General features: G+C 33.6%; 2 protein-coding genes across 3 annotated transcripts; both read left to right on the top strand.

The window, feature by feature from the left end:
• The first annotated feature begins 27,350 nt into the window (after nt 1–27,350).
• On the top strand, nt 27,351–30,514 carry LOC131599484 (nuclear transcription factor Y subunit B-3). Its single transcript, XM_058871821.1, has 2 exons — nt 27,351–27,496; nt 29,680–30,514. The coding sequence occupies exons 1-2, from the start codon at nt 27,367–27,369 to the stop codon at nt 30,321–30,323; spliced, it is 774 nt and encodes a 257-aa protein (XP_058727804.1). The 5' UTR covers nt 27,351–27,366; the 3' UTR covers nt 30,324–30,514.
• A 7,879-nt stretch (nt 30,515–38,393) lies between these two features.
• On the top strand, nt 38,394–51,405 carry LOC131626338 (sister chromatid cohesion protein PDS5 homolog A-like). 2 transcript variants are annotated; one of them, XM_058897173.1, is made up of 33 exons: nt 38,394–38,653; nt 39,645–39,848; nt 40,003–40,184; nt 40,618–40,744; nt 40,835–41,053; nt 41,295–41,511; nt 41,598–41,743; nt 41,852–41,994; nt 42,457–42,606; nt 42,688–42,736; nt 42,821–43,012; nt 44,656–44,838; nt 45,364–45,518; nt 45,595–45,721; nt 45,799–45,948; nt 46,044–46,097; nt 46,246–46,382; nt 46,455–46,572; nt 46,738–46,872; nt 46,969–47,165; nt 47,419–47,575; nt 47,667–47,813; nt 48,006–48,080; nt 48,167–48,757; nt 48,849–48,956; nt 49,055–49,134; nt 49,504–49,555; nt 49,666–49,752; nt 49,870–49,892; nt 49,975–50,022; nt 50,109–50,263; nt 50,420–50,817; nt 50,897–51,405. In XM_058897173.1, exons 1-33 carry the CDS (start codon nt 38,561–38,563, stop codon nt 50,942–50,944), a joined length of 4,947 nt encoding a protein of 1,648 aa, XP_058753156.1. In that variant the 5' UTR covers nt 38,394–38,560; the 3' UTR covers nt 50,945–51,405. The 2 variants fall into 2 exon arrangements, with proteins under 2 accessions (XP_058753156.1, XP_058753154.1); XM_058897171.1 differs by having other exon boundaries at nt 49,867–49,892.
• The last annotated feature ends 400 nt before the right edge of the window (nt 51,406–51,805 follow it).

Here is a 51,805-nt window from a genome sequence, read left to right as displayed (position 1 = left end):
TGACTCAAGCATGCATGGGCACAAGTATTAACATCACAAAAACCCAACTTCTCATTACCATCTTAGCACCTCACAAGAATATTAAACCATTTAAGCATCTCACAAGAATAACAACTCTCAAGCACAAGAACAACATACAGAGGCACAAAACAATTTCCTCACCATTCACACTAATCTCTAACCAATTTTACCACACTTTTTCATCTAATTCTCTCAGCAAATTCACCATACACTCCTATAAATTAAGCCTCATTCCTCTCACAAATCATCAACAATCTTCTTAACAAAATTCTACAGAAACCTCATCATATACTATCTCCCTCAAAATCCTCCCACACCCCCAATAACATTCACACAACAACAACGAGCTACCAAAAGTCCAGAACCAACATACACACAAAGAAAGTAGATGGACAAGTTAGGACGGACAAGTAAAATATTTTTTCTTTCTGGTGTGATTATTTGATTTATCTATACAAAGTGATTTTTTTCATTCTTCATTCACATATTAGAGGTCCATATTCTAACCATTTTTTCTTTTTCAGAAGATTAATGGAGCTTTGGAAGTCTGATAGGTTTATTTTTTTTAGGACTTTTAGGTTTAGTAGTTATTGTCTTGGTTATATATTGGTTAGTTAAGGAGTGGCGAGCAAAAAATACTAGCTGAGCTCGTCGAGCAGCAGAAAATGCTCGTCGAGTAGCAGAAGATGCTCTTCAAGAAGCTTTAGAGGAAAACTGCCAACTAATGCAGGAGAGGCTAAATGTTTCAACATATGATTCGATTCACCCTCTTCCACTTCATCAAGAGTGTGCGATATGTAAGGAAGACTTTGTAAATGGATGCATAATTCATAGTCTTCCTTTTTAACCTGCTTTCTATGAAGCATGTTTGACTAAGTATATATAAGCGACAAAGATTGTCCAATGTCCTATTGGTAGCGTAAAAATTAGAGATATGTGAGGGTAAAATGATTGTAAAAGATAATAAATATATAAATAAACTGAATGCATTAGTAATTTTATTTTTTGTTGTAATATATAGGAATAATTGTTTGTTGCATGTAAATGAGGATTAAATATATATATATATATATATATATATATATATATATATATATATATATATATATATATATATATATATATATATATATATATATATATGCACGCGCACGCTAACACTGAAATTGTCTCTTAATTTTAGTTTGTTGAAATCGGTTTATTGCTCAAGAATCTTATAGTTTTTATAAGCAATTATATTTTGATCAACTATCTAACCTTTTTATTCTTTTTCAGAAGAGTCACTGAATGCTGGACATATGATTAAGATAGGGTTATTTTTAGGAGTTATAACGTTGTTAGTTTTTGTACCAGCCATTTGTTGTGTAATTATGGAGTCGCAAGCAAGAAATGTTCACTGAGTTGTTCTCCTAGCATAAAATGCTCATCGAGCAGCATAACTTATGAACATGCCTTCTATGAGGCAAGTTTGACCAAATAAATGAAGGTAGTCACTTGTCTCTCTCTCTTTGAAAGTTGTGTAGGATCTTTAACTTTGAATTTGCTCATATTACCATATAAGCACCTCCCAAGAATAATAAACCATCTAAGCATCTCATAAGAATAACAACTCTCAAGCATAGGAACAACATACAGAGGCACAAAATAATTTCCTCACCATTCACTCTAATCTCTAACCAATTTTCCCACTCTTTTTTATCCAATTCTCTAAACAAATTTACCATACACTCCTATAAATTAAGCCTGATTCCTCTCACAAATCATCAAAAATCTTCTTAAAAAATTTATGCAAAAACCTCATCATATACTATCTCCCTCGAAATCCTCACACACCCTCAATAGCATTCACACAACAACAACAAGCTACCAAAAGTCCAGAAGCAACATACACACGCAAAAAGTAGATGGACAAGTCAAGACGGACAAGTCAGGTATTTTATCTTTCTGGTGTGATTTTTTATTTAACTAAACAAAGGGATTTTTTTTCATTCTTCATTCACATATTTGAGGTCCATATTCTAACCATTTCTTCCCAGAAGATTAATGGAGCTTTGGAAGTCCGATAGGTTTATTTTTTTAGGACTTTTAGATTTAGTAGTTATTGTCTTGGTTATGTATTGGTTAGTTGAGGAGTGGCGAGCAAGAAATGCTCGCTGAGCTCGTCGAGCAGCAGAAGATGCTCTTTCAAGAAGCTTTAGTGGAAAATCGCCACTTCATCAAGAGTGTGTGATTTGTAAGGAACACTTTGTAAATGGATGCATAATCCATAGTCTTCCTTGTTAACCTGCCTTTTATGAGGCATGTTTGACTCAGTATATATTTAGCGACAAAGGTTGTCCAATGCCCTATTTGTAGCGTAAAAAATTGAGATATGTGAGGGTAAAATGATTGTAAAAGATAATAAATAAATAAATTGAATGCATTATATAATTAATAAATTGATTGTAAGAATTTTTTAAAAAATAAGAAAGTGTGATTTGAATGACAATTTGAGATTATTTATATATAAAATAAAAAACTAAATTTTTTTTAAATAAAAAGTGATAATGTGTAAAAAAATAATATTGTGAAAAGGTAGAGAGAATGTATTACGGCCCTGGGTCAGGGCAAGCAGACCCACAGCGGCCTCACAAATTTAGGGGCCTCAAATTATAGATTTGGTGTTCAAAAATATAAATTGTATTAACAATAATTTAAAGTGCCTATCGAAAACGTTTTAACAGAAACGAACTTAACCCAAATGCCAAAAGTTAGTGGGTAGTGTGTTCGAATTCTAATCACACTTTTTTGAATTAATTGTTTCAAACCATCAATTCATTCATTAAAAAATTATACAAATAAATGATGCCTACGGTATCCACCATTTCACATCTCTTAAATTAGTATTTAAATTTTTTATTTTCAATTTTATTTATACTACTATAATTATATAGTAAAATTTTAAGTTTTCTTTTACAATTATATACTTAAAAAAATATGTATTAATATGTTTTTGTATTAAAAACATTTGTACATTTTTAATACACTTATATATTTTTTTTATCTGTGTGAACAGACATCCAATAATATGATAAAAATTCCATAAATAAAAAAATGTTGCATAAAAAAATATTGAAAAATAATTGTATGAATTCTCGTTTTGATTAATTATTCAATTTTTTGTTAGGGTCCATTTTATTATTTGTTCTGGGCCTCTAAAAACTCAGTATCGGCCCGTGTTGTTTTATTTTTGTCCAAAATTGTGAAAGTTATTTATGGATTGAGAATAATAAAATGATAAATATGATAATTACCTAAAAAGAATAAGAGATACTTTTTTCTCAAGAGAATGGAGATTATTTATAAGTTAGTGGTCGAGTAATAAATTATATAATTAAAAATAAATATAAAATATGTTAATTAAGTTTTATGGATGGTTCTAAAATAGGCTTGTTTCAAAAAAAAAATAGTAGAGTGGGTTATTAAAATGTTGAGTTAAAAAAATGGAAATTTATCCAAAAATTAAATAATTAAATATTATAATATACTAAAAAATGAAATGAATGAAAAGCCAACAAAAAGAGAATAAACAAATATGGCTAGATAGTGGTAAAAAATAGTTTTTTTTGTTTGGTTTCTTTAGATAATAATTTATTAATTAAAGAATTTTGAAAAAAAAAAGGAAAAAAGGAATATACACAGACAGTGTAAAATAGTTTTACACTGTCAACCAATAACAATCATGAATCAGGACTAGAAAAATAGAATAATAAACGATGGGTGACTCATTGCATCTTATATCATTTTTTCTATCAAAATTTTAGAAATTGTCCCTTTCACGATAATTCAATTCAATATATCACACCAAAGTACACTAAAAAAAGTTAATTAGTGGGTTAGTGTATTTTTTTATTAATTTATTATTTATTTAATTAAATTATTATTTATTAATTAGTTTACTTATTAACCACCTTAATAAATTAATTATTTTATAGAATAACACTAATTTAAAAAATGAAGATTAAAATGTACACAATTTCTTCTCACATTTAAATTGCTTTGCATAGTAAATGGTAAATATGTGTTTCAGTGCTGCACATTAACTTTGGGAGGAGGTGTTGCCATTAATTAAAATATTTAGTTCACATTTTACAAACATAAACTAACATAAACTATATTATAAATAATATATCATGAACAAACCCACTATATAATTAAATAATTTCATTGAAATTGAATAAACACAACTATAATTTAAAAGCAATTAAAATATACATAAAGTGAGAAACATAATAGTGATAATTCAAAAGCAATTAAACTATACATAAAGTGAGAAACATAATAGTGATAATTCAAAAGCAATTAAACTATACATAAAGTGAGAAACATAATATATAGTGAAATCAAATTCATCAAAAATGTATTTTACAATACAAAATAAACCTAGCAAATAGAATAAAGGTTGGGAGAGGCAGGAGAGAAAAATAGGTTTTGGTGTGTGTTCTTCGTAACCGATTGCCATAAAGGACTGTTTCTTCAAATTTCAATTGTTCCAAATTTTCAAATTTCAATTGCCCTTAATTAATTAAATAATAAGAATGAAATGAATTAATAAGATGAGAGAATTTTGGTGGCTATACATTAAGTAATTAAGCAATGAGAATGGAGAGAATTAATAAGATGAAAGAATTTTGGTGGATACAATTATCTATGGAAGTTGTATATATAGTTGAAACTTAGTGGAGTTAGTGGAATTAGATAAGAATAAGAAAACGTGTAATTAGTAGTTTTATATATATAGTTGTGAGTTAGTGGGGTTAAAAAAACCACCTTTAAAATAAATAAATTATAAAATCACATATTAGTGGGTGAGGGAGTTTTTTTAATTATTATCATGTATTAATTAATTAATTTAATTTAATTTAATTTATTTTTTATTTATTATAGATTTTTTGGCGGGAAGTTTTGGTGGGAAGAACTTCTAGGATTATAATTTAGTATGATGATATATATATATATATATATATATATATATATATATATATATATATATATATATATATATATATATATATATATATATATATATATATATATATATATATATATATAGTTAGGCGATGTGACAGATCTAGAAGGGGGGTTGAATAGATCCCTTGTTTTATTTTTAGCGTTTTTTAAATTTCAAACAAAAGCACCCCAAATTTGAAATCGTCTATAAATAATCCGTTATTGGAATACCGGATATGCGAAACCGAATGATTGATGAAAAGTGAATCCATACTTTAGTTTATCAATTTGCTCAGCTTTGTCACTCAGTGTTTATTACTACCAATGAGTTGTTTCAAAGTAACGATAATAATTTGTGTTTGCTAATTTGTCAAACACTTGGTGTGCAAAATACACCAAATTCTAACAGCTCACAATAACACAAATTATGCTAAACGAACGTAAAATGTGAGAAAGAAAAATAACACGCGATTTGTTTAGGCAGTTCCCCTTGTCGTCCTTGCGTAGGGTACGTCTTCCCATAATTCTAAAATTAGAATTAGGATATTTGCTATTAAGTTGCAAAGTGTTTACAAGAGAAGAATAGTTACCAATATCCAATATACAATTGCAGAAAATTGATCTAATACTCTTCTCTTCCCTTGATTCGAGCTGAACCAAGTGTGTCAAATCCTTAGAACAAACCTCCGGTTAACGCTACTCGTTTGCACATTATCAACGTTCCGCAAACCTTTCACTCAGCTGATTTCGATCTCAAGAATTCGACCCTAAATCAATCTTCACAATCCTCCGGTTACCGTGATATGATTGAGCGAACCCACAGTTCCTCCATCTCTTCACTATGATGAATCTGATGAAGCTTTGATTTGTGCAAAAACTCCCAAATCTTCAAGATCTTGGAGGAGAAAATCCTACATATTTTATCCAAGAAAAACCCATAATCTCTTAACCCGAACAAGATCGCAATCTTCTACTATCGGACGTTATCAACACACGCTCCTCACCTTGATCGACAAAAATTGTTATGTGTAGTTGTCAATGGATGAGTGAGAGGTTGAAGATGATGAGAGACTTGTGTATCTATTTCACTTTTCTTGTTGAAAACCAAATGATAGAACCAAACATGACTTATATGTGTTATCCAAGGCCAAACATCAATTGAAAAGCTAAAAACTGGTTTTCTGAGCGGCAGGTTGACCTGACCAACTAAGGAAGTCGACTTGAGCATACCCGAGAGTGACAAAAGGAAAAATCATCAAGCCATGCGTCGACCCATGGGTCGAACTAAGCATTCCCGAGGGTTTCCCAATTTGACATGCGTCGACCTAAACAGGACCATGCGTCGATGCATGCTTTGCAAATTTGTTTTCCAGGATACTGTTGCACCCCAATTTTTGACCTCTGAGATCCCATCATTTTCTAAGTGTTATGATCATTATTGTTATACCCCAAAATTTTCCTGCGTTTTTTAAAAAAAGAGAAGTCAACAGACTTCTGTCTAAAAATTTGGAGTTTTATACAATCTTGGATTTTTATTTCATAAATATCCTGATTTTATAAATATTCAATTTTTAGAATTTTTTATACAGTATTTTGGTTCGCTGTTAAATTTGTTCTTACATAAACGCCAAATACTGTTTATCACTTCATACACTGTTTATTTGAGATTTATTTTCAGATAATTAATGCTAACACAGTTGGTACAGAATTAAAATTTGCAGGCGCGGAGTCCGGGTTTCAGATTATACTGGTAACAATTAAATTATTATTGGTTTTATTTCCCACTAATTTTTATTTTTATACTATATTATTTTTTTCAAAATCTCTTTCTTTCTTTTCAAAATCTTTTTTTTTCAAAATCAAATCCTAGCTTTATTCTATACCCTTTTTCTTTTCAAAACCTACCATACTTTTTTTTCAAATCCTACTACTATTCAAACGGTACACTCCACTCCCAACGTCTCTATCTCTCTCTTTTCACTCTATAAATACTCCTCATTTTTTCCATAAATTCTCACATCAAATTTCACTCATCTCCCAAATTTCTCAAACTTCTATCTCATAATTATTTTCTCTTCTTCCTCGGCAAAAATGGCAAAGTGGATGGATACACTTTTTCTTATAGTCATCACTATTTTTACGGTGATCATGTCCTTCTTCTGTCTGCATAGTCCTGAAAAATGCGGACCTGCGATGGTTACACTTTCGATCATCTATTTTCTGTTGTTCATAGCATGGATTATTAATCGTCATTTTTAAAGTATGTTGTATTTGTCGCTTTCAAATAGTGTACCGTCTATTTTATTTGTCGTACTGTTCATTATATTATGTAATATTTGTACTGTTAGTATTAAATGTTGTACTATCTGTCGTACGGTAGTTTAATTATCAAGATAATATTATGTGTGTTAAATATTTATTTTTCTGTGCATTAAATATTTTTTTTCAAGGTTATTATCGGTATTTTCGTTCGCGTACAGTATATTTTATTTATTTATTATGTTTGTGTTTTTCTAACAGCTCAGGTAAATAAATTTTTCACCATTAACACAACAAAAACAAAAAAGAAAAAAATTAACTTTAACTGTTGAATTTTCACTTTAACTGTTACGTTAATACCCGGACAGCTAGTTACCAGTCAAACCCGCTATCAGCGCAATTCTCCGTGTTTGTACCATCAGTCAAATCAATTTTTCGCACTTCAAATTTCCAAGATTTTGTTCTAGAAGTCTTCTGATAATCACGTGGTCAACAGAGACTCAACATTGCACAAAAATCAGGTACGCCTAACTGTCTCCTACACAAACAGTCCCTAACTAGGTTTTTTTATTTTTTTCAGGAGAACGAGTTTTTGAGACCTCAAATGGATTTCATGGATCTACATACGTCTCAAAGTACCACCAGACAAATTTTCAAACTTCGATTCGCTCGGACGCACAGTCAACAGCTCAAACAGTCAACAGACGACCAGTTTGACCAAAAAGTCAACAGACAGTCAAAAATGCAATTTTTGGTCAACATCCATATTTTGTCAAAAGATTCATCATGTGATCAATGGTTGATCATAATTCATCAAGAAAAGTTCAGAAATCGACAAAACTCAAAATTGCAAAATTAGAGTTTTTTACCTAAAAGTCAACTGAACTTTGACCGACCATAACTCTCTCATAATTTATCAGAAAATTTCCAACCAAAGCTCATTCTCAAGGAAATTCAATTCTCTACAACTTTGATGTTGGGACCAAGGTCAAGAAATGCTTCCGCCTAAGAGATATAAGCCAAAACATTACAGGTCATTTTCAAAGTCAACAAAAAGCAGATTTTTGTCAAAGCCCATATCATCAAGATAACTTCTCCAAATGCAAAAACGCTTCCAAAGTGGCTTGTAAAGGACATCTTGGGCTTTCCAAAAAGTTAAAGAACACTTTCATAGGATCAAAATTGAGGGAGATATGCCTTGATGAAGTTGACCTTTTTTGGAAAAATGCATGAAACAAGTAATGACCAAAATTTGATTTTTTTTCAAAAAGGCCAATTCTTTTGTGATTCAATCTTGATTCTCATATGTTTAAAGGGCACCCACGACCCATCCATGATTCATGCCATTTTTATTTCATTTTAATTAAATTTTATTCATTTAAAGTTTAATTAAAGTGAGATAATTCAAAGATATTATCAAAGATGCTTATGGTTGCCAATCAAGACCAATTCAAGATGCTTAAATATATTATTGCAAGATTGAAGAGAATAATACTTGAGTGTTTTAACCATGGTTAAGAAATACACTCATTGAAAATATTCCATTATCATATTTTTTCCACAAAATCAATCATGACAATTTCCACTTGCAAGGCTTCCAAGATCAAACTCTTTGCCTATAAATAGAACTTCATTTTCTTCATTCAAGAGGGAGGAAAAATAGGAGGAGGAACAAGAGAAGAACAACAACACACTCCAAAAGCATAGCATAAGTTTTATATTTTTCAAAAGTTTCAAGAAACTTGTAAAAATCAAGGCTCATTCAAATAGCCACTTTCAATCAATTTCAATCACTCTATTCCACTCTTGGGACATCATAGAGTAAGTACAATGTAATTTTTAATATGTAGTAGTGTTAGGAGTTCATGAATTAAAAACTCCATATTTATGCATATTTTCAATTTCTCAAAAAAAAATGTTTTAATTTTAGTTTTAAGTTGATAAAATGTTTATTTAATTTTAACATAAAAATATTTTATTTCTTTTCATAATTAATTTATATTGCTTAATTAATTAGTAATTATGTAAATATTGCTTTTTTTAATTATTTTAACCAATAAAAAAAAAACTCCAAAAATATTTTCCTTTTAGATTTAGGTTTATTTTTTTTATAATCTAATTTTTGACATATAAAATAATATTTTTCTTGTTAAGTTTAATTATTTGTATAATTATTTGTTTAATTAGTTTGTTAATTAACTAAAAATCAATTCCAAGAAAATCACAAAAAAAATATTAAGCTTAATTTGTTTTATATTTATATTTATTTATTATTTGATATTATTTCTTATCTTTTTCTTTGTCTTGAATTGGGATAAAAAAGATCAAACATGAAAGAGAATTGTATGCGGTTGATTTAAGACTTATGGAATTTTATCGTGTAGTCGCTATGATTTTATCAAGCTTCTGATAAAGTTCCATTGAATTTAAATCTGAGAACATCCTTCACTCACCATCAATCTTTATTACTAACTTTGATAACATACTTGACAAGTTTCAAGATGGTTATCTTTAACATACTAACAATTAACTTTAAATTCCGCAATTTATTATATTGTCCTTTATATTTCTTGCTTTATGCTTTATTTTATTATTTATTATTTATGTTTCTGTTATTTTTTCTTTGTCCATTTGGACATATTATTTATATTTCTGCTATTTTTTTCTTTGTCCATTTGGACATATTATTTATATTTCTGCTATTTTTTCTTTGTCCATTTGGACATATTATTTATGTTTCTGTTATTTTTTCTTTGTCCATTTGGACATATTATTTATGTTTCTGTTATTTTCTCTTTGTCCATTTGGACATATTATTTATGTTTCCGCTATTTTTTCTTTGTCCATTTGGACATATTATTTATGTTTCCGCTATTTTTTCTTTGTCCATTTGGACATATTATTTATGTTTCCGCTATTTTTTCTTTGTCCATTTGGACATATTATTTATGTTTCCGCTATTTTTTCTTTGTCCATTCGGACATATTATTTATGCTTCCGCTATTTTTTTTCTTTGTCCATTTGGACGCATTGTTTATGTTTCCGTTATTTTCTTTTTGTCCACTTGGACCATACTTTACTTTTATGCTAAAACACTAATAAACAACAAAAATCTAAAAAACGCTTAAGGTTCTCTCTTGGACTACTGGTTACTATCCCTAGCATTTTGGAGATTTGGACTTATGGACTTAGTGCCTCTGGACCCCTATTCTGTTATTACTCTATGGTTGTTCTGTCTGTCTGGCATTGGATTGTTGTCTGTTTGTGTATGCAGGTATTTCCTTGAAAGTCCTTGATGGTTAATTCCAAGGCATTGAGATAAGAATTTTACCCGAAAACAGCCGTTACTCTGTCCGATTTTCATCAGAATTTTAATGTGCTTAATGCAAAGTGGTGCTAAAGATAATAAGTTCATCTGGATCCCCAAGTGGTAATGCGTCGGCCAACTGTTGGTTTCTTATTTTGGTTAGATCATTCTCTCCTTAAACTTTTATTTTAAGCACTAGGATAGCCTCTTCATCTCCTCCCACTTCTTAAATTTTCAAAATCTTCTCCCTTTTTCCAAAATCTTCTTATGTTTGTAAAACCTCTTTTAAAAATCTTTTCTTATAAAATACCTTTTGCCCTTAGTGGCTTTTCTTTCAAAGTTTAGACACGGTTAAGTGTTGTAGTGAGTTGAGATACCCCACGATTTTGAGATTGATTGATATAATGGAATCTTTTCCACGTGAAAGAGATAGTGTCATACTCGTTGATTTTCATCCGAGTTGGAGCCCTTCTTTCATTTGTGATGCAAAGAATCTATTTGTTCTCATGATCAAGATCAATGGCTGAGTATTCGCTCCGACGATGGTAAACGTGTTTATGTTTTTTTTTCAAACGTTTTTTAAAAGCGGAACTACATTAGCTCTGACTTCTCCATTGCACCGAGGAGGTATGTAGGCACAAGGCTTAATGTCTTGCCGAGCTTATTTTAAAAAATCAAACAAGAGAAAAAGTGATCTAAGCAAAACTAAGAGCCCATGGATAACCATGGATACAAAGGGTGCTTAAAACCTTCCCTTTGTATAACCAACCCCCCGAACCCAAAATCTGTCAAAAGGTCTTTTTCTGTTCTTTTATGCCTTTCCTTGTTTGGATAAAATAAAAGTCGGTGGCGACTCTTGCATAAATATAAAAAAAAAAAGAGAGAGCAAGGAGTCAGTTCGCCTCAAAAAACCGAGTGACAGATACGTCGACATATGGGTCGACCTGAGGATTCCCGAGGCTGATCCAAAAATATTTCTTTTGGCATGATTCGACTTGACCACTCTGTATCTATGCACCTGAAAAGTCCAAAAAAGCCAATTTTGTGATCCTTCATGCTTCCTTGTTCATCCTATCGACTAGTACCACTTCCAAACTCGGAAGACATGTTTTGACATCATTGAAACACGTCATTAGAGATTTTCCCTCACACACACACACACACGCGCGCGCACACACTCTCACACACATATATATTGTAATCTTAGAATTCTAACTAATAAGACAAGTATTCGTCCTTTACGCTTATTTATCTTTAATCTTTTATATTGGTTGTTATTCTAACAATTAGTATTAGATGACAGTTGTACAAAATTCGAAGCAACACAAGGTTCAACTAAGACGGGAAATTTCTGATTATGGCAAAGGAAGGTTAAAGATATGTTGGCTCAATAAAGTTTACAGAAGATCTGTGTGAGACGAAACCAAACGACATGGAGGATACCAATTAGGCATAGATGAAGCCATGAAGGAGAAAGTTGCATGATTGATTCGCATTTGCGTTTCAGACGAGGTGATGTATCATATCCTGGATCTGACGACTGATCAGTGGTTTTCACACACATATTTACCGTTGTTTTTAAGTATGTTTAAGTTATGTTATTGAGTGTTTTATTTCTTTATTCGTCATTTTATGCTTTGGTTGTATGTTTTAATGTTTTCAGACTGATATGGAGAAATCGGAGTAAATCAGTGCGAAACTTGGAGTTTTGAGGAAGTTCAGAAAACATGTTACAGGAGGCCTGACACGGGTGGCCGTGTTGCACAACACGGGCCGTGTCAGGAAGAGGGCGCAAGAAGAATGGAAAAACAGTGGTGCAACACGGGTGCCCGTGTTGCTCAACACGGCCCGTGTTGCTAAGCCTGGGACCAAAGAAGAAAAAGAAAAATGCCAGGGGACCAACACGGGTGCCCGTGTTGCTCAACACGGCCCGTGTTGGGTTTGACGCTGATTTCAGTGATTTTTGTGATTTTGTTAAGTGGTTTGCCTGCGGGGGTGTTTTTGGGATTTCCAACCAACTTAAGTGAATCTGCACTATTTAGGAGGGTTTTCAAGATGAATTAGGGATCTTTTGCCACACGAAGAATTGGAGGATTGAGAAAGGAAGCCTATGCAATTGGAGAAGAACAGAGAACTCTCATGAGCGGAAGCCATTGAAGATCAAAGTTCATCATCTCTATTGTAATGTCTTTATTTGATATCTTTGTAATTTCTTTGGATGATATGAGTAACTAAACCCCCCAATGCTAGGTGGTGTCCCTGATTAACATTTGTGATGATTTTGAATTCCGAATTTCAATAACATATTTCTCTTTCATGTTCAATTTAATGGTATAAGGTTTTTAATGCTTTCCTCGTCAGACCAACTGGATTGATTTATGACTGACAATTAGGATTGAAATCCATTGTTAGGGTTTTTATACCGTTATACTATAGTAGATATCACCTAGGACTAGGGATACCCTATAGTAACTGGATTGTTCTTGATTATAATAATACTTGATTTGATCAATAATTTCGAAGGACTTTGGGATTAGGATTTCAATGTTCAAAGGTTTGCCCACTAAGGACTTAGGAGCAAACACCCTTAAGAACCGGTAATTGATAAGTTGAATTTTGTTAATGAAACAAGGGTTCAGAATTGTTACATGTTAATGCACACACCTACCCTGGCATGTTACTCATATTTGGCTAAATCAACCTTTTTAAGTTTATTTGCAATTTAATTCGTACTCATAAAAACCAAAACCCCAAGGCTTTTTGTTTAATTGAATTCCTACTAACTTTATAATATCACGCAGTCCTTGAGATCGATATTCGGGGAATTTTCCCTTTATTACTACAGAGGCAAAATAGTACACTTGCTATTTTACCGATCAAGTTTTTGGCGCCGTTGCCGGGGACTGCCGAAGATTATAGAGTTTTTAGATTTATTTCAATTAGAATTTTGTTGCTCTACGACTAAAATTTTATTTTCTGGAAAAAAAAATTTATTTTATTTTTGTTCCTTATTCTAATAATTGTCTAATCTGTTTATGCGAGGTAAGGCCTCAGCAGAATTTCTTTTTGACGCAGAAATTGAAAGGACTTTTCACGCAAGGCGCAGACAAGCTCATCAAACTAAACGGGAATCCGAGGAAGAAGTGATTACAGTTCATTCTGGTTCAGACACCGAAAGTGAAGAAGAGATCATGGGCGAGGTACCACCACCAGAGAGACTTCTCGGAGACTATGGTGCTAGAAACACACCGGGAGGAAGGCTAACTATTGTCAAACAACCGGTGAATGTTCCTAATTTTCAATTGCTTCCAAGCACCATCACTCAGCTCGAAAGAAAGCCTTTCACCGGAAAGGTTAATGAAGATGCAAACAAGCACTTACAGAGGTTTCTGACCATGAGTACAACTTTAAAAATCGAAGGTCATACAGAAGAGGCCAAGAAGCTAAGAATGTTCCCATTCACCTTGGCAGAAGAAGCAGAAGAGTGGTTTTATTCCCTTCCAGCGGGCAGCATTACATCATGGGAAGAGATGGAAAAAGCTTTCTTAAATGAGTATTTTCCCGCCTCGGTCTTTATAAGGAAGAGGTATGACATTCTGAACTTCAAGCAGAAGGAGGGTGAGCCCTTAGGAGATGCATACAAAAGATTCAAAAGAATTCTAGTAGCATGTCCCACTCACAATATGGACAAGACCGAACAGATGCAAGTATTTGTCAATGGGCTCAGAATGAAAACGAAACAGTTAATTGATACAGCAGCTGGAGGCTCGACAAATTTCACAACAGCCTCAAGCATCATCAAAATCATTGAAGCAATAGCTGCAAATAAGCATTTGGAATTGTATGACAGGTGTGCTAGCAAACCGGAAGGAATCATTGATCTCAAGCTGGAGACTTCTAAAATTCGGGTTGAAGATGCGATAGCCGCAAAAGTTGAAAAGAAATTGAAGGCTATGAATATAGGTAAACAACATGTGGCTCAAGTTCAACAAGCTCAACATGTCAGCTGTGAAATATGTAATGGCCCACACCAAACGGTGTACTCTTTTGCTACTCCCAAGCAGATTGAAGAAATCAAATTCCTAAGGCAAAACAACCCGTATTCTAACACCTATAATCCAGGGTGGAAGAATCATCCAAATTTTGCTTGGAAAGATCAACAACAACAAGGTACCCAGAAGGCAGATTGGAAGTGGCAATTGAAAGATTAGCTGGGCAGTGTTCTCAGTTCCAAGAAGAAACAAGAAACAACCACAGAAACACTTCGGCCTCAATTAAAAATCTGGAAGTTCAAGTAGGGCAAATAGCACAGCATCTCACTCTACAGGCTCAAGGTATCCTTCCGAGCTCAACTGTGAAAAATCTGAAAGACCAAGAGAAGATTAATGTTGTTACTACAAGAAGTAGGAGAGCGGCAGAATCTGAAAAAGAAAAAGAGGAAATAGATGACCCCATGGTAATAGAGGTGGATCTGGAAATAAGAGAGAATCCAAAAGAGCCAGAAGTTGTGGTACCACCGGTTAAACCAATTGAAGAAAAAAATAAGAAAGATGCTGAACCGGTGATAAAACTACCTTTCCCCTCCAGAGTGACAAAGAAGGTTTCAGGAGAGAAATACTTTGAGAAGTTTACGAAATTGTTCAAAAAGTTAGAGGTAAATCTACCATTCTTTGAAGCACTTGAACACATGCCTTTGTATAAAAAATTTATGAAGGAGGTGTTAGCGAAAAAAGAGATCACTAGGAGGAGAGCAAAAAATTGCAACCGAGAAGTGTGGTATAGTCTCGACAGCAAGAAAGATCCCAATAAAGAGGAAAGACCCTGGGGTGGTGGCGATACCATGCACTATCAAGAATATAGCATTTAAAAAGGTACTCCTCGATTCTGGGTCTAGTGTGAATATAATGCCTTTGTCCATTTTCAAAAAGCTTGAATTAGAAAAGATTAGTGAAAGTAACACACAGTTAAGGTTCGTTGATCACACCATCAAGAAATCCTATGGGGTAGCTGAAGATGTACTAGTGGAAGTTGATAAGTTTGTATTCCCTGTTGACTTCCACATCATGGATATTCTGGAAGACGAAGAAACTCCTATCCTTCTTGGGAGACAATTTTTGTCGACAGGCCGCTGCAACTTCGACATTGAAAAAGGGACACTAACGCTAAAATCATTTGATGAAGAAGTAACCTTGAAGATGTTAGGAGTTAAGAAAAATAGGGCAGGTATGAATGAGAAAACTTAAGCTGGTATGACAGAAGGTGAAAAAGAAGACAAAAATCCTAAAAATCTCCAAGAAAAAGTGTCAAGCATAGCCTCTCGGGTGGAACCAACTTATGTAGCTGTCAAAAGTCCTAAGAAAGCTAAGGGAGTCAAGAAGAATGTGGGAAGCAAATTGAAGAGAGAAGTTAGCCATGCTTTTCATCTTCATGAGTTCGTGGTTGCGAAAGTGACAAGCAACAAGGTTTGGAAAAGGAAATACCCTCCATAATAAAGGGTAATGGATCGTCGAGCTATGCGACGTTAAACGAAGCGCTTCGTGGGAGGCAACCCACGGTTTTAATAATTAATTTGTCTGTTTGTTTATGTTATTTTCAGGAAATAAAAGAGGACGTCTCTGGTGAAAGCTTGGAAGTGATCATTGGAGTGCATTACCCTCTGTGAGTCACCTCTCTCAGGCTCGTTCTGAAACATTGAGGCCAATGTTTAGTTCAAGTTTGGGGGAGGCTCTTCTCTTTGCAATTTATATTTTTATGTTATGGGTATGATGTGAAACCATGAAGTAAATTCTGCCCAAATTTTGACCGAAATTTTAATTTTTGTTGAAGAAGTGTTGATCCTAAAGAGCGATCAGGAATAGTATATAGAGATGAAGCGAGGATTGTTTGAGGACAGGAAGTGCGGAATAATGTGACAAGAGGTTTGTTTAAGCACCCTTGGTTCCCTGAAAGAGATACGAGTCTAACATGTAGATTTGCACCATAGTACTTGTCTCCTGAGAAGTACTTCTCGAGTAGTTTATTAATATAGTCTGGCATAATTCAGATTCACTTGCATGATGACTGGTTGAGAAAAAAAGAGATATAAAGTTGGCACCGAATGATGAAAAGGCGGTAAAAGGCAACCGGCTCGCTAAGTTGGGTAACCCTCACCCGGTTATTCAGCCCAAAGGAGATTGAACCCCAAACGTCGTCCAAAAGGACAATATATAACTGCAAAGTTTGAAAATTTCATCGGTAATAAAAAGTAGCCAATGCTGCTAGTTTGGTGCCAGGAAAAGAAAATAAGAAGCCTTGATTCGTCTCATGCAGGTGATGATTATTATAAGAGATGCAGTGCCTTAATGTGATTGTACAAATGAAAGAGGAGGAAAATCGGAAAGAGACTTAAGTGCAAAGCATAGTTGGAGAGGTATCTGAAACAGGAGCTTGAGGTTTAATGTGGTAACAAAACTCGTCGCGTCATGTGAATGCCGAACCAACTGTTTCTTGATCAATACAGACGGATATCTCACGTATGAACACCGTGTGCTTTGAGGGTCATTGACTTTTATAGTTGTCGCTTGAGGTCAAGCAACGGTTTAAATTTGGGGGAGTTTGATCAGTGGTTTTCACACACATATTTACCGTTGTTTTTAAGTATGTTTAAGATATGTTATTGAGTGTTTTATTTCTTTATTCGTCATTTTATGCTTTGGTTGTATGTTTTAATGTTTTCAGACTGATATGGAGAAATCGGAGTAAATCAGTGCGAAACTCGGAGTTTTGAGGAAGTTCAGAAAACATGCTACAGGAGGCCTGACACGGGTGGCCGTGTTGCACAACACGGGCCGTGTCAGGAAGAGGGCGCAAGAAGAATGGAAAAACAGTGGTGCAACACGGGTGCCCGTGTTGCTCAACACGGCCCGTGTTGCTAAGCCTGGGACCAAAGAAGAAAAAGAAAAATGCCAGGGGACCAACACGGGTGCCCGTGTTGCTCAACACGGCCCGTGTTGGGTTTGACGCTGATTTCAGTGATTTTTGTGATTTTGTTCAGTGGTTTGCCTGCGAGGGTGTTTTTGGAATTTCCAACCAACTTAAGTGAGTCTGCACTATTTAGGAGGGTTTTCAAGATGAATTAGGGATCTTTTGCCATACGAAGAATTGGAGGATTGAGAAAGGAAGCCTATGCAATTGGAGAAGAACAAAGAACTCTCATGAGCGGAAGCCATTGAAGATCAAAGTTCATCATCTCTATTGTAATGTCTTTATTTGATATCTTTGTAATTTCTTTGGATGATATGAGTAGATAAACCCCCAATGCTAGGGGGTGTCCCTGATTAACATTTGTGATGATTTTGAATTCCGAATTTCAATAACATATTTCTCTTTCATGTTCAATTTAATGGTATAATGTTTTTAATGCTTTCCTCGTCAGACCAACTGGATTGATTTATGACTGCCAACTAGGATTGACATCCATTGTTAGGGTTTTTATACCGTTATACTATAGTAGATATCACCTAGGACTAGGGATACCCTATAGTAACCGGATTGTTCTTGATTATAATAATACTTGATTTGATCAATAATTTCGAAGGGCTTTGGGATTAGGATTTCAATGTTCAAAGGTTTGCCCACTAAGGACTTAGGAGCAAACACCCTTAAGAACCGGTAATTGATAAGTTGAATTTTGTTAATGAAACAAGGGTTCAGAATTGTTACATGTTAATGCACACACCTACCCTGGCATGTTACTCATATTTGGCTAAATCAACCTTTTTAAGTTTATTTGCAACTTAATTCGTACTCATAAAAACCAAAACCCCAAGGCTTTTTGTTTAATTGAATTCCTACTAACTTTATAATATCACGCGGTCCTTGAGATCGATATTCGGGGAATTTTCCCTTTATTACTACAGAGGCAAAATAGTACACTTGCTATTTTACCGATCAACGACTCCAAATGAGGTTGGAGACAAATTGCAGCGTCAGTTTATGTCAAAGACATTGGTGAACAAATTATTCGCGAAACAGCGACTATACATTCTAAAGATGTAGGAAAGATTTGATTTGCAACATGTTAATATCTTCAACAACGTAATCATTGATATAGCAATATGGGAGTGAAGATTGATGATGAAGATAAGGTAATTATCTTGCTTTGCTCGTTATCAAATTCTTATGACCACTTGATGACTACTCTTATCTATGGGAAACACACTATAAGTCTTGATGTAGTTTTTTCTACACTTTTGTCTCATTTTCATCGGATACAAAATGTAAAGGAAAGAACTAAATATGACAGTGTATACGTGAAAAGGCCAAGATCATGGGTGGAACAAGGGTAATGGAGAACAAGGGAAAAAAGGGACCTGCAACTTGAAAAAAATGAAATCCCCTTCGTTATATCAGAGATTATAGGTTCTCTTGAATGCTTGCAATAATGGCTTTAAAGCCGGATATATACCATTAAATATTTCCAAAGAATGAATTCTTTTTATGTTCATATTTACTTTTCCGTTTTTATACTTTTGTTCATTCAAACCCGAGTTCGAAACCATAGAAACCGTTAAATGGCATTCTCACCATCTCTGTGGACACGATAATTCCTGGATAAATATTTCCAAAAATTTTGTTGCTTGCCACTATGCCTGCTTCAACACAGAGATGTGGGGTTCTTTCATTTGTATCGATGACAACACAACTATAAGAGAGGCGTTTGATTTAGCTAGAATAATGGTGAAAGTGCTAAAATCGTTCGAAACTCTGGAGACAGTCGATGTCAGTATCGATGATAAGGTTTTCAAACTCACAGTGAGGGAAGATTCTATGGGCCAGATTCGATTTGGTACAGGTAATCAATAACTCATTCTTCCGAGAACACTTCTTCTTATTCGGAAAGAGATAGGTGTGATGATAATTTTTAAGTGGAAGCTGATTTTCGGACTGAGTGTTATGATGACAGTATTGATCAGTTTTCGGAATGTTCTGTAAGCAGTTGAGATTGATAGGAAAGTAGACATTATCAATGAGGAGCCCAATTGTGCTGTTCAGGGAACATTTTTTAAGCCTTTGGCTGAAGCGGGTGCTGGTTTTGGTACAAAAGTGGGAGCATGTGTAGCAGCGACGGGAGACGGAAATTTTGACAAACCGGTTCGCAGTAGCCGGTTGTGGGTTATTCTTTAGGTAATGTCGCAACTTCCTTTGGTTCAATAGGGGTGAAAAAATTAAGATGGAAGATGTTGAATGATATGGGAGGTATAGGTAATGGTGGTAGTAGGAAAGGGAATCCTAAAAGCAAGAAGGTGAAGTCTTATGGTAGTGGCAGGAACCTTAAAAATTCTAATTTGGCCGTGAACGTGAATAAAAAGGGGATATTAACGAAGACTAATTCTAAGGAGTTGGGATGTCAAAATAGTGGGAGCTTTTCGATGTTCTATGGTGACCAAAAGGAGGAGTCCGATATTTGTAAAAATAATGTGAGACAATGGGAGTTTTTGGAGAACGATATACGTGGTAAATTATGGTCAGCTATTGTTGCTTTGGGAGTGGTTGATGCAGAGGAACGAAGTAAGCTTGTAAGTAGGATTGATAATTTGGAAAAGGGGGAGGTATAGGCGGGGAAGTTAAGATGGAGAATAAAATTGTGTTTCAATGATTATAGGATCCTTGAATATTAGAGGGGGAGTGAATGCACTCAAAAGGAGGAGAATATGTTCGTTGATCAAAAAGGGCAAAAAGATTTTTTGATACAAGAGACTAAGATTACTAGTATGAACGAAGTTATTGCTAAAAGTTTTTGGTGTTATTATGAGATGGGTTTTTCCTTTTCTAATTCATCGGGAAGATCGAGGGATTTGCTTACTTTATGGAATAACGATAATGTAGAGGTTTTGAATAGCTTTAAAAGGGAGTTTTTTTTGGGATTAAAGTGTGTTGGAAGAAAAATATTTACTACGTGGTGAACATTTATTCGTCTTGTGATTTGAGTAAGAAGAAAACTTTGTGGAATGACTTGTTATCCATGAAGGAGTTATTCAAAGACGGCGAATGGATCATGGGTGGTGACTTTAATGCTATTAAAAATGATAGATAAAGGAAGGGTAGAGAGGTTATGGTGAATCTTAAAGAGGCGGAGTTATTTGCTGAGTTTATTAATAAAAGCTCTTTGGTGGATATTCCTTGTAAAGGAAAAAAATTATCGATATAGTGAAGATGGTAATTCGAAGAGTAGACTTGAACGATTTCTTTTGTCTAGAAACGTTGTGAATAGTTGGGATGTGATTGGGGATAGGGATATATCGGATCATTGTCCTATTTGGATAATGACGAATAACTTTAATTGGGGTTCTAAACCGTTTAGATTCAATAACGAATGGTTTTCTTTCGATTCTTTTATTCCTTTCATGGAGAAAGAGTGGAAAAGATTGAAGGTGGAAGGAAGAGGAGATTTTGTTTTAAAAGAAAAACTTAGGATTTTAAAAGATAAACTTAAAAGGTGGAACAATGAGGTGTTTGGGAAGATTGAGCTAGAGATGGAGGAAGGTGTTCCCGACATTAATACTGCCAATGAGAGATTGGATTCGGTCTCTAATTCTTCTTTCGTTGGTAATCTTGAATTGAGAAAGGAATCTTGTTGTAGATTTTGGAGGAATTCGAGGATTAGAGAAAATTTACTCTTACAAAAATCTAGATTGAATTGGCTTCAAGAGGGAGATTCGAATAGCGTTTTTTCCACAATGTGATGAAACAAAGAAGAATACATAATCATTTAGGATTGATTTTAACTTCGGGACGCTTGGTGGAGTCAGTGGAGGAAGTTAAAGAGGAGGTCTTTAATCATTTTGGGAACAAGTTTATTGAAACGGAAGAGGTTAGACCTTAGTTGGATGGTATTCCTTTTAAATCAATTAGCAGGGAGGAGGCGATGGTGCTCGAGTAACCTTTTCTTGAATGTGAAATTAAGGAGGCGATTTGGGAATATGGTGGGGCGAAAAGTTCGGGGCCGGATGGATACTCTTTTCTTTTTATAAAGAAGTGTTGGAATTTTATTAAAAAAGATTTCATTAAATTCTTCATCTATTTTTTTTATGGAAGATCTATTTCTAAGGTGGTTACTTCTTCTTTTTTTACTTTAATTTCGAAGTATAATAATTCGTTAAACTTGGATGATTATATGCTAATTTGCTTTGTGAGATGCATGCATAAAGTTATGGCTAAGCTTTTGGACGAGAGATTAAAAGGAGTGCTTAATTCTAGGGAAAATACCCTTTTTGGTCCCTTAACTATGCCCCCTGGTTCACTTTAGTCCCTCAATTTTTTTTGTGCCATTTTGGTCCTTTAAATTTCAAAAAGTTCTAAAGAAGTCCTTTTTGCCATGTTGCCTCGAACTTCCGTCTATTTTGTCTACTTGGCAGGTGAGCTAACATGGTGTCACCTTCTTCTTCGTTTTCCACATCTTCAGCAGATCCACACCTCCTTTAACTTGCATTTGCATATCCTTCACATGAACAACTCACTAAAATACTCACAAAAATTCCTTCAGCAACAAAAATTCCAACAAACCTCTGCCCAATAATCTTCCAAAATACTCACTAAAATTATCCACAAAAATCCATACCCCTTGCTTCTTTCAACTTCACGCACAGTAACAACAGACTCATTTTCAACTAAGAAACCACAGACAACCTCATCAACCATAACACACAGAGAAGCAACATCATGCAACACACACTACAACAACACAAACGCGTCACATTCAGCAACATATCTAAACCGCATATATTCACATAACAAAAAACCTAGCAGATCGAGGAAAAACGAGAAGACGAAGAGGAAAGATAACGAGTCCAAAGAGAAAACGTTTTGGGGTTGGGATCGATTTGGGGCTTAGGTTTTCTCCTTAAATCTAGTGAAATATTGGGGTTAAGATCGATTTATGGCTTAGGTTTTCTTGTATATTGTATTTTTCATTTGCTTGATCGGAGAGATTATAGAGTCGCGATATCCAGAGAAGATTGAGAGTTTTTGTTGTTTTTGTTGTTGTTTCATTGGAGAGAAGAACGACCGAGAAAGAATGGGAGCGGAATATCTCTATTTCTTTGTTCTTTGGAGAGAAGAGCAAGATTGAGAGTTTTGGTTGTTCTAGATGAAGATGAACATTGAGAGTTTTTGTTCATAATCTTTGGAGAGAAGATTGAGAGTTTTTGTTGTTGGTGTTGTTCCAGATGAAGATGAAGAGAGAGAAAAATAGAACAAGAATGATGATGATGATAAGAAGGAACCAGAATCCTTTTCTTCTTGTACACGTATGCCTCACACTGCCATCTAGACTCCACTTATCCACGTCATCATACAAACTACCACCTGGAAGCTTTTTTAAAACTTTGACTAACGGTTCACTAACGAAAGGACTAACGTGAATATGTTAAGAAACTTAAAGGACCAAAATTGCATGATAAAAATTAAGGGACCAAAGTGAACCTAGAGTTATAGGTAAGAGACCAAAAGGGGTATTTTGCCTTAATTCTATCATTTCGTGTCAAAATGCTTTTGTCCCGGTAGGCAATTGTTGGACGGAGTGCTTATGGCGAATGAATTGGTGGACTATGCTAGAAAAGAAGGTAAAAGTTGTATTCTTTCTAAAATGGATTTTGAGAAGGCGTATGATAAGGTTAGTTGGAGTTTTTTTGCGGTATATGCTTAAAAGGATGGATTTTGGGGAAAAATGGATGAAGTGGGTGGAATTATTGGTGTTCACTAGTAATATGCCGGTGCTTGTCAATCAAAGTCAAACTAAGGAGTTTGTTGTTTCTAGAGGTTTTAGGCAAGGTGATCCTCTTTCACCTTACCTTTATGTTTTTGTGGTGGAATTTTTAACTGGTCTTGCAAGAAAATCAATTGAAGTGGGGGAATTTCAAAGATTTTCTATTAAAGGATCTTGTTAGGTGTAATTCTCCAATTTGCGGATGATACTTTAATTGTGGGAGATGGTAATTGGAAACATGTTTGGGCGATTAAGGCGGTGCTTCAGGATTTTGAACTTGTTTCGGGTCTTGGAATCAATTACCACAAAAGTAAATTGATAGGCATTAATACTAACAATAATTTTTTGGATGCGATTTCTGACTTCCTTTCTTGTAAGAAGTAAGAGAGAAACTTTTATTTTCTTGGTATTCCTATAGGTTTCAATCCTATAAAGGAAGCTACTTGGAATCCCCTTGTGTTAAAGATGAAGAATCGGTTAGAATGGTGGACGAATCGCTTCTTAAATTTGGGAGGTAGAATTACTCTTTTGAAGTTCGTGCTTAGTTCTTTAACTATCTTTACTATGTCTTTTTTCAAAATGCCTAGGAAAGTGATGGAATAATTTACTAGCATTCAAAGTAAGTTTTTATGGGGGGAGGAAAAGAGGAGTATTCATTGGGTAAAGTGGAATGATGTTAACTTACCTTTTGAGAAAGGGGGTTAGGAGTGAAAAATATTGGGTAAAGTGGAGGTGGAGAATTCTTCAAGGTCAAATTTCTTTGTGGTATAATATTTTGAAAACGCATTATGGAGATTTATCTTCAAATGTGTTTATTGTTGGAAAAGATTTTAAAGTTTCATCCTTTTTTTTCGTTTTGGTGGAAGGATATTTTAAAGATAGGTTCTTCTTCTTTATTTTATCCTATTGGTGATTGTAGTAGATTTACCATCCATAATGACTTTAATACTCCATTTTGGGAAGCTATTTGGTTGGAAGGTATTTCTTTGAAAGAGGAATTTTTGGATTTATTCAAGGCTTCTTGTTTGAAGAATGTTTCGGTGGCGGCGACGGGTGGGTGGTTAGAAGGAGTGTGGCAATGTGGAAACTTCGATTTACCCAAGGCTTATTTGGAAGATGTTGTTTTCTTGGAAAATATCGATCTTTTGAAGGGGCGGTTGGAAGGCAAAGATTTCGTGGTTTGGCATGGAAATTCGGAATTGGAATTTTCGGTTGCTTCGTGCTAAGATTTTTATTACGGCCCTCCTAATAAGTTTGATGAAATTTTTGGGCTAGTATGGAAAATGGATGTACCGTTCAAAATCAATGTCTTTGGGTGGAGACTTCTTCATAATAGGCTTCCCACAAAGGATCTTTTAGTGCTTGGAGGTATTCCTTTCTCCTTAGACAATTTAAATTGTATTTAGTGTGGTAGTTGTTTGGAGAATAGGAAGCATTTTTTTAGTTGTTGGGCGGTTAAGAAGGTTTGAAGCGAGATAGCTTTTTGGGTTGGTAAAGGGGAGAGTATAGAGGAAGAGTGTTTGTCGAATTTTATGGATTTGCTATATTTCCTTTGTAGTAATAAGGTGAAAGGTAGAAAATTGGGTGTTGTGTGGCTTGCTTCTACTTAGACCATTTGGTTGCTAAAGAATGGGGTGTGTTTTCGGAAGAATAAATGGAACGTTAACAATACCGTTTGGAACATCAAGTTGCTAGTTTGGAAGTGGACTTTTTGTGGGAAAATTACTCATCCCAATTATTCCTTTTACGAGTTTTGTAAGGAACCTTTATTTTTTCTCTCGTAATAGTAATTGGTTTGTAATCTTTCTTTTTGTCGGAGTTTCCCACTTCTCCGTGTAATCGGATTGGAGAACCCTTTGTTCTCCCATATATAATATTTTGCTTACAATATATATATATATATATATATATATATATATATATATATATATATATATATATATATATATATATATATATATATATATATATATATATATATATATATATATATATATATATATTAGACACTCAAATAATTACTAGCAGTCTTGTTGGTGTAGGGAAAATGAGTATTTAGGGTGTTTAAGAGTGCTAAGGGTTCGCTCACATAGATTTGTAAGAGGTCATATTTTTTAACGAATCAGAGGTTTCAGATATATCACCTAATTCTAAAAAAGGAGTATATATAGAGAATCTCTCGGGCTTGGCCAGCGAATTTGAAAGACAATTTCCTTGTTTCGACCAACAACGTGGGGACGTGGGAAGAACTGGTTCTTCCACAATGCACTGGGAAGAGGTTTTGAATCATTCTTTGAACTTGTCAATATTTGGACACTTGACTAGTCACGCTTCTTGAGTGGATGAATGGACTTAGGTGGCATATAGCCTAACTTTGAGCGACCTTATGCTCTATTTAGGTCGCTCATTCAATGTTAAGACAATCGTCTTATTTCATATATTCATGGACCTTCCTTCTTAAGACCCAACAAAATTATCTAATTACATAGTCTCTTAAGTACGAAGTCTTGAAAAACTTGAGGTGATTTTTTTGTTATAGATTGAGTTTCCCGTGATGATTATTACAAACCTTTCTTTGGGAAGAGTCCCTCAAGAGTAAAGCCTGGGGTTGATTCCTCATATATAATTTCGTAGAAGTCCTTCAGGCTTAAAGCTTAAGGCGAGGTATTATTAGATGTGTAGTGTACATACACTTGCGACTTTGTGATTTTTTCGACCGCGACAATCGCACTGGAATATCCCACAACCATCTCGTTTCTTAATCTTGGCTCTATTAAATAACAACACCCAACAATGACAAGACATGGCAAGATATTTTTTTAAATGCCAAATAAAAATATATTAAAAAGGGAGACAAACACTAGAGTGCGCCTAAAAATTAGCCACAAAGTACAGGAAGTGCCAGAAGATAGAAAAAAAACAAGATACAACACAAGAACAATAAAAAAACACAAATAAACAACCAACACTAATATCGAGGGGTCCCCCAGAAACAAATCCAAGCTCCTAAACAAACTACCCCGTTAGATCTCAAACTACCAGATCAGCATCGATAGATCAAATACAATCAAATGAGAACCACACATGTCGCAACTTATCTTCAGGGCCGGTCCTAGGGGTAGGTCACCAAGGTTGCCGCCTAGGCCCTGCTTTTTTATATCTAGTTCTAATTAATTGACATTTTAAGTTATTTTATAAACTAATTAAATAATAAAATCTATTAAAAAATTATAATAATAACAACAACATATGTATTGTATAATTAATTAATTTAAAAATTAATATTGTTTTAAGTTTTTGGAGATCATGTGTAGATTCATCATAGTTTAACTGCGGAAAATAAAGAGGCTCTATTTTGTTTTTGTTTAACCATAGTCAATATTTTTAAGCCCTTTTTAGCTACAACTTAACTGTGAAATTTTGTAAGCTCTGTGCGATAACCTGTTTTGTTTAACCATAGTCAATATATTCGAAGATTTTACATAAACATAAAAAAAATGAAAATGAAATGGTTATTATAATTATAAAATAAAGGTAAAATATCCATTTTGCTCTCTTAATTATATATTTGATTCAGATTGGTCCTTTAATTTTTTTTGTCACTCCGATCTCTTAATTTTCAAAATGTTTTATTTTAATCTTTTTTATCTAATTAGTGACAAATTTTTTTTGATATCAGTAGCTAAATTCGTCTATAATTAGATAAAAATAACTTAATAAAATATTTTAGAACTTAAGAAGTAAAGTGATATGAAAAAAAATTAAGGAACCATTCTAAACTTAAGAATATATTTGAGGGACCAAATTTGATATTGAAAATTAACATTTCTTTATTTAAATTATAATTGTTTTCTACTGTATTCATACTTAAAATATTTGATCTTAATTCTTTTAATATTAGGCACATAATATTAGACTAACAAGGAAGCAACCTACACAGGGTGTTATGAATTTTCATGTCACTAATCCATGTGGAACCCTGTGACAGGCTATAACCGGGTTCTTCGTTTACATCGCCCTAATTGACATGTTTGAGCACTATAAAATGTGGACACATGCCAACTATTCCATTGTCACTCTCTCTCTTCTCTCTATCCCTCTCTTCACATCACACACAGCAATGGACAGTGGAGGTGGTTTTCATGGCTACCGCAAGATCCCCAACACTACCTCTGGTACGTAAACTCTACATTTTTATATAACAAACATCTCAAATGTTTCTTCTGTGTGTGACATTTTGTTTTTGTGTTTTTTATTTTTGATGAAAATGTTCATATATATAATATGATCATGATCTCTCACATGCAAGATTGTATACATTAATTAATATATTTACTTCAACTATAATATACTAGTACATGCATGTAAGAACTGATTCGACTGATGTTAATGTTAGTATCGGTCGAATCAGTTTTTCATTTTTCTAGCATATAATGTTGCTGATATTTTGCTTCTGGTCTAAATTTTGTTGCTCCATTTCGCCATTAATTAAACTTCTTCCTAGCTAGCTAGTACCTGTGTTTCGTGTGTGATTGTATGTAAATCAAGGTAACAAAACTTTGGAGAAGATGATGAGATAAATGGTACAAGTGTCATGCATGCATGCATTGGATCTTTGAATTTTAGTTACAAGTGTCTTCGATGTATTCTTAAATTATTCAACTTTTTTTGTCATAATAATACAAGGATCTCTCCACTACTACCACCTTTTGCGCCTTTTCATCTGCCACTGTCTTTTCTTCACTCTGAATTTTCAGCCAACCAAAGGGATTTATGTTTTGGAAGAAGATAACGTTGTACAACTCAGAAAAGAACATTAACAATAAGGACAAACTTAGTCACAAGCTAGTTTTAATTTGTTTTGTTTCACCATGAAAGTTTTCACTCTTTTCATATTTCCCATGCAACCCAAGCTTAAACCCTAAGTTTTAATTTTATCCCTTATGTTTGAACTTTATAAATGAATTGATATCCCATCTCAATCTTAAAGCTAGCTTAAAATATTTCTTTTAATAGTAAATAAATATATTAATAGAATATATGAGAATAAAATTTTGAGGGAAGTAAAAAAAAAAAAAAAGTACTCCCTCCGTCCCAAATTATAAATTATTTGTCGTAATGGTTCACTCCACACAAATTAAAAAACAGTAATAAATAAAAGATAGATAATTGCGATTTTACCAAATTATCATAATTAATTTGAAATAACATTAATATTAATTGAGAAAATAATAAATTAAAAGTATTTATTAGAGGGTACAATTGAAAGATTAAATAAATTGCATTGATAATATAAAATGACAAGTATTTTGAGACAATTTTTTTTACAAATGTGACATTTATTTTGAGACAGAGCGAGTAATAAAGAAAGCACAAACTTTACTTAACATTCTCCCTCCCTCCTCATAAAAAAATCCTCTTTTATATATTCTTTTTTGACTTAAAATAAATATATTTATTATTTTTTTACTACTATACTCTTATTTATTGTATTCTATTCAACTACTTCATTAACTATAATTAATAAAAATATTTACGAAAATAATATTAATTTTATTATGAAAATTAACAAATTTAATTATTTTTTTTAAAATTAGGCATAATTTAAATAAAACACTTGTTATTTGACCGAAGAAATAACTCCCTAAAAACAAATATAATAAAAAAAAACTCAATAAAACACTGAAAAGTGAAAAGTAACAAATCGAAAAATAAAACTATATTACTAAAATACTAAAGATTCAATTCAATAGAAAAACCAGTTAGATCTCATCTCTCATCACTTGAACCACAGTCCACAGACTCCTAATGAGATGACATAACCACTAACCAAAAGTGATGCAAAATCTCAATTCTTAAAACCTTAATAAAATTACGGTGTCATAGTAATTTTGTCCTTAAATGTAAATTTAAACAGCACTTATTTTTTTTAGTTCTGTCTAAGATAAAACATTTAAAAAGTTGATGTATCTAACCTTAAACTTAACCTAGGTACAACTGTTCAGATAGCTGTTTTATGGAGTAGTAATTTATTTACCATTTGTATTGTAGGTGGCCCCTCCCCTACCTTTGAAATGTGTAATAGAGTGACGAATGCATGAACAGAAAAAGCCATGAAAAAAAGAAACCGTTTTCATTTCTTTATTTGTTTTTGTTTTTGTTAGCATGCATGTCATATGAAACACTCTTTGTCCTTTTCTTCTGATTTCTCTGTTCTCAAGAAAAGCTATCTAAACAACCTGACACACACGCTCCCTTCCAACACCACCGACCCATCCTACATGTCACCACCTCTTTCGTTCTCTCTAAACCTATGCACACCTCTCATTTGCTACATACACCTCTTTCATACATGCAGGGACATTGAACACGAGGCAGCAAGTAGGAGGAGAACAGATCAACAACAGCAACCATTCAGAACAAGACAATGAATGCACTGTTAGGGAACAAGACCGTTTCATGCCAATTGCAAATGTGATAAGGATCATGCGTAAGATTCTTCCACCGCATGCGAAAATCTCCGACGATGCAAAGGAAACAATTCAAGAGTGTGTGTCTGAGTACATCAGTTTCATAACCGGTGAAGCAAATGAACGGTGTCAGAGAGAGCAAAGGAAGACGATAACTGCTGAAGATGTTCTCTGGGCTATGAGTAAGCTAGGGTTTGATGATTACATTGAACCGCTTACGATGTATCTTCATCGGTATCGCGAGCTTGAAGGCGACCGGACTACAGTGAGAGTTGAACCGTTGGGAAAGAGAACAATGGATCAATATGGAGGAGGGTTAGGTGGTTTTGTACCACAGTTTCATATTGGTCATCCAAATGGAGGGTATTATGGGAATGCACCAGCTTATATGATGAGGGATGGTGGTGGTAGTAACAATGCACCAAATGCTGCTGGAGGTTCTTCTTCTCATTCTCAAGGTGGACATGGAAATGCTGATGCCAATGGAAATCATCATAATCATCACCATCATCACCATCATCAATACAAATGATAGTATCATAGTAGCTAGTATCTATTCTATTCTATTACTATATTCTACAACAACAAGACTTATTAGTTTAACTATGAGTAGTTGTTATGTTTGATTTGATTTGATTATGAACATCAAAGGAAAAGCTAGTTAGAATTCATATCCTAACTATGTACTACTTAAATTAATAACTTGATTTGCTGTTCTCTTTATTTTATCATTATTGTTTTGGTAAGTGATTTAGCTCTTATGTTTTTCTAAGGTGGTTCTAAGAAGGGTTGGCAATGATGGAGTGAGCTCAAAACAAAATTCAAAGTTTTGAAAATTTATCTATTTAATCAAATATGTTGAACTTCACCTTGCTTCAAATTAAATTTAAAGTTTTTTTTTAGTTTCTATATATGTAGCAATTTTTATTATAAAGATAATGACTTTGGTCTCTAAATTTTTTTTGTTGGAAATTTTAATTCATGCTTCTATACAAAAGTTCATGTTGCATGTTTTAAATAGCTTTTTTATTATGACATATGTTTAATAAGATTATATTACTTTGTTTAATAACATAACTATTTAATCTTTACTAAATTATTTATAATTTTAAATTAAATAATTGAATGATAAAATTAATGATATTTTAAATATTTAAGAATAACATGTCATTTAAAAAATATTTAGAACGTATAACTTATAACTTTTAAAAAAAGGGGACTAAAGTTGTTAATGGAAAACTTATAGGGACCAAAACTCAGAGAAAATTATTGGATCGATAGACCAAAATAAAAACTTGTATATTTTTTTAAGAGGAAATCCAAAAAGACAAACTCCAAAAAAAGTTATAAGGAGGGAAACAAAACAATGAAAAATTAATCTGTCACCTATGCCTAGCATCTCCTAAAGTGTATAAAAAATCAAAATATCCAATTCAAAAATTTCACCATTTCAAAAATTATAGGAGACTTTTGAAAATTTTAAATTCCAGAGACGATACCAGAAATTTGGAGGCGATTATCAGAAATTTTACGAAACAGTCAGAATTTTCGGTCGAAATTCATAGAAATTTTGAGGAAGTTCCGGAATTTCTTACATTTTCGTTGTTTTTTAGAGGTAATTGTACCAAAAGTAGTTCAACTTTTTTAAAAAATATATTGGAAATTTCAGAAGTTTCGGCAGTTAATTTTTTTTATGATAAATACCAGAAATTCTGAAATTTTCTGTAGTTCATTTTTTAACTTTTTTTGTCTTATTTATTTGTTTCGGTGAGGACCAGGGGTAAAGACGATTCCGTTGCGGACATTCTTGTTGATAGAGTGGAAGCTCAGGCCCAAAGGAATGGGGCAATTCCCAACTACAGGCTGAAAGACATCCTCCGACCGGTTCTCACTAGAAACCGTTGGCTGAGCAGGTGCAGTTTCGCGCACCCTGACGTCAGACTGCTAGAGTTGCTACTACAGAGGCGCCACTTGTACCCTGTGCTTGTGGCTGAGTAAGTACCTGCGGAAGAGCCAGTTGTTCCTGTACCCGCTTTTAGGGATGATAATGGGGTGCGTCAGGGACGTTTATTACCTCCCCCAAACCAAAACCTGAATCCCCAAACAATCCTCGTTCCCCGCCCCAAACTCAAACAGGGATGGAGAATTAAAACCCAAATACCACCCAAACGGGTTCGGATTTGGGTTCAGTTATCCCCGTCCCGCCACCATCCATTTAGTGAAATTGATTTTATTAATAGAAATACTTATTTTTTCCAAAATCAAATTACATTATAAATAATAAAATAAAGCAATTTCAAAAAAATCCACACATAGATTTCAAAGATTCTAAATAATAAATACAAATCAAAATATCAAAATTTTGGCCACATATTTAATATTCTAAATTATCAAAAATAAATAATATACATAATGAAATAAATCAGACGGGTTCAGGGGTGGGTACTAGTGTTCCCATTACCCGACTTGTCCCCATATTTTATAATCGAAAAAAATCCAAACTCGGATCCAAACCCAATTAAAGCGGGTTTCCCCGTCAACTTCGAGACGGGTATGGGTTTTGTTTCCATGCCTACCCGCTTTGGAGGAGTCAGTTGTGGATGAGTCAACTGTGGAGGTACCTGCTGTGGAGGAACAAGTATCTGATGTGGAGGAGCTGGTACCCCCTATGAAGGTGGTTGTTGAGGAGGCTTCTGCAACGGTTTTTGAGGTGTCTCCTTCTGATACCGACGCCATGACATGTGCTAAACCACCAGTTCACACTAATGTAGCCTTTTTAAGAGCACCTACTGACAGGCTCCTGCTCATAGGATATGCTGACCATGTCGCATTCCGTATATGACAGGGCGAGGTATATATGTTATATTTTTTCATTGCAAATTATTCATTATGGCTCGATTGACTATCTGAAAGTTTATTGTTTCTTTTTTTAATTTTGTTTTTTACAAGAGCGTCTGACGCTGAAGGTCACATCCCATGGCTCGAAGTTGAAGAACTTCCAAAAGGGGGAGATGCTTGAGGAGGTCAAGCGTATTGTTATTGAATTTAGCTTGCTAGAGTTTGCTGAGTGCTCACTTACCATGCTCGATGCCTCCCCTGTTAGCTTTTGTTGAGTGGTGGCACCTTGAGACTTCATCCTTTCATCTTCCATTTAGGGAGATGACTACCACATTCGATGATGTCTCATCGTTGTTTGATATTCCCATTGCTGGTACATTCTTCACTAGTCCTTATATTAACCAAGGGATAACACTGACATAAGTTGTAGAGGATCTGGAGGTTGATGAGGGTGTGATGCTTGAGGAGTTTGCTTTTAACAGAGGCATGCACCTTCGAATGTCTTAGCTGGGGGATAGGTACAACGAGCTTGTGGCGGCAGAGAGGTATGAGGTTGCCGCTAGGGCGTACATGCTACATCTAATGACATGTACTCTCTTTTCGATAAGTCAGGTGTTTATATACCTTTTATTGTTCAGTAGCCTAGACACTTCAAATTGGGCTTGGGGAGTATCAGCATTGACTATGCTATACATGACACTTGGAGTTGCTTCCCAGCTTAAGACCAGGCAACTAGCTGGTTATTTGAGCCTATTACATGTTTACTAACATTTCTTTTTTGATTTTTACTTTGTTATTTGAGTCCATAATTTATTTGTTGGATGTCATGTTAATCATTTTTTATTTCTTCAGTGTTGGATATACGAGCATTTCCCCCACATTTGTGATAGGAGACTGCATTGTGTCTCAGCGATTGCTCCACTGACGAGGAGATAGAAGGGGGGGGGGGGCGACGCTTCGTGGTTGTGTTATGAAGTACAGGAGGAGACGTGATGCTTTGACAATAAATGATATAGTCTGGACACCATACAATATATACAACTATTACAAGGCATGAAATTGGTTTTGTAGTCAATAAAACCTGTCAATTTCAGTTCCAGCCTTTTGATAGTCATTGGTTAGCAATTAAAAGGATATTAAGGTACTTAAAAGGACACTACATCATAGCCATCTTCCACCCAACCTCCTATCTCCATTAAATGGATCACTAATTTAAGAGTCATGTGTTTTTCTAAGTTCTAATCTAATTTCTTGGTGGTCTAAGAAAAAACTCTAGTAGCTCGATCCAATACTGAAGCTAAGTTTAGAAAGAAGTTTACATGCAACAACCTCATGGCCTAGAGAGTAACGATACTACATTTGTTTGTAAATTGAACAAGGAAATTTATGGCCTGATGTAGGCACCCATTGTCTGGTTTGAAAGGCTCTATCAAGCTCTTCAATGCTTTGGGTTTATATCTAGCAGGTGTCACATTTTCCCTTCACATTCACCACATGTACATACACTATATTCATGTTAGTGTATGAAGATGAAATTATTGTTCTCGGTAACTCCTTTGCTCATATTCAAAAACTTATTCACAAGCTTAATGCATAGTTTGCTCTTAAGCAACTTGGCAAGTTAGAGTAATTCTTAGGAATTGAAATGAATCATCAAAAGAATGGCTCATTATTCTTATCTCAAACTAAGTACATCCAATATCTTTTAGTCAAAGCAAAGATGAGTGATGCCAATGGCATCCCTACCCTCATGATTTATATTCTTAAACTCTCAAAACATTAGTTGGATCATCTATATGACCACACCTTATACATATCGATTGTTGACACTCTTTAATACGCAATTATCCCTAGGCCTAAATTCAGTTTTGCAAAATCAATAAAGTCTGTCAATTTTTGTCTTAGCCTCTTGATAGTATTTGGGTAGCAATTAAAAGGATATTAAGGTACTTAAAAGCACACTCCATCATGGTCGTCTTCTTCATCCAGCTTCCACTTAGCCTTATATCTCCATTTAAAGGATCTCTAATGTTGACAGGGGTGCTGACCTAGATGGAAGAAATCCACTTCAGGTTCGTGTATTTTTCTAGGTCCCAATCTAATTTCTTGGTGGTCAAAGAAACAAACTCTAGTAGCTCGATCCAATACTAATGTTGAGTATATAAGGAAGTTTACATGCAAAACCTCCTTGCCTAAAGAGTATTGATACTACACTGGTTTGTATTAAAAAATTGGCAGTAATATTAATTGAGCCCGATCCAATTACTAATCTCTCTCTCTCTCTCTCTCTCTCCTTTCAATTTTTATGGATTTCTCTCTTTCTATTGAGTTTGGATCCTCTTCTTTCCTCTTTCCTTCTCCTTCACACAGAACAAATGTAAGATGCAAGAGAAAATAAATAAATAAATAAATTATAAATTAAAGAAGAGAGATGAAATATGAGAGATAGAGATAAATTAGTGAAGGAGAAAGTTGTAGAGAAAAGATCGAAGGAGAGGATCCAAACCATTTTCTATTAAATGATACTCCCTCAGTTCCTTTTTAAGTATCACTTTTCTAAAGAGATTTTGTTTCTTTTTAAATTGTCATTTTCAAATTTCAAAGTAGCATTATTTGCAATTCTGTCAAAACGGTCCTTAGTTATTTATTATAAAGAAAGAAAAAAGTAAAAAAAATTAATAAAAAATAAAGGGTATTATAGATGAAGGAACACTTATTATTCGAAAAGTTATCAAATTGGTTAGTTTTATTGATATTTGTACAAAATCGGAGGAAGTTCCTCTTTGAAACTTTATGTTTAATCAATGTGAAATTTGAGTTTCTCTCAATAATATTAATAGGCAAATTGTTGGAGGCAACAATCAGGGGGTCAACGAGGGAGCACTTTTTAACTTGGGACACACATTTGTGAGAGACACACTACATATTCACCAAAAATCTTAAGGTAATAGGTGTGTGGATTATGTCAGTTATAAAGTGTCCAATCTTCCTTTTTTCTAATCAAGTGTAATTAAAAAAGAGAAGATTGAGAACTTTATAAGTGAGAAAACCCACACATATTACCTTGAGGTTTTGGGTGAATATGTGGTGTGTATGCCACAAAGGTGTGCCCCACGTTAAAAAGTGCTCCCTCGTTGACCCCCTGATTGTTGCCTCCACAATAATATCACGAGCCTTTTTGGTTTCAAGTGAAGGGAAATGTATGTGGAAGAAAGAGCATAGACTCACACTTGAGGGGGAGTGTTGAGAATCAAGTGTGAGTAAGAAGTCCCACATTAATAATTAGAAAGGAAAGATTGAAAACTTTATGAGTGAGATGACCCACGTACCTATCACCTTAAGGTTTCAGGTGAATATGTGATGTGTCTCTCGCATAAATGTGTCTAAAGTGTAAAATGCTTTATCGTGCTGACCTCCGATTATCTCCAAGACAAATCATAATGTTATAAAAGATATAATAATATAGAATAAAAAATACAAAAAAGAAATAAAATAATAATAAATAATATAGTTAATGATAAATCAATCTTTTTACAAATATATGCAATTTTTTAAGAATAACCTAGTATTAATATATTCTTCATAATAAAAAAATTATTTCATACATATTTTTTCATAAAAGTTTGATTAGTCCTTTATTTAATCACATATATAAATAAAAAATTAATATTATATTTGTGACTAAATATTTTTAGACTTACATAGGGTTCTGATTCTTGTAAGTTAACGAGTTTTTGCATTTAATCCTTACATTTTTTTAAAGTTTGAATCTCTATATCTCAATTTTTTGTTGGCGTTGGTCCATGATGTTAAAATTCGAACTCTAGACCTCTTACTCACAAGATGTATGCTTCTCCACTAAGGCACATATTATCTTTAGTTAATATTTGTAATGCATATGTATATAATATGTATATAATGGATATTAGCAGCAAATATTTATTGAAGTAGTAGTAAATTGTCTTTTATACATTAATGTTAAGTTTTGTTTAAAATTCTAAATAGTAATATTTAAATATAATTAAGGCTTAAATGCACTTTTGGTTCATGTAAGTTAGCGAGTTTTTGATTTTCGTCTCTGTAAGTTTTTTTTGTTTAAGTCTCTATATTTCACTTTCGCGTTCGTTTTAGTCCCTAAAATCAAAATTCGCAGGAAATTTCGTAGGAATATCCGCAGGAAACCTGCAGATTTTTCTGCGGATTTTGGCTTTAGGAACTAAGCCTCAAGCAAAAAGTAAGATATAAAGACTCAAACCAAAAAAAAAAAGTTACAGAAACAAAAATAAAAAACTCGCAAACTCACAGAAACCAAAAGTGCATTTAAACCTATAATTAAATTATGATTAAAATATTTTACGTTGAAAAAATTGTGTTGCGTTTTTTTTGACATGAAATTTTTTAAATGGATTGTATTAAATTTTGTTTAAAATATTAAATAGTAATGTTAAATATAGTTAAATAATAATTAAAATATTTAATTAACTATGTAATACACAAAATAGTTGAACTAAATTATTTATTTTAACTATTTAATATTTAAAATAATTAGTTTATTTTGATTACTAGTTTATTAATATTTTAACTATTTAATAGTTAAAATAATTAATTTATTAAATAATTAAAATAATTATTTTAAAGATTAAATAATGTTTTGGTTATTATAAATTAGCGAGTTTTCCCTTAAATTTCTTTTTAGTCCGAGTCTTTAAAAAATATTATTAAAATAATTAGTTTATTAAATATTTAAAATAATTATACTATTAAATAATTTAATGTCAAAGAAATAGTTTAATTAAATTACTAAATAGTTTAAGGGTCATGCTAACGAGTGTCACGGGGACACTGGTTAAGCATTCTTAATAAAAAAAATATTTTATATTCAATGCATTGGATATTCTCAATATTTTTTTTTCGAAAATTAATTATTCATATTTTCAATGCATCGAATACATATATTTTAGATAAAAAATTTATCTTTTTAATTTATTAAATAATGCTCCACTTATCTTTTTAATTGCTTAATCATTGCCCCCACGACACTTGTTAGCGTTACCCATTGTTTAATTATTAAATAAAACACAATCTTTTTTCAACGCAAAATATCTTAATCATTATTTAATCATAATTAACATTACTAAACACAAAAACTCATTAACTTAGAAGGAGTACAAAAACTATTTAAGTAATATTTTTAATATAATATGCGTCATACTTATAATACAAAAATCAATATAAAATCCATTAAATAATAAATATTTATAATAATATCATTTATAGTAATATATATTAAATTTGGCATAATTAATTTTTTCTTAATAACCAAATAACTTAAATAAAATATTTTTCATGACACATAATAAATATGATTTATAATTTTATACACAATGAGTTTTGGGAATCTAGAAATAATGTAGCAGTACAAAAAAATCTGTTCACAAACCCAATTAAAAAGTTTGCTTCATTAAATAATCCGTGGCTTAATCTCTACTAGAATAAAAAAAATAGATTCGCTTTTATTACTAGTACTAAATTACTAAAAAGCCCCCATCACATCACATAAATGAAAATAAACAGCTGGTTATTAAAATTTAAATAAACAAATCCAAGTACAGCAAAAAAAAAAATTTAAAGAAAAGGAAAGATCCAAAAGTCACAAAAAGAGCGGCATTAATATATTTAATATTATTAACAAATAAAAATTAATTGCAGAAAATATATCTTACTTTTATTTACGAAAAAAAGCACGTGAAATATTTGATACTAGAAATTTAGAGTAAATTTCGGTTGGTGTTCGAAAAACGTAACACAACAAAACCCTCTTTCTTCTTTTCTTCTTTGTCTTACAATTTCAATTTTCTTTCTTCATTCTCGTCTCATTGAACTCCATGAAATAGCAGAGAAACGGCATCGTTTGACCGAGAGTGAGCAACTATGGCTGAAAAGGGTTACCTGCAACTGAAGGAGCTAGGATCCAAGCTCGAAATCGTTCCATCTTCCAAAGACTCTCTCGTCAAGCTCTTGAAGGTTTTTGCTTTTTTTCTTTCAATTTGAATATTGTTTAACAATTTTGTGTTGGTTATATCGTTTGTTTGATTCATAGGTTAAGGTCATAGAAGAAGAGCGATAGTGAAAGTTATGCGGCAATTTTGATTTTGTAGGAAAATTGAATTTAGCTTTAGTGTCTTAAATTCGTTAGGGTTGGTTTATAAGCTAGAACAGTAGATGTTAGTTATTTATGTTAGATTGTTAGTAGGTCTTTCTGGAATTGGAAATAACTGTTAGTAGATTTATTACTATACTTGTGGAGGTGAGATTTGTGTTGATTTTGAGCAAGCTTCTGAAGAATCCACTGAGTTAGGTTAATTTTTTTTTCGTCGTGGAGGTGGATTATTTTAAATGTATGCTGCTGACTCGGGAGAAATTGGGATTTGTAGTTATTGTTTGGCGTAGTTTAGGTTTAAACGGGAATTGATACACATATTATAAATTGAAACTGGTATGTATTGTTTGTTATTGAGTAGAAGGAAAGAAGTCAGAGTAGAAGGGAATGATTGGGAATGAGGGATTGTAGATGGAATTGAACAGTAGTTTATGAACGAGGGATTTTTTTTTTAATGGGAATAGGCCCCGCTTGGATTGATTACTAATTACGAGAGATTGTCAATTAAAATGAATTCTATGTTCATTACTTATGAAAAAGTTCATGTATGTTTATAGGTGTTTATCGAGTAGTCATTAAATGAGGGAGTTTTTGAAGAATTGAGATGCAGCGGCTAATTTTGATTAATATACAAGAAGCTATTATCTAAAATTTTATTAAGATTTTGTAATAGTTAGTTATCCTTAGGTGTTTGTGGAGAGTTTATCCCAACTGACTCTTAGTCTTGTGAAATTAGTTTGTTAGAAAGCTACTGGTTCAATGACACTTAATATTTAGTATTTTAGTATTTGTAATTGTGGAGAGTTTATTAGCTTCCCTCTCCCCTCACCCCTCAAAATGTTTTTTCTTATGCAGCAAGCAACCACATGCCTTGCTGAGTTGGATCAATCACCTTTGACTACAACACGGGATTCAATGAATCCCTTTTTTAATGCAATTGTTAAGCCGGCATTGTTGAAGCACCAAGATAAGGATGTCAAACTTCTGGTTGCAACATGTATTAGTGAGATAACTCGGATCACCGCACCTGAAGCTCCTTATAATGATGAAATTTTAAAGGTGTCTTTCTTTTACTTAGACTATCTACTTATAATTCATTTTATTATTCACAATTTAAAAGGGAAATTATTCCCCTTTTGGTTTACGCCAAGTAAATGTTGGAACATTGTTTATGATTCTCCTTTATCCTAATCTATGTTAAATCTCTTTACAGGATACCTTTAGATTGACTGTGAGCACTTTTAGTGGTCTAAGTGATACTAGTGGTGCATCCTTTGGACGGAGAGTTGTTATATTGGAGACTCTTGCAAAGTATAGGTCGTGTGTTGTGATGTTGGACCTTGAATGTGATGATTTGGTCTATGAAATATTCAGTACTTTTGTTGCGGTTGCCAGGTTTGTTTATTATAAAATCTTACAATTCATTGTCATTTGTGGGCTGTTGTTAATAACTCATAAATACGGTTCCCTGAAAGTTCTGCTATTCACTTTCAACATTGCAAACTCGACATCTTGATTTTTTTTCTTATAGTTCCTATTTTCTTTTACGTGGTCATATAATTAATCATAAATGAATTGAAGATAATTAGACAAAATATACATCTTTGCTTAGTTGGAATAAGTAATGTATTGCTATTTATTATTAAAAAAAACAAAGTCATGTATTGCTATATTCAGTCTCCAGCTAGTGGGACAAGGCTCTATTATCATTGTTGAAACTTTAAAATGTTAGCCTATTTCTTGTAGGCCAAATTTTCTATGTTTATTTTTGGTAAAAAATCCTCTTAGGATTAATCAGTGCTGACCATATATTTTGTTTCATGCTTAGAGATGATCATCCAGAAAGTGTCCTGTCATCCATGCAAACTATAATGGTGGTTCTCTTAGAAGAAAGTGAGGATGTTCGTGAGGATCTGTTATCTATTTTACTTTCTACATTAGGCCGTGGAAATAAAGTATGTACTTTTATAATTTTTTTTTCCTGTTGAAGGCAGATAAGTTCTATTATTTTTTATGAAACATTATTTTTGAAATTTTGATTCCAGGATGTTACTATGGCTGCAAGAAGACTTGCCATGAATGTCATACAGCAATGCATGGGAAGACTTGAACCTAGCATTAAACAACTTTTGCTATCGTTAATGGCTGGAGATAGCAAGCTAGTGAACAATCAAATTGAATACCATGGAATTATCTATGATCTGTATTGCTGTGCTCCTCAGATCCTATTTGGAGTTCTCCCTTATGTGACCGGAGAGCTACTGGTAATTGGTGTTTTATTGACTTTGAGCAATACCATGTATCTTCCTTGTTATAATCTTAGGGCCACCTTAATTTTATTAATATATTTATGCTTTGTGGAGATTCTGAGTTTTGAAATGTATAAAGTTTTAATATCAGTCATTTTGGCCTATTTGTCCTTGTTAATTTTTTTGATTTTGGTTAATTGTAATTTTTGTTCTTATTTGATGTATGGTTTTTTACTTGTTGTCTGCAAATTCGTAGACTGACCAGTTGGAAACCCGTTTGAAAGCAATGAACCTGGTTGGCGATATGATTTCTATTCCTGGAACTTCCATTCCTGAAGCATTTCAGCCTATATTTTCAGAATTCTTGAAGAGGTTGTCTGATAGAGTTGTTGAGGTTCGCATGTCTGCCCTTGAGCATGTAAAGAACTGTCTGCTGTTGAATCCTTTTAGAGCCGAAGCTTCTCAAATATTATGTGAGTGCGCATAACAAGGAAATTTAGTCAGTATTGTTTTTTAATCTTTAAATTGAATCTGCTGATTTTATTTGAGTTTTACTTAGCTGCCCTTTGCGAACGGCTGATGGATTTTGATGAAAATGTTCGAAAGCGTGTTGTGGCTGTTATATGTGATGTGGCATGTCATGCCCTAAATGCAATTCCACTTGAAACGGTGAAACTTGTAGCGGAACGGCTTCGCGATAAATCTGTATGTATATCTAAATTTTGTTATTTATTTATTTATATTTTCGTGATAAATCTGTTTGTTGATTTCGACTATGGTATCTCATTTCCCTTTTTTACTTTAAATTTGCAGCTACTTGTTAAAAAGTATACTATGGAGAGGTTGGCTGAAGTGTTTAGAGTTTATTGTGAGAAAAGCTGTGACACAGCCAATCTCAATGAATATTACTGGATTCCTGGGAAGATCGTTAGATGTTTCTATGACAAGGATTTCAGGTGAAACGCCTGTGCTAAATTCTTTAACATCTTTGCCATTATTTGCGTCATGTTCGTCATTAGTTTTGGATATTGGTTTTTGTGTTAGCAATAATGACCAATTAAAATTTTGTAAACCTTTTTTCAGTTGGAATGTTTATGTTTTATACCTAAAGATTTGTCAGTCTATTCACTGTTAGATAAGGACAATGACTTACATGTGGTAGTCTGCTGCTTTGACTTGTATTTCTTTTCTCTCAATAGAATAACCTTTTTCAGTTTTCACGTACTTTTCTACTAAAGTAGGAAGAGTTGGACACACTGACAGTGAATATTGTTTTGTTTTAATGATAGAATTGTTTTCTCACGAGTTTGTTTCTTTATTTTTCCTGTTTGGTTTGATTTTCAACTTCTCATTTCTACTTTTTTCATGTTATAAGCGTTCTAATCATATGCGTTTTTCCTGTTCATTTCTTTATGCAGATCTGATATAATTGAGTCTATTTTATGTGGATCCCTATTTCCAGTAGAGTTTTCGATTAGTGATATTGTTAAACATTGGGTTGGGATTTTCTCTGGATTTGATAAAGTGGAGGTCAAGGCTCTTGAAAAGATATTAGAGCAGAAACAAAGGTAAGCTTGGTTGACTTCTCTGGTTTCTTAATATCATTAAGCAAAAAAAGTTTCATTTGTTTGGTATTTCTTTGGTAACAGGTTACAGCAAGAGATGCAAAAGTATCTGTCTATAAGACAGATGCATCAGGTATGTGACTCTGAAAGTTGGAAAAGATGAACATATCATATGAAATTCGATGACACAACGGAATTGATTCTTATTTAAATGCAGGAAAAAGATGTTCCTGAGGTCCAAAAAAAGATTATTTTCTGTTTCAGAGTAATGTCCCATTTGTTTGCTGACCCCATAAAGGCTGAAGAGAGTTTCCAGGTTCTTGATCAATTAAAAGATGCTAATATTTGGAAGATTTTGGCAGCTCTTGTCGATCCAAATACTAGCCTCCATCAAGCACGCTCCTATCGGGTAACATAATCAGTGATTGATAGATATTTTTTCAGGAATGCATATTTTGGATAATCATTCTTAAAATTTGGGTTGGGCCTAACACAACCTTATAAAATCGGCTTACAATTTCTAGGCTATATATTGTCTCATGTAGGACTCTTTACACACCCCCTCACGCCCATATTTTTTCAGGAATGCGTATTTTGGATAATCATTCTTAAAATTTGGGTTGGGCCTAACACAACCTTATAAAATCGGCTTACAATTTCTAGGCTATATATTGTCTCATGTAGGACTCTTTACACACCTCCTCACGCCCAACCCTATTCGGTTTGGTGCGTGGATGTAAATGGTGGATAACCCGATAGCGGAAATCTGATAACAGGTGGCCCATCAAATCTTGAACCAGACTCTGATGCCATCTTAGAATTTGGGTTGGGCCTAACTCAACCTTACAAACCCGACTTGTAAGGTGAAGATTGCCCCACTTATAAACATATTTCCAAGCTATATATTGTCTCAAGTGGGACTCTTAACAACCATGGCTACAAACTGTATAGATATTAGTCTTTGAAGTGAATATATGAGCTAAATCTATGAACCTGATGCTCAATTCCTAGGATATAGATAATTTACAATCATTTCTTGCATTAGGGTGCTTACCTTCTCTTTTTTTTTTATTTATTTTTTATTTCTGATTTTTACCCTTTCGCTGCACTATCATTAATTGCCACCTGCACTTGCTTTTTTGCGCTTTTTGGCTATGAATTTGTTTAGTTATTCTTTCTCTTTGCCAGTATTATATTGTCAATGTTAAGAGTCCCACATCGGACAATATATGACCTGCACATTATAATCTTCGCACAAACCCTAGGTTGTTAATCTCAGATAGCGGTGCGTAGCGCCGGACCTCCCAAATGCTATAGCGGCATAGCGGGATGACCGCTATTGTGAGCTTTTAAAAATCAAGGTAAATACTTAATATGAAAACATAAATACTAAAATAGGTTCCAACAACATACATAAATACTAAAAATAGGTTCCAACAACATTCATAATGAATCATTTCTTGCATTAGGGTGCTTACCTTCTCTTTTTTTTTTTTATTTATTTTTTATTTCTGATTTTTACCCTTTCGCTGCACTATCATTAATTGCCACCTGCACTTACTTTTTTGCGCTTTTTGGCTATGAATTTGTTTAGTTATTCTTTCTCTTTGCCAGTATTATATTGTCAATGTTAAGAGTCCCACATCGGACAATATATGGCCTGCACATTATAATCTTCGCACAAACCTCCACTACATGATTAACTACTGAACTGGCAACCAGCTTAATCTATAATTAATGCCAACATTCCAACGAGCTTCGGAATTTGAGACTACTTCATCTGTCTCTGGATATACTTTCCTGTAGCCGTTATGAACATTGTTTCCAGGTGTCAATAAGATGAACTGCATATATTCAGTGCTAAAATTTCAAACAAATCATGTGTATGAGGGATCTATACTCTATACTATGGAACAATATTTCAAGTTTCAACATCTAAATGTTAGCCTTGTTATTGTGTGTTTTTGTAAATAAATATCATAGTTACTAGTTAGAGAAAGAATGTGTACCTTGGACTTTGATAAATTTTGTTTATTTATTTCTTATCTGCAGGAGAATTTGCTTACAATACTTGGCGTAAAACACCGTCTCTATGAATTTCTGAATACATTCTCTATGAAGTGCTCCTACGTGCTTTTCAACAAGGAGCATGTAAAAGAAATTTTTGTACAAATAGTAACTCAAAAATCTGGAGAGAATGCTCAGCGTACACAGTCTAACATGAATTTATTGGTGGTAAGCGCATGTCATTTTTAGGGTTTTGGCCTGTTGCACGTGGTTTGTTACCAATTTATCCATGAATTCTGCCACAAATAATAAATAAATAGTTTCCAGTTTTTTCTTGTAATGTTGCAAATCGTGTTTTATGTCGTTGCGTGATCTGATTAATTGGCATAAGCGGGCTTAGGATGACTGTGTATGATAGCTGCTGATTTATCCCCAAAACTTAAGCTGTTAGGAGAAAGGTCAGAAATGATTTTTATATATTTATTCTAAGGGTCTGTTTGATATGTATGGTAGGACCCCTAAATGGCTAACCTGATAGGAGAAGGTTAGAGAATAGTTTTTAGGTGCCATTGTCATTAGTTTAAATATTTGATACGGTTAGTTTTTCAGTATCCTTCTCTGATACTTCATTCTTAATTATTTCTGCTATGAAGCTGTGATGTGGTTTGGATCATCGTGGGCACGGGAATTAAGAATTTAAAAGAACAGTCTTTTCGTCCTTAAAATTAACTTGTAAATTGTAATAAACTGCAGATAATTGCTCGTTTCTGTCCATTGCTTCTTAATGGCAGTGAGGAGGAACTGGTGAATCTACTGAAGGATAACAATGATATTATTAAAGTAGGTGCTCTTAATGCTTTAGCCAAGGCCGGTGCTACTATTCGCAAACAACTTTCAGTAAAGTCAAGGTGCTGCTTTTAAATTTTTTAACCTTTAATTACATTTCTCTGTACAATTTTCTTACCATGTCCTTGTTTTATGTAGTTCGGTAGATCTTATGTTGGAGACATTATGTTTAGAAGGTAGTCGGAGGCAGGCAAAGTATGCTGTCCATGCATTGGGTGCGATAACAAAGGATGACGGCCTCAAGTCGCTTTCTGTTCTATACAAGGTTTCTATAGTTGATTCATTTATTTTAGACACACTCTTTTTCTCCCCCTTCTACTCTAATTTTTATAATCTATACAGAAACTAGTAAATATGCTAGAAGAAAAAACACATCTGCCTGCAGTACTGCAGTCCCTGGGGTGTATAGCGCAGACTGCAATGCCTGTTTTTGAAACTAGAGAGAATGAGATTAAAGAATTTATAATAAACAAGATTCTGAAAAGCGATGGTGTAAGCATTTTAAGTCCCTCTGAATGGTGTGCTAGTTTATAAAATTAACTGAGAAATATTTGATTATAATCTGAATGCATGCTTTTCCATTTCAGAAAGATCACACTAGAACTTCTTGGGGTGATAAAAGCGATCTTTGTATGTTGAAGGTTAGTAAGACATACTCTCTTCTGTATAAGATATTTAGGATACATTTTTATTCTTTAGTTACATTGCAAAATGCTTGACTTGGCTTCTTATTTGACATTTCATTCTATGTTTCTCCTTGTGCTCCATCTTTTTTGTTATTTGCTGCAGATATATGGTATTAAAACCTTAGTAAAGAGCTACCTGCCTTTCAATGATGCTCATGTTCGTATGGATATTGAGAGTCTTCTGGATATCCTTAGGCAGATGCTATCCTATGGTGAAATATCAGAAGACCTACAATCAAGGTATATAAGCTTCAGAGTTACATTTTTTATTGTCGGTTCAAATACAATGTACTCATTTATGCTTGCTTGCAGTCCAGTTGATAAGGCTCATTTGAGGCTTGCTTCCGCAAAGGCTGTTATTCGTTTGTCAAGGGTTTGGGATCAAAAGATACCCGTTGATCTTTTCTACTTAACTTTAAGAGTATCTGAGGTGGGTTTTTTTTCAAAAAAAATTCTTGAGCATTTATGACTTTTCACCACATTATTATCAGGATAAAAGACTTCTAGTTATTTGTAAAGGCATAAATGAATTTGATGAAATTTTCATTTCAATGTTGATGTAAATCAATCTCATTGTCTGCTTTTGAGTTTGCAGATAAACTTTCCTCAAGCTAAGAAGGTTTTTTTAGACAAAGTTCACCAATATGTTAAAGACCGCCTTTTGGATGCCAAATATGCTTGTGCTTTCTTATTCAACATATTTGGATCCAAGCCACATGAATTTGCAGAGGTGTGTTGGTGATACGCCGTCTCCTTTGCACTTGAAATTTTCCCGTTCTTTGTCATTAGTTTTGAGTTTTTGTATGGCTCCTCTTTATTTACGCAGGCTAAACAGAATCTGGCAGACATTATTCAAATGCACTACCAGGCGAAGGCACGACAAATTCCAGTGCAATCAGATGCAAGTTCTTTGACCATTTACCCGGAATACATTCTTCCATACCTCGTTCATACACTTGCTCATAACTCATGTCCCAGTGTTGAGGAGTGCAAGGATGTTGGAGCATATGATAATATATACCGGTACTATATTACTCACTTAAAATATCTCTGCTAAATCCATACTTAGATACTCATCAAAAAGGAAATGAAAAGACTCTAAATAATGAAAACAATTAACCAGGAACAGAAGGGCTGAAGGTGATTTAGTTTACTTTGATTTTATGACTTATATTAAAGTATATAATACTAATACTGGTTCTCATTAATTTGAATTTGAAAGATTTAAAGAATGCCACATGCTCTTCTAAATGTATATTCTGTTTTGAATTCTTAGGCAGTTGCACTTGATACTATCAATATTACTTCAACGAGATGAAGGTGCCAAATCAGAAGTAACCACTAACAAAGAAAAAGAAATTATATCTACTATCACTTCAATCTTTAAGAGTATCAAACTCTCCGAAGACACGGTTGACACTTCAAAGACAAAGGTTGAGAGTAATTTTGTTATTACTTTTAAATAGTTAAGTATTGCAAATTGTAATAGATTATAACTTACATCTTTGGTCAATGCATTTCCAGATTTCTCATGCAATATGTGACCTTGGCTTAGCAATAACTAAACGATTAGTGCAGAAGGATGTTGATCTGCAAGAGTTGTCCCATTTGGTGTCTCTACCTCCAATGCTATACAAAGCGGTTGAGAAGAAGGAAGGAGATGACACTATGGTATGCTATTTTTTGTTTGTTTTGGTATTTCCTGTATGTTAAGTATCCTTGTTCATATTCTTTAGATGCTTTTCTGAACACACTAGTCTTCTTTTGGTTGATGTATTCTTGAAATAAGCTGAACATTATTTATATTTACTTGATTTTAACATTTCTCCAATGATTTTAATTAATGGAACTGAATTCATCTAGCTGGTAAGTGAAGTGAAAAGCTGGATTGTGGACGATACCGCCTTGGCTCACTTTGAATCTCTTGAGCTAGAAATGGTATGTTTCATGCAACTGAAAAATTACCTAACAACTTCCTTTGCTTTTAAAATTTTGAAAACCATGTGATTCTTCTTTTATGTCAGGTTCAATCCCAATCAGCCGAGGATGAAGCTTCAAAGGATAATGAAGAAAACGAAGTACCTTTGGGAGTGATGTTGAAGCAAATCAAATCTCAGGTAATTAATGGAAAAAAGGTGAAAAAGATTAGGTCTGTGCCAGCTGAAACAGAAAAGCTTGAAAATGATTTTTCTAGCTTGAATACGGTCAGACAAATCAACTTGGATAACTTGGGGTCACCTAATGTTGAACAATGTAATGGTCATGAACATTCTTTAAGTAAGACAACACCAGAGGATCCAGAGCATGCTACAGGTCAAAAAAGAAAAACCAGTGAAACAACACCTGCTCCAGTGTCTAAACGTAGTAGGTCTTCCTCTGCTCGTGGTAAACTGAGATTATCAACTACTACATCAAAGGCATCTCGAAGAGTTTCAGGGGAAAACTCCCCTCGAGCAAAGTTAGTGTTGGATGCAGATATTAACACCGATACAGATAGTGATATGCAGAAAATAACGCTCAAAGACTTCTTAGTGTCCTCATTAAAACAAAAAGTTAAGGGCTCGGAAAGTTATCATAGTGATGAGTCGAATAAACATGATGAATATGACATGAAGGTACAAATCTTATCATGCACTAAAATTTGTGCTAATATAGGATGTAATTTCTCAATGTAGACTTCTACTTAATTTTTTGTCTCGGATGCAGAGTCATGATGATTTGGAACAAAGTGAAAAGACTACAAGTAATAATTCCAAGTCATCCACACGTTTTAGTAAGAAGAATAAAAGAAAAAGGACTGCAGGATTGACAAAGGTGAAATTTAATTACCAGCTTTCCCACTTTTTGTATGTCATAATTTGTGTTCCTTCCTTTACCTTTGGTCATGTTGTTTGATTCATTACCATCTACAGTGCTCAATGAAGAAAGGTGAAATTGATCCTGAAGATCTAATTGGTTGCAGAATTAAAATTTGGTGGCCTACGGACAAGAAGTAAGTAATTAAGATAAATTTTCAGGGAGCAGTTGCAGAACCAAACTAAATCATTTATGTCAATCATTCAAAGTTGTTTTTTTATTGATGGAAGCATTTTGGGCACATTTTCAAAGACGACCTTTCTTACAAATTCTGCCGTGTTCCTTCTGAATATGACTTTCTTATTTTGTTTATTTCTCAATTTCTTCAAGGTGCATTTGCTTGCATTAACTTCTGTTACATTCTAATTGGAACTGTAATTAGCATCTGGCACTCCACCTACCATGTTTCTTTTTACCCTAAAAAGAAATTTCAAAATTCGTAATTTCTTTTCTTGTCTACTGATTTTTCAAATGTAATTCTCATGTTGGTGTCAATGTTTTACAGATTTTATGGAGGAACTATCAAGTCTTATGATTGTTTAAAAAAGAAGCACGTGGTAAGCTAAATAATGCTGAACTTGCCCTCTGAATTTGGCACAAAGATTTCCGGCTTGCTATCTGCGTGTTATTTTCAATTCTGATGCACTTTACTGATGTCATGTGGAAGATATTATATGATGATGGAGATGTAGAAATACTTCGTTTGGACAAGGAGCGCTGGAATCTTTTGGACAAGGGCCGTAAATCTACTAAGGTCTCCACTTTCTCTTAAGTAATTGTACATTTTTCATTTTCCACTAGAAGATATCACTTATGCTTAATTAAAATCAGAGTATTTGATGTTTTTTTTTTATAAATTTCTTGCCAGAAGATAAAACGCTCATCACTTGCAACGTAAGTATTCCCTCAACAGGCTAATTGATTTTGCCTTATTCGAACTCCATTTCACAGACTAAAGTTCTTTATTGTTCTGTAGTTTCCGGCACAAACACAAGGGTTCACCAAGTAAAAAGAAAAAGAAAATGTGAGGTTAAACACTAAGATATTTACTACACATAGTTAATTTTATTTTATGTTCTAATCATTATAATTTGTATACCTTCCTTGTAGAGTTAATGATAAACAATCTCCAAGCAAGCCTGTAAAACCTAGAAAAAAAAATGCATCAAAAAGTGATATCCATCAAGAGGAGGCCAAAGAGACATCCGAGTCATCAAACCATGAAGAAACCATGACTTCCGAAGCTGCTGATGAGATGAACTCAGGTAACGCGTCTCTAAAGATTGCTAATTCAGTTTAGAAATGAATGTTAAACTTACACCTATGATATCTTCTAGCATTGATTATGCTTCCCCATTTGTGTCAATGACTTGTGCTTCATTTTTGTTTCATCTCTTTTTATCATGAATTTTATTTTCAAGGTGGTTCAGAAGAGGAACTGACATCAGGGTCCGATGAAATCACAACAAAGGGGAAGAAATCTAACAAGAAAGTGAGATCAGTTTCCAGAAAAAAGAAGCTCAAAAAAACCAAAAACTTTCGTAATATGGAAGAATCAGACGAAGACAAACAGGACTATAGTGAGAGGAGTTCTGAAGATAGAGATAGTGTCCCGCAATATAGCTCAGACGAGAGGAATGCTGATGAATCAACTGAAGCTTTGACGGAAAATGTTGACGATGAAGACGAATCGGAGTCTGAAGAGGATCAAGATAACAACGATGTGGGTGATAGTCCTGGAGAAACAGAGAAATCACATACAGAGCCATCAAGTCCTGATGACGCCAGCATTGCAGAGATTCCTGACGATGCTCCTCTGGTAAATAACTAAGCTATTGAATATTTTGTCTGTTTTCTAGTATTTGTTACAAGCTCATCATTGAGAATGATTGATACAGAGCAAATGGAAGTATCGAGCGGGGAAGAAAAGCTCAGGAAAGACGTGATGAGCAGTTAAAAGTTGCAGCTTGTGTCTCTCAAGATTACTGCAGAGGTGATGCTGTAAAAGTACAGGGGTCGACTTGGGTGAAGATAACTGCTGAATTGGAGATCTTTAGTAATTAACTTCACTAATAAATATGCTTTCTATACCTTGTTGTAGAATGTAAATTAACATCCGTCATTTCCACGTTCTAAAAGGAAAATTACAAGGTTTTATTAGGGTTATGTTCATGCTAAATGACCTTTTGTTAGTACAGGTGATAGGTTCAGCATATGATTCATTAAGGTGTCCACCCTTCCAACATAGATGATATAGTTGACAAGATATTCGACAATGTGTACAGCTATACGTGGGGATGTTTATTTATACCTCTAGACTGTTAACGGATGATGAGAACAACTCTTTAATTTGTATGGAATCATTGACTTTAAAACATGGCAAAGATCAAAATATCTTACTAAACCACCAACAGCATAGTGGTATTTAATTTAGCACCAACAGCATAGTGGTATTTAATTTAGCACGATATTCATGTTTTATAAATGGGTTAAATAAGTTTTTCGTCCGTATAAATATTGCAGTTTTTATTTTTAGTCCCTTCCTGTCTTTAGACAACCGTTTTTACAAAATAATCTTTGTCAAAACCAGCTAAAACCGTTGCCAAAATCCAAGAAGGACTAAAAATGAAATTACAATATTTATAAGGACAACAAATTTATTTAACTCATTATAATTTAAAATCTAACTCAAGTATTCGAATCATTATTGCACAAAATTGTGGATCTTGACAAGGAACAATTAGGGGGGGATTTAAGGGACACCAAAATGGTTTTAAAGAGGTATGGAGTTTCGATCTGAAAAGACA

Source organism: Vicia villosa, linkage group LG1, assembly GCF_029867415.1.
Source record: "Vicia villosa cultivar HV-30 ecotype Madison, WI linkage group LG1, Vvil1.0, whole genome shotgun sequence".
NCBI classification, from domain to species: Eukaryota; Viridiplantae; Streptophyta; class Magnoliopsida; order Fabales; family Fabaceae; genus Vicia; species Vicia villosa.
Note: the sequence above shows the minus strand (reverse complement) of the source record. Positions and strands in the feature narration are given on the sequence as shown.

What these genes read in the sequence shown, in the direction of transcription:
- LOC131626338 (XM_058897171.1), top strand. Translation starts at nt 38,561, where the DNA reads ATGGCTGAAAAGGGTTACCTGCAACTGAAGGAGCTAGGATCCAAGCTC. An exon ending in CAACTTTCAGTAAAGTCAAG is followed by an intron (nt 45,519 to 45,594) that starts GTGCTGCTTTTA and finishes TGTTTTATGTAG; the next exon opens with TTCGGTAGATCTTATGTTGG. An exon ending in TTCCTGACGATGCTCCTCTG is followed by an intron (nt 50,818 to 50,896) that starts GTAAATAACTAA and finishes TGATTGATACAG; the next exon opens with AGCAAATGGAAGTATCGAGC.
- LOC131599484 (XM_058871821.1), top strand. Translation starts at nt 27,367, where the DNA reads ATGTGGACACATGCCAACTATTCCATTGTCACTCTCTCTCTTCTCTCT. An exon ending in GATCCCCAACACTACCTCTG is followed by an intron (nt 27,497 to 29,679) that starts GTACGTAAACTC and finishes TCATACATGCAG; the next exon opens with GGACATTGAACACGAGGCAG.